The 72089-nt window shown below is 31.7% G+C and overlaps 5 protein-coding genes and 1 pseudogene across 5 annotated transcripts; all 6 read right to left on the minus strand.

The window, feature by feature from the left end:
- Window positions 1–373: 373 nt before the first annotated feature.
- On the minus strand, window positions 374–6783 carry LOC128172119 (multiple epidermal growth factor-like domains protein 10). The gene is made up of 9 exons (XM_052837884.1): window positions 6625–6783; window positions 6333–6539; window positions 5789–6052; window positions 5245–5325; window positions 2966–3355; window positions 2402–2620; window positions 1771–1908; window positions 1548–1644; window positions 374–1300 (listed from the first exon to the last, which is right to left on the minus strand). The coding sequence occupies exons 1-9, from the start codon at window positions 6686–6688 to the stop codon at window positions 1054–1056; spliced, it is 1707 nt and encodes a 568-aa protein (XP_052693844.1). The 5' UTR covers window positions 6689–6783; the 3' UTR covers window positions 374–1053.
- A 3380-nt stretch (window positions 6784–10163) lies between these two features.
- Window positions 10164–16709, minus strand: LOC128172116 (uncharacterized; annotated as a pseudogene).
- Window positions 16710–26545: 9836 nt separating this feature from the next.
- Window positions 26546–31192, minus strand: LOC128172137 (multiple epidermal growth factor-like domains protein 11). The gene is made up of 9 exons (XM_052837904.1): window positions 31063–31192; window positions 30279–30485; window positions 29774–30037; window positions 29604–29684; window positions 28746–29135; window positions 28043–28258; window positions 27533–27673; window positions 27107–27203; window positions 26546–26968 (listed from the first exon to the last, which is right to left on the minus strand). The coding sequence occupies exons 1-9, from the start codon at window positions 31118–31120 to the stop codon at window positions 26725–26727; spliced, it is 1698 nt and encodes a 565-aa protein (XP_052693864.1). The 5' UTR covers window positions 31121–31192; the 3' UTR covers window positions 26546–26724.
- A 1785-nt stretch (window positions 31193–32977) lies between these two features.
- LOC128172118 (receptor-type tyrosine-protein phosphatase T-like) lies at window positions 32978–41225 on the minus strand. The gene is made up of 16 exons (XM_052837883.1): window positions 40924–41225; window positions 40586–40673; window positions 40343–40407; window positions 40209–40245; window positions 39995–40092; window positions 39326–39454; window positions 38807–38955; window positions 37057–37192; window positions 36584–36730; window positions 36229–36316; window positions 35331–35404; window positions 35091–35225; window positions 34828–34950; window positions 34557–34702; window positions 33505–33640; window positions 32978–33216 (listed from the first exon to the last, which is right to left on the minus strand). Exons 1-16 carry the CDS (start codon window positions 41215–41217, stop codon window positions 33136–33138), a joined length of 1926 nt encoding a protein of 641 aa, XP_052693843.1. The 5' UTR covers window positions 41218–41225; the 3' UTR covers window positions 32978–33135.
- Window positions 41226–44981: 3756 nt separating this feature from the next.
- Window positions 44982–50448, minus strand: LOC128174215 (uncharacterized). Its single transcript, XM_052839826.1, has 4 exons — window positions 50391–50448; window positions 46985–47191; window positions 46544–46789; window positions 44982–45115 (listed from the first exon to the last, which is right to left on the minus strand). The coding sequence occupies exons 1-4, from the start codon at window positions 50446–50448 to the stop codon at window positions 44982–44984; spliced, it is 645 nt and encodes a 214-aa protein (XP_052695786.1).
- Window positions 50449–66666: 16218 nt separating this feature from the next.
- On the minus strand, window positions 66667–69915 carry LOC128172139 (uncharacterized). Its single transcript, XM_052837906.1, has 4 exons — window positions 69783–69915; window positions 67842–68048; window positions 67325–67576; window positions 66667–66803 (listed from the first exon to the last, which is right to left on the minus strand). Exons 1-4 carry the CDS (start codon window positions 69838–69840, stop codon window positions 66667–66669), a joined length of 654 nt encoding a protein of 217 aa, XP_052693866.1. The 5' UTR covers window positions 69841–69915.
- Window positions 69916–72089: the final 2174 nt, after the last annotated feature.

Genomic DNA, 72089 nt, shown 5'->3' on the forward strand with positions numbered 1-72089 from the left:
ACATTTTTGTTATAAACATATGTTTAACCGGAAGTGTAAAAAGTCAACTCGAAATTCTTTATCCACTTTCACTCGAATTAAAAAGTTTCAACTGTTAATGTACATGATTGAATTTTCTTCAGCATTTTAAATGCAAAAATTTAGTCGCCTTTTTCTGATTAAAAAAAAGAAGATTAATTCACAGTTCTTTAATAGTTATGTAGATATTAAAGTAATGAAAAGTGATCTCAATACACAGTACAATTGTAAAGAAAAAAACAGTAATTATTTTTACGCTAGAACATAAATCAATTATCCCAATATTTTTTTTGTAATCTTCGTTTATTTCTTTAGATAAAGAAAATGAACTATAATACAAACAATACACTGGGTTTTTTTTTAAATCTACATGTAAGAACCAAAGATTGAACGATGAAATTTTTATTATTATCAATATTAGTCCAGTAGAATAAAATGCTCGTGTTTTATGAAACATAAGATTTTAAAGTTTTATGGATAATAAAATAAATGGTGAACAGTATTTCAAGGAAACAAATATTTTATGTTTCGGTCTCGGATTTCAGAATGTTGGCAATTCTTATAGTGTTAATTGGAGGAAAATTATATTTCCGATAATCCATTTTAAAGATGTGTATTATGTAGTCAAATTATTCTGAAAGGACCAAAAAAACATATCCTTGAATTTGATTAAACAGTAAAGATGAAGAGGGAAATACAATTCATGAATTGTATTTTCTTAATTTGAGTAAGGTATATATGAATGTTTTATAGTGCAGTGACGAGTTTAGGTGAAACTTTAGTCTGATTATTTGTGTCAATAATTTCTTCCTCTCCAAATTGTAAGGAAAAGGAATGTCATTGTTTATTGATATAACATATTGTTAATTGTGACCGGGAAAAGTGAAATGGATAAATATAATTGAAACGAAACAATAGTGACAAATTAACCAATTAGAAAACACACACAAAAATGACTTAAACCACCAAAAAATTTAGCTTAAACCTAAAATACAGTTTTAATGTAAAAAAAAAAAAATGTTGTCCAATACAGAATTAACACTCTTTCTCACAGGTTTGTCCATCAGTATTTTTTTCAGAGGTTTTCTGAATATGTGCGTAATGCGGTTCCGGGCACCCATCAACTTCTTCCTCACAAATGCATGACTCTTCCTTCGGGTCTTCATTTATAAGTTCTATAGGGTTCAGGTAATATGTTTCATTACATGAGACTCTGCTTATCATCTGGAGACTTGTTGAATCTTCCTCTGCTGTATTTTCACAAACTTTACATCTGATTTTCCTACAATAGCAGAAAGTTAACATTATGAATTATTTAAAAGAAAAATATAATTGTATGTCATAATATCTAGAATATAAAAATATTTCATCAAAAAATTAAAATCCTATTAAATACTTAAGCTGGGTACGAGGACAAAATCATTGACTAACGTTTCACTACCCTTCAATGAAAATCATTCAACTTCAACATTTTATCAGACCTTCTGTACAACGGGACCATCTTATATTATTTCTAGAATGATTCTTACCGTAAAATGAAAAACATATTCAAAAGGAGGCTCAGACCCAAAATCCCGATTACCACATATTGAAAGGTTTCCATGTTTGATTTTGGTAAGTGCTGTACTGTAAATAATGATACAAATTATAGGTAAAAACAAAAAAATCACTTAAAAAAAGAAGGAAAAAAAAGAAAACGCCGTTATATTAATAGATAAATAGATAATTTGTTAGATGATTTAAATCCAGTACCCTGGAGACTCAGTTCTTCTATAACGCTGCATTTGCAACCACCTTTGCATGTTCCGTTGTTTCTATAGCATGTTCCATACAGACAATTTGAGCTGCATTTTTTATTACAATTCACACCATAATGATGAGGACTGCAATCTTGTGTTTAATACAAAAATACAGAAATATAGAAAAAATTAAAAATGAAGAACTTTCAGTTCAATGAAACTTCCTAATTGTCACTTCAGAAATCTTTAAAAACAAGCAACAGTTCTACTTTAAAAAGACATTATAAAAAGTCAATAGTGGTATTAACAATATTATTTACAGTTAGCTTGTGCTTTTTCATAATCTTTAACAAACATTTCTAAACAGAATACGTAATTTTTAAAATCAGATTTGAATTTCATTTTTTGAATATAAACTTTTTTAACTTTTACTGCTATTAAGGGAAATATTAGAAATTGAGGTTCACGTAAAAGATGGCAAACACTTTCAACAATACTGTTTTTCATAATTAAAACTATTTTATCCTTACGACGAGAATACATGTAAGAGAACGTGACAAGAAATTTCAATTGATGCACAAAGTGCCTTTATTTTATTTCCATTGACGATACACATTAGACTCATTTTAATTTAATCCATATACCTTCACATCTGTCACTCTGCCATCCAAGTTTACACACGCACTGTCCACTGTATTGATCACAGCCAGATACACATCCAGTGCCACACGTTTTGTCACAATATTCTCCAAACTTTCCTTCTACACAACTATAACAGACTCCGGTATCTTTGGTACAACCAATGGTACAGTTAAAGCTGCATCTCTTGGAGCAGTTTAAACCATAATGTGTGGAATCACATCCTTGATATCAAATTAAAAGAAAGTCAATTTTCAAAACAAAAAATAACAAAAAATATATCAGAAAGAGTTTTTTAAGTTTTTAAAAAGAAATAGTTTACAAATAAAAAAAACCCTCAAAGCTTAACTTTTTCTAGTGTATGCATTAAATGACATAAATTGATTAAAAACTTCATTTTTTCACGAATAGTGTCTGCATTGTTGATTGATTACTTGTGTGAGATAAATTGATACACTTTTTAAGAAAATTGTTTTTATGTGTTTGACATTTGTTGGGTATATGTTTTTTTGTTTTGTTTCTTTGGGTTTTTTTTTATTTTTAAAAACTGTAAAGAAATCAATACATACTATCGCATCGAGTTCCCATCCAATTTTGATGACATCCCTCAGAGCATGATGCACTTTGTGAGTCACATGACCCGTGTACACACCCTGAACTACACGCATTGTCGCATGTGTCACCATACCTTCCCATGATGCAGCCTTTACAACACCCACCATTAGATTGATTGCATATATTTTTGTTACAAAATGATGAGCATGTATGGTTACAATGAATTCCCCAATGACCTGGCTCACAAGTTTCACACAATCCATTATCTCGGAAACATTTCTGGTCTTGACATTTATCAGGGCATAATGATGCACATGTAGAACCCCAGTATCCGGTCTCGCATCCAAACGTGCAATGTCCACGGGTGCCGTCACAGGTTTGATTAATGCACATGGAAAAACAATCTGTAATCATGAATAAAGAAATACTCATTAGCCAACTGTGTGGTTTATTTCGTAGAAATAACTTCTTGACTTTTAAGTGTGGCGTTGGAAGTATCACGTATTGAAAAGATTATTTTTCTTGATATATCTATTTAATAGCAGTTTGTGTCTAGCCAATTTAGACAACGCTTTTGCAAAACCCAATACAGATAACAGCAATTATTAAGCGTCTTACAAGATATTCTACTAAAGGATGAGATTATCCTTCCATCACAAAAAGAGTGATTAGATAGTAGCCAATATGTGAAAAAAAAAACATATTTCTTGTCTCTTTTATTTTTTTCATTTTACATTTTGTACGGTCATTTCATGCATATGTTTTACAATTTAATGCTATGCTATGGCATGCAATTTTAATAATATACTATGAGATTTCATTGCAATGTTATGAAAGGATTATATATGATATGGGCCTAAAATGTCCCCTAAAACATAGTCATTTTAGTCTAATTCTTCGTTTTCGTTGTACAGATATATACATGTATGTGATGTTTTAACATAATGTTCATTTTTGATTCAACTGCCCACAATTTAGAAATATGACACCGTCAACCTTTTCCCACCATTTTTGCATTTTTAGCATAAAACAGCTTGTTTGTTTGCAGTTTTTCTTTCAGAAAACATAGAGCGCATGCTTGATCAAACAAAATATTTTAATCAGAGATGTATCTAGCCAAGGCTAATAAGTGACAAAATATTTCCTTGTTTGAGCATGCGATCTATATTTCCCATTCATAAAAAGGTAAGAAAAATGTCAATTTTTGGCTGAATTTGATTGAATTATAGAAATAGAGTCATTTCTGACATCATATACTGCCAGAGAGTGCAAATAAATAAAAAAATAGGTGAAAAATATATTTAACATCAACTCTTCTAAAATATAACATAACAATTTGTTGTACCAGAAACACTTAAAAATGGTTAATTATGGGGGCCAAATTTAACTCTTATCATATATAGTTCTTTGTATGCTATGCTATAAAAAATTGAAATAAAGAGTTTAATGATATGGTATGAAATGCTATGCTATGGTATGCTATGCGATTTGAGAAAACACGCCCTCCATACAGTGTACACAGACAAGTCCCGAATATTTCGAAGTAAAATGAGTTTACTACTAGTCTGCAATGTACGCATATACATTTTTCAAATGTATATGCTTTCAAATAAAAACATATAAAACCAAGTTTAAATCATGTTGTTTTCTATGCTATTGTATGATATTAAGAATGAGAATCTATGAGAGTTTATGCTGGTGTAAAAGATTCCAATGCTATGCTATGAGAATCCATTTCTATGCTATGAGATTCCATTGCTATGCTATGAGATTCCAATCCTATGCTATGAAATTCCATTAATATGCTATGAGATTCCAATGCTATACTGTGTTTTGGGGTATGTTGTCAAAGATATGCTTATACTGACACTTGTTTACATTCTGTTTATTGAATGGCTTATTAACTAAAATAACCTTACAATAGATCAAAAGCACGTGATTGCACAATTATTGCATGTAATATATAATTTATATATAATGCTATGCTCTATTACAGAAATTGCCGAGTTCAAAAAGATGCCGCGGACATTGCTGTCTGAAATACAAAAGCCTTGCCCTTCGCCTCGGCTTTTTATGCTCATTTCTTCACCTCCGTGATTTTTCTGCAACATTCACAGAAAGTCGTACTTCATTTTTGAATAATACAATATTGCCCCATTCAAATATCCAGTAGTCTTCCTTAAGCATTAATAACAAAATGTTTAATATTTTAGGAGATTCCGTGTGGAAGTAAAGAAAACCGAATCAATCGTAAATCATTAAATTGTTGGTTCCCAGTCTCATTCAAACTTACCACAAATTCCGTTGTTTACGTCACAAGTCTTACATTCTGAGCACGGTTTACAATCATCGCCATATTCCCCAGTTTCGCATCCTAATTCAGAAAATACAGCTTTAAACTTATAGATATTTTTTTCTTAAATACCGATCAGTTTACTTTTTGACTACATCCCTAGAGCATAGTGTTCAACACTATTTGATACCATTGGTTGATTCATTGAGTGTTTTTTTTTAATTTGTAGTTTACTACCATTCTACCATTGGCTATCTACCAGAATCAGAATTCATGGACAATTTTGAAGGGTTTATTTGAAATGGAAAGTCATATAAATAAATTTGTATAATAAATTTTTATACATGTAAGATTGAAGTTGAATTTTAAAAAAAATAAAATACAATGATAGTACGTAAACTTTGCAAACATTATCTTATCAAGTACAAGAAATGCCTACCATAAACTTCTATTTCACATACTTCTAACATAGCCCCCGCTACTTTTATATGTGGTTTCAGATCATTGTTAGGTCATTGATTATCAATTTTAAAATTTTTATTACCATACACCTCTATTTCACAGATTTCTAGGATAGCCCCCGAAGTAGGATCATCTTCAGGAGCGTCATAAGTGGTCTCCACAATGACGTATCGAGCTGTGTGTTTACAAGGGATGTCTATTATATGTGGAAGTACATCAGGATGTGTTGTGTTGTCAGTGTAACAGCGGGTTCTATGTGCTGTTGTTTTCTGCGATGCAGGAAGATCTGATACATCCAAATAAAACTGTCTGAACCTATAGGGCTGCCACTCGTTATTTCCTAGTCCTGAAATTATATAGTATGAAAGTAAAACAAAACATATAAAATTTTGATGGAATAATGTATTGAACTGGAAAATCAGTTATTTTACAATGCAATCATCTTATGAAATTGTTAATCAGCTGGACAAAGAGTGTAATTTTTTTTTAAAAATCGGTAAAAATCCCTAAAATCCCTAAAAAACATGTTACTGCTATTATTATTAAAGTAGTTTGGAATTTCGTAATTAGTAAAAAAAAAAGGTATTAATTATATTGTAAAAATATTGGAGAGGGTGTGTTCTTACCGTCCTTCCTGTAATACAGTGTGACGTTACCTATGCTGTAAGATTTTCCAAGATCAACCTGGAACCAAGCGACTGTTTGATTTACATCAGTATGTGCACAATAACGATATTTTGTCTGTAAATCACCGTCTATTGCCAAAGTTTCCTGCTGATTTCCATAGGTTGAACTCTGTAATACGGTCGTTGAATTTCTTCTACAGAGATTCTCTGTAAGTTAACGTAACTGAATATCATGTTGATTTAACCATTTTATCACAAGAACCTTTGATACTGACTTCTAATTTTTACATACCAAAACAATGACAATACTCCAAGAGAAATAATGTTGATATTCCTACTGATACCTGTATCTTCATTTTGATATATATTTTTTTTAATATTTCGACATAAAAGTGTACCTTAAATGTCACCTGTCCAGGAAATTGAGTTTCTTTTAGTATAAAGCCTTATGAACACACATAATGGTAAGCGGGAAATATTTAAGTAATCAGCATAATTGATGCAATTACATGGATATACTTGTATTTTGAACCGGAAACTGAATAACATAAACCTTAACGCAAAACAGGACAATTTTAATTTCTGTTTACTATTGTTTGATACAATAGTTTATATTAAAATATTTCTGAATTGCGATTTACTATATTATGTTTTAACCCACAATGAAACCGAAACTAAAACTAACTTGTCAACGAAAAACTTCACATACAATTGTTCTGCGTACATCCTTTGCTGGATTGATTGACACTGTTTTTGATTAGTTGTTTTATTCATTGATAAAAACAAGGATACAATAATTATCCTTCTCGAAATGAAAAAAAACGAACAAACTAATATGTTAAACTTGTTCGTACGCTTACATTGTGTAAATACAATATATTATACGAAATAAGCATCAATATGATGTATTGCAAGTAGTATTTACGATTAATATATAACAATATTGTTACATTTAATTTGATATTTCTGTTCTCTTTGGGTTGCGTTCATTATATTGTATTTAAAAGATAAGAAATACAGAACTTTCATCAATATTTGTGAAACATCAATTTTCATGGAGTATTTTTTAAAGATTTTCCTCGAAAAAAAAAATGTAAATTAAAGTGTAGTATCTGATAAGATATCGTATAAATAATTGCATTGATCACAATTTTACGCATCCTTAGAAGTGTGAATTTGAAAGCCTAAGAATGAAGAAAAAAAATGACAAAAGTCAAGACCAAAGCATTGTATTTTTTTCTGGCAAAAACTTTTTATTTCAAAACATTGTTGACATTCGAAAATTACAGCGATACATTTCCGTGAATTGAAGTGTAGTTTCTGAATTATATCTTTCTGTTATCATGATATAGATTATTAATTATGAGTTGTTATATTGAAATAAAAGTGGCTCTTTACAAGTAATCGGCTTCCTGTTGTTAGTTTGTTAAACCTGTTTATTCCTTGTTGAACTATGCATTAATTAAAAAAAAACTCTTTTCAATAATTTCAATAAATTACTTTGATCTTTATTGAGAGAGAGAGAGAGAGAGAGAGAGAGAGAGAGAGAGAGAGACAGACAGACAGACAGACAGACAGACAGACAGACAGAGATACCACATTTAAAACATGATTTTAAGCTCTAATGATAATTTGTTTAATGAGAGGAATGTTAAACCTAAAAACAACATCATTTATTTTTTGTAAATGTACGTATCTTGACGTCGGAGACTGGCAATAGTCAGATTCAATAGTGAGAACTGAAGGATAGACTGGCTATTCTATTAACTTATAACAATCAATGTTGTATACATCTATAAGATAAAATATATCGTCATTTTTATTCAATACTTATTCAATATTTATTCAATATTCAATATTTATTCATGTCTGTGTTTTGGTTCATCATTTCAATATCAAACAAAGCAGAAACATTAGGAGGAAAGACGTGACAAAGAAGCAAGTTCTAGCGATTTCTCACATTGTATGAACGGATGTGTTGTATTGAGAAGCGTGTTTTTATCGAAGCTAGAACATAATTAGCGCTACATAGTGTATTTGGATCATAGATAAAACAAAGTTAACAATACTTTGTGAAGAGAGAAAAAACTCTTTTTGTAATGCATTTTGTAAAAGGGTAAACTAGAATTAATCTGTATCCTTCATTTTATTTTTTTAAATCTCTGATTTTCAGGGGGCAAATAATTTTTTTGGATGAGGACAGTTAAAAAAATGCATCACCTGATTCAGAGATGTAGACCTCATTTCTTGGACAAAATCAATGTCTCCAGTTGTCGATACGATGATTGATTAAAATAGCATTCACAATGATTCGAGTGTTTCTTCTCTATTATGAATTTCATTGCACTTTGGATTCCTGCATAAATCTTACGCTTAATGGTTTGCGTCTAAGCCCGAATGTATAGACCGCCAAAGTCTAAAGTCGCTAAAATATGATAGTATGACACGCCAAAGTCCGATGGTATGATACGTAAGAGTCCTATCGTTTTAATTAGACTAAAACAATTATCTCCTCATATATCATTTGTCACAATCAAATTGCGCAAACATAAGTGAAACCTGGTTTGATTGCATAGACTTTATCATCATTGACATGCCTCTCTTTTACACCCCATGGCGTGTAGAACGTATTTTTAATATGTGCCTTTTAAGCGTGTGTGCTTATAATTGAAAAGTTAATACAACATTCAGCATCACTCTGTTATCCTTTTTTTTAATTGTACCGTATCTTGTATATAAACATGTTAACAGATATTAGCAAAACTGTATCAATGTTTCAAATTATTTGTATTTGCATCAGCAAAACAATAATTTAAGAACACACAATTTAATAGATATTTAAGAATATTGTTTTAAACTAGTTGTTCTGACGAAAATAAAGCATGGAATTCATTTACAGCCTTTTTTGTGTTTGGTCGTATGTAAAACTGATCAGTAGAAAGTTATCCCTCTTGTGTCCAACAATATTTCAACCAATGAAATAAATGTTAATTTTCACATGATGTATGTTCTATTAAACACAAAGGAGAGGAATGGCACGACAGGGATACTGAGTTAATGAATATTTATTTACATTAATTACAGCATATTTTTCGCAACGCATATTTGAAAACATACTGATTTTATTTTGTTCTCGTAAAGACCTTTCCCTACTGTCACTGTAAATTTTAACTAGCATACATATCTCCACTAGGAGATTTTTTAAAATAACAGCTGTGTTGTCGGTAATTAGCTGTCCTTATTGCTACAAACAAATTCTGACAACATCCGTCTTTTGCATAATATTTATAATATATATGTCTGAGCATACGATTTTGGGGTCTTACAAATATAACTAAATAGTGACATTTACTAATTTTAGGTTTTATACCTAATACAGACAAATCTGCTTATCAGACCATTAAAAATGACTTTCTGTCTATTAGTTTGTCTGTTATCACACGATACATATCAATAATTTGAAAAAAAAATAAATATAGCACGCCTGATATTACAATAACTAAGGGCGCACTTTTTGTAATAATATATAGGGTCTATTATGATTCGCAATGGTATATGATTTTTATTTAGCTCGTTGTGTGTTTTCTATCTCCGAAAGTTGGTAACGGAATACAAACAGTAAACATCGGTAATTATCAGAACTTACAGCATAAACGTCTTTTATAAGGATAAGTAAATATCATAACAAAGAGCAATTAATAACAACACTAAAAATATCAGTAACTATTAGAAATTCTCAGCAATAACAGCACAATTTTAATAAATTTCAGAATTTTTTTGTAAAAATGGAAATTTTCAGTACTTTTCAGAGCCAATAGTGAAAGCGCATTACAACATCAACCAACTTTAAAAATTAAATATGTATATCACCATAAACTTTAAAAACAATAATGCAAGTCCGTACGTCACACATTCACGTGTTTCATTTCAGTCGCTGAAAAAGATGCACTCATTTTGGATACCTCGTATATTCTGTCAAAATCAAACGTAATTCATTTCTCAGACTGGCTGTACGTTGAAAACGACTGGTCTGAGCTTAAGTTTCTTTCTGAAAAAAAAAGAATTGAATGGAAACATTGAATCAACTAAGAGCATTCAGATGTTTAAAATGCGTAGCAAGGATCATATTTAGTCTATAAGTCTATAACAAAGAATACCTTGGAAATCTGGAGATCAAAAGTATGATTAAACTAGCGACTATGCTTTTAAGTTTTACTTTGAACAATAACATTGCAAGTTACCAACGGGAGAAAAATAAAACACAACGTAAATCGATGGAGCAAAATTACAGAGCGGTTAGTTCTTCAACATGTTAAGTTGTGACACGAATATGATGGTAATTGTCAATTCTATGCAGAGAAATTCTCTGAAAATCTTTTCAAAACTAAAAACGGGCGATAAATAATAATCTTAAAAAAGTCGAAATCTCCTAAAAACCACAATTTGATCAAAGGTTGTGTTTCTCTCTCTCTCTTACCCCCATATTGAATTTTTTGACAACGTAAAAACCGTCTTAGATCAACCATAAATGTTGAAGAAATATATCTTAAAATCTGATAGAAAATGTCTTTATCTTGATGACATAAAGAAATTGCAAGCAAAAACAAAAAAAGAAACCCACAAAAAATCAAACAAACGGAAAAGCTTTTATAACTATGATACAAGGTTTGATTTTGGTACAAAGCATGATGTCATTACAGGCTAAGAAAGAGACCGTAATTCTCAAGGATAATATTTGGTATATTTTGTACAGTCGGTGTATGGAGTAATCGTGGACTCCACATGGCTGCCGTTAACCAATGATTGGCTTACAACTTAGCCGGAAATAGTTTGACTAGTTACAGTCTTAATCTATAAAAAGTTTAACAAGTATTCCTTTTAAAGGAATGATCGGCAATAATGATATATTGATACCTAAAAGCAATAAACATGATCTGTTTGATGTAAAACAATTAAAAAAAGTACTGTATTTTTACAAAATATAGAATATTTTGAATCTGTACACAACAATTTCATCATTATAAACCGTCAACAAATTTAAATTTGAAATAAATTTGGGGAAAGCCGTTCATAAACTCCTTGTCTAGTGTTATTTTTAACGTAATTATTAAATGTTAATGTATCTTTTTCTTTTTCAGAATACTGAGTAGGGCTCAGAGCATTAACACGTATACAAAGAAAGAGTTGTATCAAAACAATTTAATGCGACTGAAAAACATTGAATGCCATCATAAATTGCTATTGAGGTCGCATTATAACGTAACCTTGTTTATAAATCAAGCCGTCTTCCTAGCTACTATTATGCAACATCAATAGATCGAGGTCTGTTCATGGAGCATCTTCTTACGATTGAGTTCAGTTAATCGAGGTCAACTGCATTACTGAATGAATCTTTCGATCGAAATTCTTACCCGTGAGACAAAATGCGCATTCTTGAATTAATAGGTCGAACTGTATTTTATGTATGTTTGCATCTCTTAAGGTAAATGAATTGAAATAAAACTGAGTAAAATGTTATATCCATGTAAAAACTAAACTAAACTAAGAAGAAACTACTTATGCAAGCGGAATGTGTGCGCACGTGGAAGCATTTGCTGGATGTCTCATATGAACACAACAGTGATCGGCCGAAGCCGATCACAAAAATCAACACCAGCAAACAAGTACCAAACCTTGACATAGAGTTTTCGTTACGGAAAAGCATTTGATCAAGAACTCTAGTTTTAGTTTTGACAAAAAAAGAGATCCCACTTACAGCACTTGGATGCGTGTACATGTATATTGTTATTACTTATTAGGCTTGTTACTGACTGATTATAGACATACATCGATTTGACTAATCTTACAGACAGTGAGGCAAACCATAGCAGTCTATAAAATTGATCGACCCGATATATTTTTTGTATTCAGTAAGTAACAAACCTAAGTGTTGTGTTTTCCCGAGGACTATAAAGTTAAACACATATTAACAAAAAGTGATGATCTTCGCAATTCCATGTAAAAGTAGCCTTACATCCAGTTTTACAGAATTAAAACTAATGACGGCCATAATGCCAACTATCAATTCTCACCGAAAGGCAAAGCGATACATTCTGAAGTTACATTTTATGTATAAACCAATGAGATTGTGACATTAACAGACCCTGAAACGTGCTACTACACCAGTTGCACGGTTGGTTCGTTACGCTTTTTGAACGGCACGGTTTGTTTTGTGAACGGTACGGTTCGCTTCGTAAAGGTACGCTTCGTTTTGTGAACGAAACGGTTCGCTTCTTGCACGGGACGCTTTGCTAAAAATAGCTGCACGCTTTGTGAACGGTTTGCGCGCTTTATTAATGAGGTTTGCGTGGCCTGAACGCTTTGATTTTTCTCGATGTAATTTTGTTTAGGTTTTGCCCGATCTACTTAAGGTGGTAATTATGACAGGCATATATCTTTAATTATATGATATATTATAAATGTGTCTCTTTAATTGCCTCAGACTTTCTCCGAAACACGCTACCGACCTCGGAAAATCAAGTATGTTGAATTTACATCGAGATCGTGAGTCGCCATTTTTACATGTAAACAAAGTGCACCACATGAATTTATGGGACTGGTGATGGTGTTTAAAAGACTATTCGAGGCAAGTGAAGAGACGATATCAGTATAAATTGCATGAGGACATTAATGGTACTAATTGTTTTCACAGAATTTGCGTATAAATAAGGTAAATTAGTCGAAAACTATCGCACGTTTTTCTGCGCAATAAATATACAATTTGTTTCAATTGGTGGCCCTGTAGCTCCCAGGTCGTCCATCCGAATTTTTTCAGACCTGCAGCTTCAGAACCGCAGCTGTAATAGTTTACAATGTTTTTGAAATTGGCCGAGAAAGTTTAGTCGAAAACAAAGAAATGATAAAGGTCTAAGAAAGGAAATTAAATTAAAACATTTTGTAACTGTTTTAATTGAAATAACAGATTTTAATCTGAGTATGTGTTATCTAGTCCCGAATTAAAAAGATCCAGCAAAATACTGAACTTAACTGGTCAGCAATAATCTCCGTCCGTATTCATCAAAAGGCATTAGGTCAATAAGCCGTATATGGAAGTTGCACGCTTATTGCACGGTGCAGTACGCTTTTTTGTTCATATTGAGGTGGGTCTGGCATAAATTAACCTGCACGCTTTTTGCACGGTATAGTTCGTTTTGTGAACTTTACGGTTCGCTTTGTGAAGGGTACGGTTCGTTTTGTGAACGGTACGGTAATCTTTGTGAACGGTACGTTTCGTTTTGTGAACTGTACGGTTCTTTTGTTGCACGGAACAATCCAGTTCGAATAAGAGGTGTAGTAGCACGCGTCAGGGTCTGTAGTTCGAGTGAAAGCAATACTAACTACAATCAGACATCCTTACCAATTAAATTCTTTTTTGGCAGTAGGTATCTGTAGACACAAACATCATGTTCTCCGTTAGATCCGACCCAGAGAAAATTTGTCTTAATATCATAACCCAGGCAGTATGGACTGATTTCATATCTTAACGATTTTCTTGTCCGTAAATTTGACAAAAAATGTCCATCTTTACTTAAAATTTGTATTGTTTTTGTTAAATCATCACATACCAGGATGTGTGACAACACATCAGTGCAGATTCCACGTGGCTGAAACTCAGAACCTGAAGGATGTCCTGTGTAGGAGAAACGATGTGTTCCTTCTCGCTCTGTCACTACCACAGCACCACAGTTGTCGTCAAAGCCATAGTCACATACTACTATATCCCCATTGTTGTTTTCTGTTATATATCGAGGGCGACAATAAAGTTCCTCTCCTGTGTTGTCTCGATGTATAATTTGTGTTTCTTTCCCCATTTGGTTATATCGAATAACATGACCTGTTTGTGTATTGTAATCCAGCATCCCGACCAGAAGATCCCCAGTATAAGGGGACCAGTATATACAAGTTGGAATAGCTAAACAATTTGATGACTCTATAAAAGTGATGGGTGTTTCCGTATCGTTTTACAATACCATAATATTGTCTTTTTCATCTATATAAATTAAATCATTATTACTGTTTATCGTATGGTCTCCTTGACGATCTTTTAAAAAACCCCAGCGTTTTATTGTATGACCTGCGTTGTTTGTCAAGATGAGATGGTTTTCGTCACTAATCCATGCACGATTTGAAGTCATGCAGGTTATGTGGTTGCAAAATGCAAGACCTCTCATAGTGAAAGATTGAATTAACTCAGGATCAGACATCAGTAACAGCCGACTACTAGCTAATTGAGATAGTTTTTCACTTTCTTTGAACTGAACGTCTTTAAGGGACTACTTCTTCAGAACAAAGAGTTTGTTGTCATCTAGGAACATATTGAATTGAATTAAAATATGTTGTGTGGGTTTTGTTTTCAAAAAAGTACTGTATGTCTTCATTTTACTGAATAGGTTCATAAAGATTTGTCAACTTACTTGATCGTTTTGATTTGATATGTGTTTGTTTTGTTTTTGATTGTTTGTTTGTTTGTTTGTTTGTTTTTGGAGAGTTGGGGGGTTGTTTTATTTTGTTTTGGTTTCTTGTTTTTTTTTTGTTTTTTTTTTAAACAAATATACGATACAAACTAATAAAATACAATAAATATGAAATATTTGATATTTAAAAGTAAAAAGTAAAAAAAGTAAAATGTACACATCTATTAATTATGATAGTTCTGTTTTTAAATATGTAGGTTTTTATTGTTAATGAAAAGGGAAAACGTATACTTACCGAAAAGGCCGATTTCTCGTATTATGTACCTGTAGATACACACTTTATAATCTAATGAGGAACCAACCAAGAGACGATGAGTGATTGCATCATAACACAGACTGACTGGTGAGAATATCCCTGATGGTCTTATCAATAGATAAGACAGGAACTGACCGTCCCTATCTAACATCTGAACTGTATTAGTGTTTTTATCACACACCAGTATGTGTGACAATGCGTCAGTGCAGATTCCTTCTGGCCAAAAAATTGTTTCTGATAGATGTCCTGTGTAAGAGAAACGATGTCTTCCTTTACGCTCTATCACCACTATAGCACCATTGTCAGACACCACGACATCTCCATTATTATTCTCAGTTATATAACATGGATCGCTAAAAAGATCCGGACCTCTGTAATCATATGGTATGACTTGAATAGGTTTTCCTATTTCGTTGTATCGGGTAACATTGGTCTCTGTGATGGTGGATGGATGGACTCCAGTATTCACGACTAGTAGATCTCCAGTTAGCGGTGAACAGTAAACACAAATTGGTTTAAGTCTAGAGTTTGTTGTCAGTATGAATTCGGTTTTTGTTTTTAAATCCGTTGACAGTCTGTTGATGTTAAAATTCATATTGATATAAAACAAGTTGCCTTCTTTGTTCACTGAGTGAAATCCATAACCACAAAATGATTCACTGTTTAAATCATCGATATGATACAACGTATTTCCTGTAGATGTATTTGACAAAAAGAGATCATAATGATCGCTGACCCAAACCAGATCTGATGCCACTAAGGAAATATGACAACAATGTACTTGAGACAAAGAAAAAGATCGGTGTAGCTTTGTAAAAGACATCAATTTCAGAAATTTCTCCTCATACCGCTTTTCTGTGTCTGTTTTCTTGATTTTGTTTATACAATTTATCACATCTTCTTTCCTGATTAACTCGGTGAAGAACATTTGATTAGTGTGTCGTTTAAAAAATAATATGTGACACTTTGTTTTCTTTATTGACAGGAGAACTTGTACTGGAACGGTTGCTGACCAATCATACATATGTTCATAATTTTCAAGGCGGGCAAGATGTTTGTTCATGAAAATGATCTGTCTTGAACAGCTGTATTTGTAATCAAATTTTTTCATCGCTCGATCAATTTCATTATTCAATTTAGAAGCCCTTGTTAACAAATCTAGATGGGCGAAAGGAGAGTTTGTTTGCCACTCCTTAATATGATCCTTCACCTGATTCAAGCGAATACATCTGTTGATAAGAGTCTCACTTCTAATAATGTGAATTATTTTTCTGATCTTATGTAGTGTTGCCTCATATGCTGTTCTAACATTTTGCAGTTTGTGTTTTCTATGTTCAGTGCAGTCAAAACAGACAGGGAGTTTACATAATTCGCAGTACCTTTCATAAGGTACATTATGGTGTATTACACATGTTTCTACTATCGGATAGCAATTAACTTTCCTGAGCTCGAGGTAGGAATCTGGTGGTCAAAAGTGTTAAGATCATACACATGGTTCTCTTTACAAGATAGACACAAATCATAGCTACACGATTCACAATAGTACTCTGTGTCCTCAGAACACTTATAACACTGATTTACTCTACATTGCGGATTGACTGTGCACATGTTTTGATGGTGTAGTTCTCCAAAGCCGTCCTTTTAAAGCTGTCAAAACATTTTAGTAGGAATAAATTATCTTATTTACAAAAATGAAACCATTTATGTTAGAAGTATATGTCAACACTATTACCATGGGTGTTCTTACGTATAACAGTAAATAGATTTAGATAATATAATGGGGTTTTTTTTATTTACATGTATTCACAAACAAACATACTTTGTAGTCACAAATTTTGATTAAGTTATCAATCATTTTTTTTTTTCTTAAAAAAAAAACCCACAGTGAAATCGATTTTATTTTCTTATGATTATTTAATGTAATTATGAGGTAGTTGATATTTTTATTTATATTTAAGGAATGAATTCAATATTGATTAGTTTCATACGATATAAAATGGTGTGGGGGAGTTTAAGCTATATTAACCGCCAAGCGGTTTATAAAAACGCGTAAACTGTTTCAATCCATTTTATATCGTATAAAACTAATAGATATGGAATCCATTGCTTATAATTTATTCTTTTTACTCTTCATTGTAGATAAAAAGGGTCATTTGACCTTTAAATTGACGTAAACTTGTTCAAAATTCAAACGTAACCTCAGTCGTATTGATACGTTTTTGACGTTAGTCTTACTATGACGTAGGCAACATTCTTTATACGATATAAAATAATTTTGTAGCCAATCGGAAAGTGCGTTACAACCAGAATTAAATTATTTTATGATAAAGTTATGTTCTAACTCTAATTGATTAGATTTTAATCAATAATAAATAGTGTATGGCCCTAGATTTATCAAATCAGGTTTATTTCTTTAACAAAATCAACAAATTATTACTTTTTAATTGATATGGAATATTAGAGAGGTCATTTGTGACAATAAAACTTCAGAACTCATTTGAGTTGAATATTGAACTCATTTAAGCAGTAAAAAATATGCTCCTAAAATTGCAATTAAAGGAATATCTTACCGAAGAAATTTTTAAGAATTAGAGATCAAATCTTTATCAAATTATATAATTTTTAATTATCCAGACATGAACAAAGAGCAAATCTTGTTACATTGTCGGCAACAGAAAAAAAAACCCAGTAGCAATAAGAAATAAAAGGAACAGGTTATTCTAAATACAATTACAAAACCTAACCCAGAACAAAATGTCTTACCTTTTAAGGTATTATCATGTGGATTTTCAATATCACTTGAACAGACAAGGAATTTAGGTGTAATATAGCCATTCACATGTGGATACGCCCTACACAAATAAAATGACAACGTATTGATAGGTAACAAGAGCGACAAAATCAATAATGTCAAACACGTTATGTAAATGCCAAAGATATCATTAGCAATTTTCAAGTCACTACTTATTTCTTTTCAAAGAGTAATTGTTGATTTAAGTTATGACCTCCCTATCCTCTATGGCAGAAATATGCGTGGTAAATTACGTTGCTCAGTGTTAACCAGTTACGCTGTTCAAAGTTTTATCAATCGAATGAAGCTTGCAAACTGATATAAATTGAAAAATAATACACTTCCAGCTTTTTTTTTTTTAATTTTTCAACATGTAAACTGCATTTTAAACACCACTGAGGTAGGTACATCCTGAATCATGTGTGAACATAATGCATATATGTACATATTAATATAAATGACAATACAGGGAAACGCTTAAAGACACGCTTGTGTTCAGTTTTTGTGTATAAGTAGTTGTGCATGGTATATGGAAATTGTACGTTATCGGTTTCTCATGTTTCTGTGAAAGTGTCTGAAAAAAAATGTTTTTAAAGATTTTATTAGCATTGAAATTCCTTGTAAAACATGCTTACAATGAACCGTATTTACGTACTTTGTTTTCTTACAATCATTTGATTAACCTGAAATGGTATGTTTATTGCATCCAAATATTGCCAATTTAAGTATTGATTACCTGCCATTAACAATTTTGGAGAAACCTTGGGACATTGGTTTCCATAAGATGAAAGTCAACTACAAAAACACAAAACATGTTCTATTGCGTCGCAGCTTTCGGCTCCTAATGATTTGTTTAACAATCTTCTATTTATAAAGTGTAAACAAATCCAAAATAAATAATGTCAAACACGTTATGTAAACATTTAGAATGTGTGTAAGTGTTCATACATCGCAATCAAATGTTTAGATACCTTTACCGTTGACAGGTCCCATGGGTTTTATATTTGATTAACCTATACATCAATATATTTTTTATAATTAAACTTAAGAGCATGTCTACGAGAAAACCATGCAAAAGGTGGTGGGAGCAAGGTTCTCTGATCAACTTCATATATTTTGTGTGTAACAATGTGCATCTATATGAAATAATTTGCCACAAACATTTTTTTGATGTGGCCAGTTTTAACTTGGTTCTGCAGCACTGTTACTAAAAATAACATTTTGACCCTTTTAAGAACAAAATTTTGCATAATTCACCAAATTATTGTTAAGAATTCTGAGTTTAATTTAAATATAAATTCAAACAGTCATTTAGAGTTAACGCTAACAAGATACACTTTTGTAAATCATTTCCTGAGAATTCCCAAATATTCTATCTGTTAAGTGCAGATCGGTCACGGATCTGGCATGTTCCCAACTTTTTGTAAAATTGTAAAAATACACATTTTTCAAATGCTTAAAAGTAAGAAACTGGCACTTTGAATTCAGTAAATGTGTTTCTAGTTATAAAAGGACATTTATCTCTACAATATATCAAAAATTTGTCTTTGGACTCACAATAATATTGCAAATATATTGTCTTAAAGTTGGACATTTTTCTACTTTTAAAACTCTCAAGAACCAGAAAGAAAGTGTTAGCTTTATATTGTCACATGTATATTATGGGGGAAAATCCGACATATTCGCGAGCCAAACAATATTTTACTGAACTGAAGTGTCGCTTCAGCACATTTCAGGGTTTTTTTTTAATTCAATGCCATTAAAACACAAGACATTATAAAGAATTGAACTCTTGTTGCTTGAGGGGTGGAAAGACCCGATATCAAGCCTGAAAAATCGTTAATAAAAATAATGACATCATAAATCAAACTTTGAAAATATAAGCATAATATTAGCGTTATATAGAGACTAATTTTATAAGAATTTAATTTTTTTTAACTGTTTGTAATCACAAGACAATAAGAGAGTGTAAAAAGTTTGACTTTTTTATAAGACTGCTTCATAGTTCTGGGACCAGGTCTTCTTATGATGGGTTATGATTAAATAACATCCAACATGACAAACCCACAAAACAAGTTATGATGTCTTTATTAATATTAAGGATAACTTTTTTTATAGTTTATGTTTATATTTATATGCGGTTTTCCCAGGTTGAGATGCCCGGGGGAAGGGGTTGCATGTACCTAACACAACCTTTTTTCCTTTACAACTATATCTTAATTTTAAGAAAAAGTACAAACATTAATTTAAGTCCAAGAGGAGATAAACTGCTAATAGAGAGGTAGGGAGTAGAGCTTTTTATTTATTTCAGATGTACTTACTGTGTTACATTCTCAAGAACTAAAAAAAAGCTGGCCCCTCCCCGTCATTTCAAGATTCCATAAATATTATAACTTAGAAAAAAGTATGATTCATACAAAAGATATGTAAAAAGAAGGATCGAAGAAATGAACTACATTATAAATTCTTCCATCGGGCGGATCAAAACTTGCAATGACACTGCGTACAGGTATAGTTATATTTGATAAAAGTGATTTAATTATGATTTTAAAATTTTAATGGGAATCACATTGAAAAGATGTGCAATTACTCAGTTTTACAATTATTCGTTGGCTTAAGAAATTGAAACAGTCAACATTAATGCTTATACATGTAGGAGTCTTACTTTAAACTCTGCAGGGTGGTTTATAAATGGCCAGTGAGATATACATGTACAGGAATGTGATGTCTACTGCAACAGACTCTGATAATGACGATGAAAAAATTGCACAAGGCATAGTAAATCCGAATGATTTCAACATAGAAAGAATAATCTTTCCGTGACCAGGCTATGCTCAGGTTAAACCGGGTCCGTAGGACATCTGTCATTTTAACGATTTATCATTCTATCTTTTCAACATACCCAATTACAATTCAAATCTTTGCAAGAAATTAGTTCTCATTGTGTGGACTTTTTCGAGTAAAATATGATAATCTGTGAAAAAGATTATCTTGGAAAATTTTCCCTTCATCTATTTTAATTGCACTTTTATCAACACAGGTTTGTATATTATGATTAAAAATCGTCCAAATGTGCTGCTTAAAAATCGTCCAAATGTGCTGCTTAACTATATCGGGACAGGAAATAGCAGTTTATAGACTAGATACAAGTATCAATCAAACTTCAATATATAATATAGTGAATAACACTAACAAGATGGGGAAATTTTTGTGCAATTAAAGCCCCAAGTTCGGGGGAATTTAATGCAGCCACTGTATGACACACACTGCTTGTTTTAAACTCAATTTAATTGGTTTGTTATCAGAATCTGTCACCTAGCATTAGATTCAGCTGTATATAGAGCAGCTGAGTTGCAGAGCCGTCACTGACTTTCATTGATAAACACCAATTGCTACCTTTTTATGTGAAATTTCTCAAATTAATACAATTAATTAACAGTAGCAATTATTTATCACAGCAAATAAACCATATTTACATAATATTCAGTCATCATTATCACTCTCAGAGTCCGAGTCTGAACTATTCCACATCTTCAATATCTTGAAGGTTTTGCAGACAAGGTTGTTTTAAAATTAGTATGGTCAAGGTATCCAAACCCACTTAGTGTTCCTTACGTTGGACACAAGTGGGAATAAATTTCAACACATTCTTGTTATTTCATTCAGTAATGCTGTAGCTTTTTAGGCAGAGCATCACTGCAGAGTCATAAATCTGACTGGATTGTAACCTTTTGTTGACAGCAGACCCTGATGAAAAAAGTTTCTCCCATGGGAGAAAAACTGGGGCTTTAACATCATTCAATATCATAAAAAAATTATTAACAACACTCACAGTATTTCTCAATAATTTGCCTAAACTTGAACTTGTATTGCTTTATTAACATTCTGACTAGTTTACCTTTTCTACAGAAGAGCGCAAAAGGGGAGACAATATTAACAGTAGTAATGAAATGCAAATGTAATGAATAAGAATTCTTTGAGAAACAATGAAAACAACTATTTTTTTTTTTAAATTAAAAGCAAAATAAGGTGTTTTTTCATGTTTAATTACATATATTTACTTCAGTGGATAAAAAATGCTTGTAAAATGAAATTTAAAAAACCAACAAATTTTCATTTTATTTGAAAATGGGATGTTTTTGTTAGTTTATTACTTTTTGCTCCTTGTGAGTCCAAAGACGGATTTTATATATTTGTAACAATACATCAGACAGTTTCTTATTAACTCAAAATTTCAAAAAAAAATGCGCCGCTTTCTGAGAAATTATTGCTGAAAAATTGACGAAAATGTATAATTATCCTTTCTTGGCATCCTGCCAACATTTACACCCTTTGGACTTCATGGTGAAAATAGAAATAGGAAAAAAATATGCAACGATTAAAGGTTTGAACTTTCTATTTTAGAATATACTCTTTTTTTTTCAAACATTGTTTTTACATTTTGTAATTATTTACTGAGTTTGACAGTTTTTCTATTAATTTTTCTGGATTTTAGGGGCTTATTAACCAGAATGCAATATAGGACGTTACTATTAATAGAAACATCCAGTGCAAAAACAAACACCATATATCTGACTCTAGATGGGTATCCTTTAAATCTATGATAAAATTATGTCCATTCTTGAGACTTGCTGCCACAGCTTTTTTTTTCCATATTTGTATGGTTTTCTCATAGACATGCTCTTAAGATTTATATAGTTACAGGTGCCAAAAGTTACATTTTTAAAATATCTCTTTTTTGGAAGCATTAGTAAAGGTATGTGCACTGTTATCTCATGTGCATATAATGATTGTAAATAATGAATTGACTTGTCTATTTGATTTAAGTATTATTCTGGCTAGAAACAAAAATGCGTAAACCTTGAAAATGTCCTTGCGAGAAATATCGCAGGTAGTGCCTATTTAAGAGTGATGTTCAGCTTTAAGAAGCAAACAAAACAGATATGCCGATCACATGTCTATTTCTAGATTCATGTCAAATTTATAAATGGTCCCAATAAATTGTTAATATACTTAGTTTGTTCCACAATAAACGACCATTTCATAAAACATAATATGTATTAAATGCATGAAAACCGACTTATAAAAATTTACTCTGGTAATTTAACGAACACGGTTATTGAACGTTCCCTTTTTAGCAAAACAAATTATGATTTACGATAATGATACAACAAATATCATTAAGATTATCTTAACAAGTTAACATTTTTATAATTATTATAAATTATTCGTCAATTTTGTTAAAAGGGTACAAAATCGATGATTTTTAGTTAAATTCCAACAGTCTTCATCATCAATTTTCAAGTCACTACTTACATCTTTTTAAAAAGTAATTGTTGATTTAATTTATGAACTCACTATCCTCGATAAAAGAAATATGCGTGTTAATTACATTGCTCAGTGTTAACCAGTTACGCTGTTCAAAGTTTTATCGATCGAATGAAGCTGGCAAACTGATATAAATTGAAAAATTAATACAGTTCCAGCTTTTTTTTTTTAATTTTTCAACATGTAAACTGCATTTTAAACACCACTGAGGTAGGGACATTCTGAGTCATGTGTGAACATAATGCATATATATGTTTACATATCAAATAAATGACAATTCAGAGAAACGCTTAAAGACACGCTTGTGTTCAGTTTTTGTGTATAAGTAGTTGTGCAGGGTATATGGAGAGTGTGTGTTATCGGTTTTTCATGTTTCTGTGAGTGTCTCTGCAAAATGTTTTTTGTAAAGATTTTATAGCATTAAAATTTCTTTGTAAAACCGATTTGAAAAAACAGTATTTTCGTACTTTGTTTTTTTAGAATCATTTGATTTACCTGAAATGGTATGTTTATTGCGTCTAAATATTGCCAATTTGAATATGGATTACTTGCCATTAACCATTTTTGGGGAAACCTTGGGACATTGGGTTCCATATTATGAAAGTCAACACACTAACAAAAACACAAAAAAATCTTCTATTGCATCGCAGCTTTCGGCTTGTAATGATTTGTTTAACCATCTTCTATTTATAAAGTGTAAACAGTTCCAAAGCGAAGTTGATCCAAAAAATATGTAAAGGAAATTACAAAGGAGTCTAAACATAAGGTCATTTTGTGTTAAAGAAACGGATATACGAGTAACAGAGAGCTACCCGTCGAACATTATCTCTTTCATAGGATTAACAAATTAACTTTTAGAATAAACTACTCTCAATTTATTAATGTAGACTTTCTGTGTAGATGATGTTGAACTAGATAAATATGTGCTTGAACAGACTTATATCTATTTTGACAATTTAAGATTCAATTCTTCTTAGTTTCTACGAAAAATACTTTTAATCAAAAGAACCTATATTCATGCTTACGTCTTTCATAAGTAATATGTCCATTTATAAGTCCCCTACCAGTTTCACTGGAGGGGACTCTAACTTTCCTATGCGTCCGTCATTCCGTCCGTCCGTCTCTCTGTCCCACTTCAGTTCTCCACATTTCTTTTTCTTTATGCGTTTGAGGAATAATATGACATTTGCTGAATAGCTTCAAAATGTCAAACTACAGATCAAGTTAACACCTTTGTAGCGTCTGGTAACTATGGTTGACATATTTTCGAGAAAGTTATTTTTTTTATTCCAATTTTTTTAATATCCGGGTTCTTTATCGGGTTCGGTGTGTATTGAATAAACGAGGAAAGTATGTAGTCAGAAATAATATCGTGCATTACTTGTACCATTCCTTTTATTGTTTGTAACATTCAAATAAATAGTATCAAGCATTCTGTTGTAAATTTATTTGACAGGATTTTTTGTATTATTACAATCGGGTTCGTTATCGCGTTGGTCTGTTGATTCGAAGTACAGAAGAGGGTAAGAAATGATATTTTGCATAACAGGGCATTGTTAACACAAATTTTTACCAGCAAATTATAAAAAGACTTGGCGAAATTACAGTACGTAAAGTAAAGAGTATTATTTTATCCATTTCTTAAATTTAATTTCTATATCAATTTTGTAGTTTGAATTTCCTTTGTTCTCTTAGCTCTGGATAAAGCATAACATCTCGTTTATTTTAGTTTTGAAATAGATGTATGCTTCGAAGCTTCGAAGCTTTCATAGAATAATACAAACCGGTAGGGGACGTGTATTGCTTATGCAATACTCTCAGAATGCTGATGGTTTTTAGTTTTTGTTCATTAATGCATGTAGCATTATGCAAAGTTGATACGACGTTATCAAAGTAGTTTTGATGACAATTAAAACTACGTACCATAACGCCAAGAACAACAACAAATGTGACGTACATCGTTGATTTTGAAACTTAGCAAACTAACAAAGTCCAAAGAGTCTAATAAGAGTTAATAAAACTGGTTTACATGTAAAACATGTTGCATTTAAAAACAGATTGTGATTTGAACGGAAGTGTAGCTGAAGTACTGTGCTCCCCTTGACACAAAAATATTTGCAATTTTTCCAATATTGTTCTAACCTTTATGAATTAAGAATGAAATGTGGTATTGAAACAATATAAATTCATGATTTTAGCAGCACAACTCAAAATACAGCATCCTTTAACTTATCAATATTGGGTCAATATAAACTGGCTTTAAAATATTGGTGACATTATGATATTTATAACAATGAGTATTTTAAATTAAGAACTTTTGTTTTTGTAATATTGGAAGGTAACTGAATAAAACAACTTTATTATGTTTATTTAGTTAATCAGTTATTTGATTTATCTTCACAGAAGTACAGTCAATTATTACTACCTCTGTGAACCGCCTTTTTTTCTTGGATTACGTTGTTTCCATTGTTTTGTGTATATATTTATCTCTACGTTATCAATGTAAATGCTAAATGTTGATCTTCATATTCTGATAAAAAATATACCAATTTAGAGTTACCCAAAACTTGGATTGATCCAAAAACACAGAAAAATGTTGGCGATGCAGCACAAAAATAATCGAAAACAGTCATTTTTCAATCAAAAATCTTTATTCCTTAAATAATATAAAAGAACGATTAAAATGTTTCATATAGGGCACTATTTTAAAAGATCAGTATCATGGGTTGAGGAATAACCTTCATAACTAAAAATGTTTTAAAAGGTATTAAATAGATGCTTTATCATAAGAGATAAAAAAAACTATTTTTAAAAAATTCATAACGATGTTTAAAAATTGTTAAGCGTTAAATAGAGACCAATCATTATTTCCAATAATCAAATCAATATGCAGAGGGAGATAGGGTTTAAATATTATATTTCGTTAACTTGAGTAAGCCATATGTAGAATATTGCATCTTTTATAACTTCAATGTATGTTCCGGTTTAACATTCAATTGCAATTGCAATTATCGTCTGAATTTTTTTCCGAAATGCTGTCTATCTAAAATGTAAAAAAAAGAAGAAGAAAGATTTCATTTCTTCATTGATATTAAAGATAATTATTGTAACTCTTCATGTAGTAAAAAATTAATAGGAAGAATGCAAACGAAAACAAACACCAAATATATATTAATGATTGAGTAGATGCATGTAAATACATACATATATATATATATATATATATATATATATATATATATATATATATATATATATATATATATATATATATATATAAACTGAGGTAATCAAATTTAGCTAAAACGTATCATACTGTTTTATCTACAAGAATCGATGCAGCGACGAGATTGCGAAAAAAAATGGTATTTATCATAATATATACATGTATATATGTATATTAAACGAGTTTCGACTCCAGCGATGCAATTGTCAAAAACAACATTTATACCTTAATTTGAATGTATACAATTATGTATACTATTACGTTTTCATACAAATTTGTCACTTTTTCTCATACGTTTTCTCATCGTTTCTTATATCAGAGGTTTTCTGGATGTGTGCGTAATGTGGTTGAGGGCATCCTTCAACATCTTCCTCACAAATGCATGACTCTTCCTTTGGATCTCCGTTTAAAAGATCTATAGGGTTAAGATAATAAGTTTCATTGCATGATACTCTGCTTATCATCTGGAGACTTGTTGAATCTTCTTGTGCTGTACTCTCACAAACTTTACATCTGACTCTCCTACAATAACAAAATGTTTACATGGTGAATTTTTTTATAGAAATATATGCTTGTTTATACTTGGTGTGATATATAAAATATGAAAATATAATGGTAAATAAGACATTCAATCATTACAGTACATTGAACGCTTCTTACCGTAGAATGAAAAACAGATTTAAAACGAGGCTCAGACCTAAAAGCCCTGTTACCACGAAAAGAATGGTTTCTATGTTAGCTTTCTTTAAGTGCTGAACTGTCAATGATACAACAAATTATTGGTTTAAACATTGTTTTTTGTAAATAGAAACACAGAAAGAAAAACACCATTTTGGCACATGAGATTGCATTGAGATATATTTTGAATTATGAAAATGTACTTTAGATTATAGTAAGAAACCACAGATAGATCGATAGATTGATAGATCGATAGATCGATATATAGATAGATAGATAGATAGATAGATAGATAGATAGATAGATAGATAGATGGATGGATAAAAGGATAGATAGATAGATGGATAGATAGATAGATAGATAGATAGATAGATAGATAGATAGATAGATAAATTAAATTTAATTTACCCTGCTGAATTAATTCTTCTACAACGCTACATTTGCAACCACCCTTGCATGTTCCGTTTGTTGTATAGCATGTTCCATACAGACAACTCGAGCTGCATTTTTGGTAACAGTCCACACCATAATGAAAAGGACTGCAATCTTATGAGAAAGAGTAAAGAAAGATAGAAAAAATAAAAATTGAAGGATTTTCAGTTCAATAAAACATAAAATATGTCATTATTTACACAATTGTTCACAGTAAGCCATTGTTTTTTTATAATCCGTAACGGAAATTTTAATCAAAATACGTTCATTTTGAAAAAACTTTTGTAAATATTATCTTAATAATAAAAAAAAACTATTAATTATTGAGGTTCATGTTTAAACAGTGGTCAAAACATTTCACTTCAATTTACTTCAACAATTAAAACAACCCATCCTTAAATTAAAAAGGTCGTGAGAAGACATTACAATTGTTACACACTGTGCATTCACTGTATGCCTAATGATGACAGACTTTAACAACTTACCTACATCTGTCACTCTGCCATCCAAGCTTACACACGCACCGACCACTGTATTGGTCACAACCAGATACACATCCAATACCACACTTTTTGTCACAATATTCTCCAAACTTTCCCTCTACACAACTATAGCAGACTCCGGTGTCTTTGGTACAACCAATGGTACAGTTTACGCTGCATCTCCTGGTGCAATTTAAACCATAATGTGTGGAATCACACCCTAGATATGAGGAAAACAAGATTTTAATTTGCAAAGCTTAGCATATTTTGTAACCTAAGTATCCAGAAGTCGATATACAAATGTACATCAAACAAGAAGATTGGTCCAGAAACTCATTTAAGTAATGAAAATGCCCTTCCCCGATTAATCATAAAATCTTTCCCATCTACGACAAAGGATTTAACCGATGGTGAATTTGAAACACAAAGTTGTAACCATGTTTTCAAACATTAAATAAAGGACATTGAAACATTTATGAAAGTGTCATTAACTCAAATGATATTTGCAAAGTTTAAAGTTTCAGTGACCTTTTTGAAATTTATATAAGAACGAAAACTTTTACCAGTTCTGCCGGGTAAGATCAGATATATGGAAATATGATGTAACAAGTTAATTGAATAAAACCAAACGGAATATTTCTTTCTAAGTGATAATTATCTTTGTGTGTTGTATTATGAAGGAGAAGTGCAAAATAATTATTACATACTATCACAACGTGTCCCCATCCAATTTTGGTAGCATCTGTTAGAACATGCTCCACTTTGTAAATCACACGATCCTTTTACACAGCCCGGACTACATACTTTGTCGCAAAAGTCACCATACTTTCCCATGTTACAGCCTTTATTACATCTACCATCAGATTTGCTGCATATATGTTCGTTACAAAATGTTGAGCATGTTTGGTTGCAGTAGTTTCCCCAATAACCCTGCTTACAAGTTTCACACAATCCATTTTCTCGGAAACACTTCCGATCTTGGCAATTAGCTGGGCATACTGATCCACATTTAGGATCCCAATTTCCAGTCGCACAACCAAACGTGCAATGTCCATTAGTGTCGTTACATGTTTGATTTATACACGTAGCTAAACAATCTGATAATATAGATAATATAAAATACTCGTAAACCAACTGTAATTTGCTAAAATCTCTTAAATTATTTGGTTATTATTGTAACATAGAGAGTTTTCTTATCAAATAATTGATTTAATTATTATCATATCTGATTTGTTTACAGTATGTTATTTGTAAGGGAAGGCATCCCTTTTTACAAAGCTCATCATATCTCACAGCAAATATGGGTATAGCAAAACATTTTAAATATCTGAGATTTTTAACTATATTGTTCCGGAACTCTGACGGCAATGGACTATTTTAAAGGTGATTGGGCGGCATTTAAATTGTCAATAACTCATTTTTTAAAATCTTCAAGTTACCGTTTTTTTTAGTCCAGTACCACATTATGAATATTTATAAAAATTCAAAATTTCAAGGTTAAACAAAAGCAGCAATTCCATTCGAGTTAATTTTATTTAATTGTTCCTTTTTATTTTCGAGCTTACCACACATTCCACTGTTTATTTCACATGTTTCACATCTTTGACAAGGTAAACAATCATCACCATATTGTCCAGTCTCGCATCCTACAAGTATTAACTTTGGAATCCTATTTCACATATAAATACAAGGTTAAGTAAAATTGGGAAAGGAGATCAACCCCAAAAAAACATACCAGAAACTTCTATTTCACATATTTCTAACATGGCCCCCGCTACAGGATCATCTTCAGGAGCATCATACGTTGTCTCCACAATGACGTATCGAGCTGTGTGTTTACAGGGGATGTCTATTATATGTGGAAGTACGTCAGGATGTGTTGTGTTGTCAGTGTAACAGCGGGTTCTATGTGCTGTTGTTTTCTGCGATGCTGGAAGGTCTGATACATCAAGATAAAATTGTCTGAATCTGTAAGGTTGCCAATCTTTATCTCCAAGTCCTGTAAGTATTAGATTTAAAATTAACGAATAAGCATTCAGAAACATCACTTTTGATTGAAATTAATACAAGGATTACAATTGACATATTTGTGAACAAAGAGAGAGAGAGAGAGAGAGAGAGAGAGAGAGAGAGAGAGAGAGAGCAATGCACATTTCATTTATTGAAGTAGTTTTGTCGTTGATCTCATCTGTCAAAAAATAAATCACGTATATATTTAATCACACTTTTATTCTCCTTACCGTCTTTTCTATAATACAGTGTCACGTTTTTTATGCTGTAAGGTTTACCAAGATCGACCTGAAACCAAGCGACTGTTTGATTTACGTCAGTATGAGAACAATAACGATCAGTTGTACGTATATCACCGTCAACTGCCAACGCTGCTTTGTGATTTACGAACGTTGAACTCTGTAATACTGTCGTCGAATTTTTTCTACAGAGGTTTTCTGTAAGTAAACTAAATTGTATTATCTGGGGTTTTTTTGTTAGCAAAATTTATCAAATAACGGTTACAAAACTAGATAAAAAATTAACACCATACTTATTTAGAGATATGCAATCTTTAATAATTAATCTTCTGAATAAATTTTAACGTTTAAGATGGCAAGTAAATATAAATAAACGTATGGAAGAGATAGCTGTTTAAAATTATTAGTTAGCCCGTTAAACGCTAAAAATGGTATATAGAAAAATGTATATATATAAATGATCTATTTCGCCACTTTTATATTTTTACACAGTCACAGTCAAATAACAGCTTGTGATTCTTAATGGAAAGAAATTTAGCTTGGGCATTAAAATAACCAAGTGGAAACTGTTTAAACAAAATTCACATTCTTTGGTTCTTTAAAATTCTGGTTCTGTTTAGGATTTTATATATTATATGTATAAATACTGTGAGAGATCATTATAAGAAAAAACGCACTTTTGTCTTATATTATCTTTTTCAGAAAACTTAAGCATTGAAGTGTTTATGAAGTTTTTTTTTCAATTTTAGGTAATTGCATACTAATGTTTACATACCATAACAATGATAAAACTCCAAGAAAGACAATGCTAATATCACTACTGATGTCTTCATTTTGATTGATATTTTTCAGATATCTCGAGGTAAAAAAGTGTACATTATATGTCACCTGTGCAGGAAATAAATAATATTGAAGCACAAAGCCTATTTGAGCATAGAGAAAGGAAAACAGGAAAATATTTAAAAAAACATTAATTTAAACGGATTTACACGGATATATTTCAAACCGGAAATGCAATCACTAAAAGCCTAACACAAAATAGGACAATTATTTTTTGTTCAGAATTGTTACATAAGAAAGTATATATGAACTTGTTTTTAATGTTTTCAATTTTAAATTGCGCTTTACTTTATTTAATTCAACGCAACGCACTTTTCTGAAACCGAAACTTAAGCTATTTTGTCGATTAAAACTGTCGACAATATATTTTTCTAACATAACTATTTTGCCGTATTTTTGAATCTGATGTTGTAATGAGATATTTTTTAAGCATAGATGTACATGTATACAAGGATAAATCAACCAAATAATAATCCTCATAATAAAAACTAAACCTGCAAAATGTTAAGCTTCTCGTACGTTGTCGAAACGCATCAAGGTCTACAATATAAACATCAATTTGATGTATAGAAAGTTTTAGTTCTGTTTGGCTTTAGAAATAGCTACCCTATTACGCTAATTGACGTGAAAGAGCATATTTGTTAGATGGGGAATATCGGAGCAAAAGACATTCAGAGAACTAAAGCATCATATTGCTGACACCGAAAGGTAAGCATACTATGACGAATTTGTGCCAATGATATTCCCATTGCAATAGGGGCGGTTCTTGTGCAAGAGCAAAATGATTAACTTCCTGTCAACTTCTATTGCTGTCGTTACTATCAGACAAAGAAAGAGTCATTGACCTGTGTATGAACATGTGACATATTTCATGTTTATCTTTATGGCATAGAATTTGATCACGCTGATCTAAAGCCGCCCGAGTGTTCTTATCCATCAAAGTCCCCACTGTTTATGTTGAATATCTCTACGATATAGAGGTTGAGCTCCTCATTATTTACAAGCCATTCGAATGTACTTATTTGTTCAAATAGAAAGCGCAGTTATTATGGAACTGTTTAAAGAATAAAAAAAAAACATATATAAGATGTATTTGTATACACATGTTTATTATATTTTACAGGATTAAGATGAATGTTGCATCGCTTGAACAAACGAAACTGCCCATTAATGATTGTTACAATATGACATAAACAGTTTAACAATTTTAATGTTTAAAATATCTGATGTAATTGGGCCGAAGAACATGAAAGATGAATCCTATCAGATTAAACAAGTTCTCGCTTTGAATTCTCCTAAAAAATTCTAAAGTTCTTGAAAAAAAATCTGACATTTTTTGACCATATTACTTAGAGACTTCGGGCCACTTTGGATGGAGCGTTTACTTAAATAACATGAAGATCAAAGGTCATTTTCGTGTGTTGGTGGTTTAATATTTCTTCTGGTTACATGTAAGATGGTAAAGAAAAACCTTTTTACTGACTTCTAAGAGAATATTTAAATGCATGTATAGCCCTTCAGTCCTAAGATGTTTCGAATTGTTAACGATGCTTGTTATCGCTGCGTGCTTAATCACAAGATAAAGTGACCTAAAACTTTTACGAATGTAAAAATATAATTAAAGCATTCTTTAATTTAATTATATCAAAATGATCTGAGACACCTTATTTCAATACTTGCTCCTAAAAGATTCTAAATTTCAATAAAAACGCGTAACGTTTGAACCATCCATCATAGATATCTCGGACTACTTTAGTTGAAGCATCCTTATTAGCAGATCGAAAAGACAACATAGTCAAAAGAAAATTCATCTTTATACATTTTATTTCTCTCAAAATACAAAGGGAAAGCATTATATTTATTACATTGAAACAAACATTGGTTAAAGTGATAATAATTATTTGCTTAGTGTTTGATAACAATTAGCGAACTAGTTTGTCCATGTTTTATACACCTATGTTTCTGATAAAACTCTGAATTCAGTAGACAAAAAGTTCATAATACAGATTCATTGGTTGTAGTAAACATGTCCCTCCGTTCCAGACCGCAGAAACTCCATCAAAACATCGTGGATTAATATGTACTCCTCCTGTATTAAATATATGAATGTTAAGTTAATGTCAAATGTCAAAAGGAAAGGGTCAACATGTATTTATCATAAGCATTCATCTATTTTATGTTACACTGTAGAATCAAGCAACAAAGGAGAATTGGTAAATCCCCATCTGTTAAAGTAATTTTTTTTTCAGATTTATTTAATGCATCAAAGCAATCGATTTAGTTTTAGTTTTTTCTTTTCAATTTAAAAACATTAATGATAACTATGATAAATAGATATTAAGGTGATGAACGACGGTGGGTGCGCGTGTCTACTTACCATAGTTGAGCACAGTTCAGGACGTCGTGTTTGTAGGAGTCTGACCACAGAGAACACGTCTATCTCCTCGTCCATTGTCATTTGTTGTATCAGGTTGTATACAGCACAGAAAACACCACACAGAGCGGCTCCATCCCTTACAGTAAGATTAAGCACAATGTTTCAATGATACTAGAATTGCAACATAGCAATATACATTTAATATTTTTAAGGTGATATAAAAATTATATATGATTTGTATAATGTTCCACAAAATTTATTATTATACTTCTATTGACTAAATAGAAAATGCATACAATACATTTTTGAATAAAGTTGCTTGACACACTCATAAAATAATTGATGGATACATAATTTATATGTTTTTAATAGTATTTCTAGCGTAAAAATCCTGCCTACTATCCTATTAATTGTACATGATTTGATTTTCATCTTTTTTTCTTTAGAAAAACTGAATTAGTATTATCTTGGCTGCAAATAATTGTAATGAGCTTTATAACTATACAATAATAAAAATAACGAAAAAGTCAAGGGAGTTTGGAAAAAGCTTTTATTTTTTTTTAATGAAGGAATTAAGAGGATGAAATTATTTAGAATGACATATATCGAAATAAAAACATAAAGTTTACAAAATGTCTTTCAATCATAAAGAAGGGTTATCATACAATTTCATCTAAAGAGCTTTAAGGTTAGTGTTCGGAAAATAACGCAGACCTTTTTTTTTCTTTTGTAACTGTAATCTTTTTTAACATTTATGAAAAAAAAAAATTGTAGCACAGTTTAACTTATTAAACAAACCATTCCTATATTTATTTTTATTAATATAAGCATACAACTGAGAACCGTCGGTGTTATAACTAAGTCCCAGTCAAGCGGTACATGTGCATATAATATTCCACTTCAAGAAATACAAACGTTAATTACATTCCGTTTGTAGTTTTTTTCTTAATTTTGCATGCATATCTTTATTCCAGAAATAAATACCTTCTTAAATTGATATTTATCCTAGTTATCAAATCATAAGATAAAAAAGATACAAGCAGTAGTAATACCTGCTGATTATAATAATCGGACCCTCTGTCTCTGTGTTCTGTACAAACGACACCAATCCCACGATTTGAGAAATTGCCCGAGGGTCACCAGGGTCGAGACTAAACATTGGCTCTATCAGGTCAGCCGACCAGGTTTGATCCCCATTCTGGTTCAAAACAACACAAAACATTATTTGAAAACAGTATCTTCAAAGAACACGTTTTCATAACTATCACTCTTGTTTAGATTTTAAGTGTAATTGCTAAAAAAAGGACCAAAATATGTACTCACAGCTTTTTTCGTTATTTTAACCTGGCAACATTTAATTTCTGTTATACGTTCTTGCTGTAGTTGAATTTTAAACGGATATATAGTTTCTAATCTAGATGTTATACATGGCATCCATTTGTTTTCCTGTAACACATGGACATAATTATAATATTTATATTTAGGTGTTAATCAGTGTTAATCAGATAATATGAATGCACATATATTCATATTTCAATTATGCAGATACAACGATAATAGTTATATTGGGAATGTAAGAATCGTACAGATTCAGCACTGGAGAGCGGTTCCATGGATACGACTACTTTTGAGTCATGATCAGTGATCAGTCGCAGGAAATCTACGGCGTTATCTGTTGTCTGGAAATGGGTGACTATAAACGCAGTTGGATTGGTGAAAGACTAAAGATAAAACGAAATAATTGATAGAACAGTTCGTGTTTGGATGTGATGAATTGTAGAAAGTCTTTAACTTCAATTGTATCATTTTGGCGTTTACACACTTACGGGCAGAGATATTGCGTTGATGTAAGTCCCGCGCTTTGGAACATACGACGTCAGGAACAAAACATATTTGTCAACTAAAATTTGATCACAATGAATTAGGAGAAATTGATAGATCTAAATGAAAAAGCATGCACATTTTCGATTGATTTTTAAATAAACAAAAATAAACAATAAAAGAAAAATTGCATGATTAAATTCGCATTCCATGTGGATACATTTCTATTATTTTTAATTGAAATTGACGAAAAAGTTTAGGATATTAGACTTAAACGTTTTTTACAAGTGTTCAATTATTTCTCATTTCACCATTAGGTTAAAGTATAAATAAACTAAACAGCCATATAAAACACCTCTTTATCTAGGGTTCCTTTAAATATGACTGAATGTGAACAATTTCCAAACGATGTTATTCTATTATTTTATCATACCTTATTTTATTACTTCGTCATTTTTTGAACATACTAAAATCTAGCATGGATGATGATGTTTAAATTAAAAAAAAGATAGTGTTGATGAAATTTTGACATCAACTCCGTCCATTTTTATTCTTTCTCAATCACTTTCCATTATCTAAGGAGGGGGATTTCGACTTTTATTTTTGGTTTGTATTGAGTTGAACTTGAAGAAATTTCCTTATAAAATTAGATCTTGGTCAAAGTATGTTTAACTAGGATCAGTGGCTCTGGAATAAAAAAAAAACATACTATTTTTTTTAAATGTTTTACCTAGGATGCAGCCGCTGACAACAACAGATTAATTTTATCAGGAAGGCTGACTTGAGTTATTGGCTCTGATGAGCTTCAAGAAGCTTTCAAAAATTATATATTGTTTGAAAATGCAATCAACATGAAAATAATTCTACAGACCAATCAAGAAATACAAAGTTGAGTTTACATACGAGGTTTGATTGTGGACGATATATCTTTGTGTTGTGCCGCCATTTTGTAATCTTTCTCCGTGTATTTTGGGCAAATTGACACAAGTCTCTATTTATGAAAAACTCAGAATTATATACATTTAAATGTTGACACATATTTAATGAGTGTTTTCTGCATTCTGTTTTTAGATATATTTTATGTGCAGGAAGTGCTTAAAACAAACATTGTAAAATGTTCCTTCATTTGAAGCTTAGTTAAAATGTCAATAGTTTAAAAAATTAAATATCATATTTTATTATTTGGTATAGGAATTTGACTGTTCATTCCTGAGAACTAATTCAATAAAGATATTTTGACACCAAAAATACCATTAACCTTGAAATCTTTCCTAAGTAATGAAACATTAGTTGGTTTGTCTTTGTGCGTAGTCTTTAGTTTTGAAAGGAACTCTGTTGTATCATAAACGGCAACTGGCGCCTTAATCGCTTCATGAAGAGTCAAGAAGATTGTCTTGTATTGTTCCTAAAACAAAGTTTATCTATACGTGATTCATATAATTCAATGGTTTTGTTTTCGTACATGTAGGTGCTTAAAGTACACTTGAATTATTATATTGGTGTCATTGAGAAAGCTATACATGTAGGTGCTTAAACTACACTTGAAATATTATATTGGTACCATTGTATTGTATATTGAGAAAGCTATACATGTTTGTTAACCGATCTAATGTCAACCAGAATTACATGTAATTATTGTGTTTATGTACAGGCACACAATGTTCATTTTCAACATATATAAATTGATACGCTTTACAAACGGATGACTAAGGTATTGTAAATTATATTTACGTATGTCTGGACCATATTCATTCTTTTTTCTCGCATTTTTTCTACATAATCGGCAATGTTTATCCTCTTCTTCTGTTTACATTCTTCGTACAGGGCGTCTATAGCTATATAGGTTCCTGTCCTTCCGATCCCAGCACTTTTAGGTCCACATAAAATAATGAGATTTCTTCTTAGAAATAATAATTCTGGAATCATTGGTTTCAAAATATTCTAATACTAAACGCTACTCCTATTAATTGCCCATTTAGTCAACAATTTTGAATTATATCATTTTTCCCTTCAGACATTGAATAAATAATTACCGACACTATTATTTTCTATAGTAGTTATCAGATGGTTTTCCTAGCTATTAATAACAAACTTGCTGCTGCATTTGCCTGATAAAAAAAACCAACATGTTATCCAAATTTTGATTTTTAAATCACATAAAGTACCTGTTATTTTAATAGATAAATTAGAACAGGCATACTGGTACTGTACCAGTTATCGGCTAAGACCAGTTATCGGCTAAACTGAGGGTTTGGGTTTTTAGCACGCCATTATCCGAGATTTTTTAATTCAGTCTTCTGTTTCGAATAAAGAATAGTAAGTTTGCTTGAAAGCTTTCTTGAATATGTTTTAAACATGAGCTTTAACGATCATTGTTTACCGCTGATTTACATCTTTGCACTTTCAGCTGTGGGGGAAGTGACGTAATAAGTTACTTATTATAATAAGTTTGTAATACGTTATTATATCCCTTCGTTGATTTGACATATAATATCAATACAAATAACATTTATAAACAAAAGGAATTTACTAAATTCTGCGAGATTCATGGCGCAGTTGAACGCCTGATTGCACAATTATGTATTGAATAGCATTTTTTGCATTACCGTATGATAATAAACGAATAATTCTAATGAGTTTTGTTTATGTATAATAACCCCTATGACCTATAAGCTGACCACACAAGGGGCATAATTCAATTTACAATTTGCAGAATATATAATCAACATCTACAGGGATTTTACTATGTTATCATCACGAAGCCATTTACTGGTACAGTAAATCGTAAAACAAACGGCAAATTCGGAGCGTGAAAAAGCACAAAAACAATATGTTTTGGGTTTTAAATGATGACATAATCTAACCGATGGATAAATAAGGAGTTCACCATTTAAAGTATGTCAAGTTTTATTCAAATATATCAATAAAAAGGGAATACTCACGCAACGAAAATAAACTATCGGTAACAAATGACTCCCAAACATATGACAACACGACATTTTTGATATTAGAAACATGCTTCTTCTTGTATATTGTAAACGAATGTTTTTGGTTAAGATTGCAAATTAATTCGTTATCCATGTCCATTAAAAGGTGTACAGACATTTACATCGGGTTGTTTTCCATACACCCTGAGGCCGTACCCGGGGTATATTCCCGTACACCCTTGATTGGACATGGTTACCGAATATTTTGGCTATGTTAACCAAAATGTCCGAGTATCATGTCAAATCAAGGGCATAAAACACTAAAATAGAATAAAATAATTCAAAGAGACAACGCATTGTTTTTTTTACCTCTAGCTCCGGTCGGGTGTACGGAAATTTACACTCGGCATGTTCGCCAGTTAAATCTCGTGTTACAAGGTACTTCGGGAATGATAATTTTAGTATATCACTGTGTATCTTAAAACGACGGAGCCAACATCTTCTCAACATTTTTATTGGTCTTTTACCTGTATTCATCATTAATTGAAACATACCTGCAGTGTACTAACACATGGATTTTCTTTGTTGCATTTTTGGTTCTTGTAACGTGGTTGTTGAATAATAAAAGACAAAGCGGTTCAGGTATGCCGTGATCCGGCCAGGAAGTGTAATGATACTGGTTGACCGTTCTACATTTGTTGTCCTAAAATTAACAAAACAATCTATTTTTTGTCCAACTTGAAACTCACATGTATATTAAAAAAAAACCACGCATTAGCTTACAGAAACTTTTCGGTATCGTTGTATGTACAATTCAACTTCAGATGCCAACGTTTATGTTATTCTGAAGTGGGCTGTCTTGCATGAATGAATATTTTGAAGCAACAATTAACGTCTTCGGACATAGTTTTATTGAATTTCATAAAAACCGTGTTACTAGGTTTTGCATTTTTTTTCAAACAAAAAAAATCTTTTTTAACATAGTCTTAATTGACAGTTCAAAAACTTAAACATTGCGAAAGATAACCATTTTAAATCTATTTCGTAGTCTTAGAAAATTTTAAAGATTTTACCTTTTTGTGTATCATTTTCAGCTTACGGATAACATAGTACGCGTAGTGTCTTTCATCAGTTGTAATTAATGTAAAACTGTCACAATCCATAGAGGTTTCTAGGGCTGGCCAGTACTGGAAACATTTTGCCTACAGATAAGTAAGACAACAAGTAATAATTACACAAAAGTTCCAAGCGAATTCGTGAACATTTATTCCTTTAAAAGGAATGGCCGGCATGTAATAACAATGATCAGCTCTATTTTTCGTAATGCAAATGTAGTAAGGTACATGCAATAATTATGATCAATAAGATATAATGCACCGTTTTGTTCATTTCCAAAATACCAATGCATGGATAAGCTTTACTTTTATTAAGCGAGTTATACCCCCGATTAATATTCTTACGCATATGTGAAGAAAAACGCGATTTTAATCATTATGCATGTAACAGTATAATGATCTGCTTTCAAGGAAAACGCATAAGAGTAAAATTTATTTGGTAATATTCGTGCAATTAAAGTTTTAAATGAGATTTTATTGCATAGGAAATAAAATAGTGCAAGACCCGACGCGTGACCAAAAAGTAAAATTTGCCGAATGCCTCATATGGACTCAGCTGTGACCAATCACATAGAAAAACCAATAGACAAAAAAGAACAAAACAAAGATATAGCTAGCATTATTCACCGTGTTTCCTTCCATGACGTTTGTTAACATTATGATTTGTTCAATGTGTTCCTGCCAAACCATGCACCAAAAATCGGCCACCGTGTTTTGTTTAGGTCCTAGAAAAAGAGTTAGAAAACAATGAAATGCTACGTTTACAGTTCCGAGTCTTTTTTTTTTTGGGGGGGGGGGGGGGGCATATAATTCACAAATGTACAATGTATGATCATATTACCTTGTGTTGCGATGTAAACGTTGTCTTCTTTAAGACCCTTAGAAAACAATAAAACTTATTGTTATGAATCCAATTGTGCTTTTGATGGTTTTATTTATTTTAGTTAAATTTATAATTACAGTAAATATACTTACATCAATATAATTTGCGTTGACATAATCTGATTGCTTTTTCTTTAGTTGAACTCTCGAATGGTCATCTGCAATAATCATTTTTTTAACATTAAGAATAGTACTATGAATGGTAAGGAAAATACAACAATAATAACAGTGTTGTTAACATTTTAAAAGTACGGTTGATCCTCTTTTCAAATCACAGATAGAACCCATAAGACGTGTTATTTTGGATTGCTTCAATGAAGACATGAAAGTACTTACACGGAGAAGTCGTTTTGAATCTGTTCTTTGTGAGATTTTCGGGAAGTTTTCCAATTACACAGGGATACCTTTCTCCATAAGCCAATGTCTACAAACAATAGCACTGCATGCTTACTATATTCTATGAATACATAAAATGACGGGAAGTTGAATATTTTTGAAATGCCCAGACAGATATTTCTTTGCAATATTTCTAACAGCAGACACAACATATCGTAAACTGTGATTTAAAAGTGAAGATGTTACATTTTTATTTATATTTGTATTTCTAGGATTGGTGTACAAAGAAATTGCAATGTAAAAAAAAAATTGATTAACATATATATTCTTATTCTTACCGCATACTCTTTCTTAAAACCATCGTCGTCATTTTTGGATTTTTCTTCGATTATTTTTTCAAAGTTTGATACAGCAATATCCGATAGAGTTTCATCGTTTACATAAAAATCTCCATAAGGATTCTCCTCGTGTATTTTTTCATCGATGTCTATATCATCATTTTTTAATTCAATAATCTGGACCGTCGTCTTTTCTAATTTCCTCACGCGTTTGCTGGATGCTTTCCTCGAACTTGAAAAACTATTTTGATTTTCCCTTTCCACATTCTGGTACATATTGGTGAGATTTGGCATGGTATTTTCAATGGCTACAATATTTGTTTGAAAACAGAAAAAATTAAAAATATATAATATATCTCACTTTGCATATTTTTAATACATAATTCATCAAACATAATAAAGTCAAGGACGAGATGATATAAACTTGCACTGGAAATGTAAGCTGCTCCTTGGGTGTTCCTCAACATATCCAGTGTCCCGACCACGTGGCAGGGAACTACAAATCATATTTTTATAATCAATCTTCAAACATGATGTTAAATTAACAAAATTTCGAAAAAGCCATCTTAAAGTTTTCTCCACAAACTTAATATTGATAAATGTGATTATGAAGTTCAATCTCACCTTTTGTTTATGCATTTGATAATAAGAACAGCAACTGCAATTAGGACGATGACAGCTGATATACTTCCGCCGATAATAAAAATCTTCAAACGTTCCTTCACCTACAAAAATTCGATACACAAAGTAATGCAAAGAAAAACGTAATTAAACATCATCAGAAGGGTGAAGAAGTATAGCATGGTACCTCTGAATGTGAATACATCATATAAGGAAAAAAGGTTTACATTGAATTGATTTTCGATACCTTCTTTTCTTGAAAATACATAACAGTACATACATTTTAAAGTGATGACAAATAATATAAAGAAATCACAACGTACTTTTTATAAATAGATACCTTTCATATATCTATAGTAATTTAAAAGTGAAAAAGATATCATGTACATTTAAAAAATACATATAGTAATGAAGAGAAACCAAATACTAAATGTGATTTGTTTCAATTTATTGTGATAGGCACCTCGTTGATGACAGTACGTACCCCGGTTGTACGATTGCAGATCTGGTTTTCACAGATTACGTTACAGCTATGTTCGCAGTCTTCTCCACAATTTTTTCCATTACATGCTACAAAATAAGGCGGTATTGTAATTCATTGCTTTAAAATCTGAGATTTTTTTAAAATTTAAAAGAATATATATATGTGACTGTATTTTATTATCTTTTGTAATAATTTTTTTTTTCAAATTTTCAAAAATCAAATTCATTTAAAAACGCGCAATTTCGTTGTTTTAAAGAAAACGAAAAATTATTTATACTAATAACAAAATCTGATTCTAAAATGTATCACTTTAATTTTCATTTTATTTCAAAGGTTTCATTTGTATCTATTTCCTTTGGTTTTAAGAAAAAAACACTCAAATTATAATTATGTAAACAATTATTGAAGATCTAACTTTGATGAATTTCTTCCAAGAAAATATACTAAACAAAAAGATTGTTTATTATGCATACACTATTAAGTTTAGGTAACAAATGTTCATATACTGCCTGTATTTAGGATCGAATAACTAGTCAACAACTTTTTATTTTATCATTGGCTTTATAAAGCAGAATCAGCCGTAATAGTTAAGCGTGTGCTGGATATCTGTTTCGTACTTACCTATTATCTTTCCTCTGCAATTGACATCGTTTGTAACGCTTTTTAAAAACTCAAATCAGAATAATGAATTGAAAACTGACACCCTCCCCCCCTAACTTCAAATCCTGGATCCGCCGGGCTATGGAATGTGACGTCGACTTTTAAGGTAAAGATCTAGTAAATGATTCCCGAGTATCGTTTTGGTGCTGGAACCATTATGACGTCATAATTGATTTGATGAATCTTTTCCCGTATTTTACGGCTTTAAAGTAATTATGTATAGAAAATAATATTTTGACATTCGATATTTAATCACGGGAAAAGGAATCCCGGTAGCTATATTCAATTTGACATCATTTTAAAGAGGAGGTCAAGAGCTTGTTTAATGCCGTTTTTGGAGAGACTGTAGGCATTCTAGATATATTTCATTATATAGTCAATAATGGACAAAACTCCGAGATATGTTGCTTTTATCTTTCATACTTCATATAAAATAGTTGTTTAAAACAGGATTTTTTATTGCACCTACCAAAAATTTAACCCCCGGTACACTCTATGAAACAAAGAGATTCTTATGAAGCATCATTACAAGAATTTATTTCTTCAATTTCATAAACCTGTAAGCACCTTTCATTTACTAGATCTTGACCTTAAAATAATTTGACGACATACAGTCGGAGATCGGAGTTGAACGTCGCATACCGAACTGTACGTCATAATAGCCAATGCTTAGTGGAAAGGGGTGTGTATAAATTTTCATCAACGCTGATGTTTAAGGCGTGTTAATAATTGGACTGATAATTTGGATCAAGCAAATCTGATGCAATCAAACACGCATACGCTAGCGTTTTATAATTTCATTTTTATACCATGACAGACATCTTCCCAATTCAAGAGATTCTGATCCGCTCTGCTATATATAAACCGATTTTTGAGAAGCGTTGCGAATCAGAAACCCTTGAATTGGGAAGATGCTCGGCAGTTTGGTAGTAAATACTTATACTTTATTTGTAAACAATGAACAGATTGTGTTCTACGTCTTTACGAATAAATGATGAATGCACAAAACGGGAACGTTGAATGGGATAACCCCTCTCTCCCCAATTGCTTTTTAGTTTTGCTCCCAAATTGCTTTAAATTCTTATTTGGGACAGTAATAAAAAATTATAGAGAAATTTGACCTAGAACAAATTGTATATATCATCCATTTCAGTGTGGATTTTTTAAAACTCTGCCAGCTCCTCGAAATATTCAGCCATGGTTTCGATTTTTTATTTTAATTTTAAAGAATAGTTTTTAAAAAAAGAATTAAGAAAACTTTCGGTCAAAAATGAACAAAAACAAAAAGAAAAAAAAACAACTCTTGATATTAATTATATACATGTACGGTGTTTATTCACATGCTTGCGCGTAAGATCTTTTAACTATGCACACATTTAGTTTCATTGGGGTATTAATATTTCAAAGTTTATTAGGGTATCACTGGGGTTCATTGGGATATCATTTGGTATCATAGGGGTATCATTAGGTGTATTTGGGTATCATTGGGGTAACATTGGGGTTCATTGGGGTATCATTGGGGTTCATTGGGGTATCATTGGGGTTCATTGGGGTTCATTGGGGGTAAAAAGGTGCACTGGTTTGTTTGTTTCTTTTGTTTGTTTGGTTTTTGTTGTTGATTTTTTTATATTTTTTTTTATATTTTTTTATTGGTTGTTTTTTGTTTGTTTGGTTTTTTTGGTATATATGTGTATCATTCTTCTAGCTGCAGGTCTGTAAAATTTCAGATGGACGACCTGGGAGCTACAGTGCTTCCCATAGTAAAAAACTGCAATTTATGGAGCACAAAAAATGCGGTAGTTTTGGACTGATTGACCTTAATCTCACACAAATTCTGGGAAAACATTTAGTATCATTTAAATTTTCAGGCAATTAACTACTGATATCGTCACTTTACTTGCCTCAAACTATCTCTTAAACATGCTATCCGCACTCGGAAAATGAAGTATGTTAATTCACGTCGACATCGAGAGTCGCCATTTTTACATGTAAGCAAACTGCACCACTTCACTTTACGGGGCTGGTGATGGTGTTTAAAAGAATACCAAAGGCAAGTGAAGTGACGATATCTGTAGTAAAATGTCCGAGAATTTTTTTGGAATCATACATTTGTACAGAATGTGTTCGGAAATGAGAATAATCAGTCTAAAACTAGCACAATTTTTGGTGCGCCATAAATTGCAGTTTGTTTTACTATGGGAGGCACTGTAGCTTCCACGTCGTCCATCCAATTTTTTTCAGACCTGGAGCTACAGACCTGCAGCTATCATTTTTCAAGAATAAAAAAAAATATTTACGACTGGATGCTTTCTTTATACAATTTTTGGAGATGATATTCGAGCTTACCACAATTCCCATTGTTTATATCACACGTTTTGCATCCTTCACATGGCGTACAGTTATCGCCATATTTGCCAGTTTCGCATCCTAAAATTGTTTAAGAAGAATAAAAATTACCTCAACTTACAAGAAACCTTAAAATTATTTCCATATTTTGCGAAGTGTATGTTCTTTTATGTTTTCCCCTTAACTATTCTGTTCTTCAATTATACCCCCACCCTGCCTCTTCACACACGAATTTTGAGGTATATGAGAATTCACAGCTGAGCATGCTCTATTTCATACAACTGTTTTACTGATGGTTATAAGCTGTGTGATTCCTAAGAGCAAGGATTGATAATGAATATTTTTGGCGAGAACATCTTCGCACCGGCAAGCGAAGCAAGCACAAAGGATAGGTGCGTGAGAAAAAAAAATGTGCTTGAATTTTACCTACAAATTTATTTGGAAGTTTTGCCTTCCGTAGTGCTACTCAAAAATGGATGATATTTTCACTCACAATTTATAATTCCGTTGGGTTTAAATAAAGCTTCGATATACATGTAACGATTGAACATTGACACACCTTAAGGGCCCTCTGCACACCTGTAAAAAGTTCTGCCCAAAAGCCCATTCTTCAAAATTACTTAAAGATATGGATTTTGAGTAGTGTATTTAGACCCCCCCCCCCCCGCCCCCCCCCCCCCCCCCCCGCAAAAAAAGAATTCACTGTTTGGGGGAAAAAATCTTTTTTTCCAATTTTACCGCTATTCATGAAAATAAAAATCCCTTCAGTATTCAAACTCGGGACCTGCGAATTGGTAGAACAAAGCAACACCCACTGCAACACAGAGATATATAACTAACTGGTAAGCTTTTCACAATGCGCTAAATATGCCATCTTGTAACGTACTGTCATAAAAAGTAGAAGCCACGGGATGTCGAGGACCCTTAAGGGAGCTTATACGTCTCCATTACTCTGTGTTACATGTGTATGTCGAAAAACAAAAGAAAAGCCAAGAACAATTTATGCACGACGTCACAGTAAACTCGGCTGACATTTCTCGAGATAAATTTTGAGGTGGATCAAACATCTGTACTGCGTGTTATGTGTAATACATTTTTATCTCAGTGTTTATTGTGATCCCTCGGCGGAATAGTTTTTGTTTTGATATCTTATGACATTGATTTAAGGATAATAAATAAGTAAGTTCCCAAACTTGTACATGTGAAATCTTTCCAACCTAGCGTGAAGTATATACATATTAACTATCTAACATAAAAAACATTTAACCGAAATCATATAGGCTCCACAACTGTTTGAAATCATCGCTATTTTGTGGTATATATAATGCTTTAAAATGTCTGAAGTAGTACCGAAAATTTCAAAACAAATAATCTTAAAATTATAAAAATGTACAATGTTTGTCATTTTGTTTATCAATTTCTTATCTATTTATTTTTCCCAAGATTATTTTGATAAATAAATGATATCCAGAATTTAAAAAAAAAGGGTTATTGTACAAAGAACCATACCATACACTTCTATTTCACAAATTTCCAACATAGCACCTGTGCGGTTATCACCAGGTGCGTCATATGTGGTCTCCACAATGACATATCTTGCTGTGTGCTTACATGGCATTTCGATTTTACTCTTTGGTGATTCCTGTTCAGTTGTATTATCAGTGTAACAGCGGGTTCTCTCCATTGTTGACATGTTTGCTGTTGATTCCGATACATCAAGATAGAACTGCCTAAGTCTAATTGGCTTCCATGAATCTTAAACATAATAAAGAACAAAATCGAAATATCTTAGAACAGAATTTAAAAAAATAAGAAATTGTGAAACACTATCATAAATTAAGAGGTTAATTAATTGCCAATTGTGAAGAATTGACGTTATTCTGACAGATTATGGATTATATTGTCTGGAATATTTTATTCTAATTGTTATTTTATGCAAAAGAAACTCACGTTCGTGTCGATAATACATCGTGACGTTATATATGCTATAAGGTTGTCCAAGATCTACTTGGAGCCAAGCAATTTTTTGGTTTTCATCAGTATGAGAACAATGGCTATAACCCGTGTCAGTATCACCATCATTTGCCAGAGCCGCAGATTGATTCCTGAAGCGTGAACTGAGCGACAAGACTGTTGAATTTCTTTTAGAGAGGTTCTCTGTAATAATAATTTACACATAATGAAAATATAATTAAATATATTGCTCACCTTATTGATATTTGAACATATCTTTGTACTAATTTGGTATTCAAAACACAAGGTATCGGGAATGTTTAGGATTCAATCAATGAATATTTTGTTCATCTTTTCGTTAAAAAATATTTTTAAACGATGTAGAACTTAAACAAAACGGATAACCTGTTTTACATCAGACAGTTTTAATTTACTTGAGATTAACATAGACATTTTGTTGAACAAAATGCAGAAAAATATAGGTATTACATATTAATTGTGAAATTGATAATGCATTTATCAGTAACAACATGTTTCAAAGAGTTTACTCAAATTCAAACTATTGGCCAAATATTTCAGTTCTTTTAAATATGCTCATGGATTCTTGAAAGGATGTATCTGTTTTAAAAACAATTGAGTTTTGTGGGTGAAATAGTTGAAACATGTTCTAGCATAATTTAGCTTGTAGTATTATAAATCTCAGAATTGAATTTTAAAACGGAATAAAAAAAAGAAGTAAATAAAGCAGTTTGATTATGTCTCTGCAATATATGAACGAGGAAAGGACCTTTCCATGTTAACCATCTCACCTTAAATGAATAACGTGTTGCAATATGTTCTCTGTGATTTTTCACTATTGCAAAGAATTGCAATCATTCTATATTGTACATATCAGTATAATAATTAATTACAAGACATTGGTGAACTTGTTACTAGATGAACTTTATAGTCCTGAAGTTTAAGCTGTGATATGGAGTTGTCGGTGTTAATTTATTATCAGTTGATGTTTTTAGATTGTATTTAATTGTGTAGGGCTGGGTTGTGGGAAAGCTTCCTATCAGATATACCTGAAACCTTTTATGCATGAAATGTTTAGCCAAAGACCATTATTTTATAAAAAATGAAAATCATGATATTTCAGCTTTATAAATTAAATCTTTAAACAGGGTTCTTCGTTTCAAGTAAATAAGTCTATGAATGACCACGGTCATCCAATCTTTTTAACTTTAACTTTTAACTCCTATGAAATGGCATTGCTTTCTTTTTGAGATATTGTATTGAATTAATTTTGAACTTTTAAAAGTGTCTTCAAATTCTCTTTTTTAAGCGAAGTTAACATTATCGCTCAGTGACAGTAGGCATACTGTAAAGATTATTAACCCTTGCAATCGAAAAAGTGAGCAGTAATACAAATCAGCGGAGTTGTACAATTTGGGAAATCCATATCCGGTTCTTGGAGGACATTAGGACAAATCTCATTGGGAATGTATTTAGCTATTTAATGAAAAACAACAGGAGACTAATACTAATGCAATGGTTAATTGAAGAACAACATATCACATTCAACAGCTGTACACTACGTGCGCAGTAGTAGTAATACTGTTGGGCCAGTGTTGGTCATATGGTACGTACATTGGCCCACTGTTGGGCCAATATCAGAAGATGACAAATGTGAAATTGGGCCGTTGTTAGTCCAACATGAGGGGCAGATTAGCAAAATTACATTGGGCCAACATTATTTGCCAACATTGGGCCAATGCAACTAGTTTTATTGGGCCAACGTTGTCCCAACAAAGTCATGCTATCTGGGAGAAATTACATACTAGAACCATGTTGCTGGTATATGCGCACTGTTTACATCTCCAGATGTAAAATAAAACTTAATTTTTTTATATGATGTATACCATTTGATATATAATGTTTACCAGTGCAGAGAGAAAATCAAGGTTCCCAATTTTGCTGTAAAAGTGGCAAAATATTTACACAATTTAATAAGGTCATATGAAAGGACACAGCCATGCCATATATAAACAAAGATAAACTAAACTTAAATATATTCTTTTCACTAACAAAAATGAAACTAACACGCATATAAGGTATACCAAATACAGTTCTTTATAAAATAAAATTCAGATGGATGACAGCTGAAAAGTACTAAAAAATAAGGCTTTGTTTTCATACAGAAGATCAGAATGCATGCAAAGAAATCATGGACCCTCTCTACACTGTTGATTTCAAAGTATTTACGTAGTTACAGTGATCACTCGTTTTAAGATATTAAGAATGTTCATGTGATCAAAATAATAGAATATCATTATTCGTACTCAGTTCAAAAAGTATGACTATAAGATTCAATCAAGATAAGGCGATTGAAAATATTATTTGTTTTCACACCCCATGCATACGTAATAACGACAAAATTAATTATCAGTGCTTTAAGATATGTTTTTTGTATTAAAGTACCCACTGTTTTAAATATAGTGGATGTAGTGAGAATATAAAGTTATATGCAATATTTTTCTAAATGCTTAAGGCATCTCACTCCTCACGTTTTGATTTCATTGCGCAGATGGTCATTATATTTTAATTGATTATGATTTTATTTATTTAACCTTAGCAGAATGATTATTAATTCATAATTACAAAACATTCATAACGGAAATCCATTTGAATTCGATAAAGAAACAAGTTTTCGTGGAAACTATTATTTCGTGTTGAACGCTTTTTAGACGAAAATGACAGAATCAAGGAATTTTATGATTTTCAATACACTTTTTTTTAAAAATTATTATTTAAGCATTATTCAAATTTTCACATTCTATAAGATTGTAGCATATTTTAAAGGTTCTGTTTTACATGTCCAAAATTAAATCTTGATATATTGATAAACGTTTAGCAAAACATTATGCAAATATATAGAAAATGTGTGATTTTTTAAAGCTAACTTTTCCTTTGAAGCCATATATCTAAAATTTTACCTCACTGACCCCCATTTTTTTAATTATGTCAAAATGATATTAAATACATATCTAGGCAACCTAGTTTAATATCATAACATTCTTGATATTCAAAAAGTTTTTTATCTAAAATCAAATTGCAACTGTTAAAGAAATTGTCTATTTTTAGTGCAAAACGAAATAAAAAGATAGATATCTTATGTAATGGGAAAAACAGGTTTAGAATAAAATTTGAATTACTAATATAAATATATATCCTACCTTAAAACACAGTGTAATAACGTCAAAGCCATGATTAAATGTATGAATATCAATGCAAACATGAAATTTGTAAAGTCTGTTTTTTTATGTGCATCTTTTTTAAGTATGTTTAAATGTAACGTTCATTTCAATTGCTAGAGTATCAATAAGATACATCTTTAAAAAATCTAGTAACGTTTACGTACCGTAGCAATGATATTTTTCCAAGGTACACATTGACATTAGCACAACTAACACCTTCATTATGACATACAGTATTATTGATATGGCAAGTCAAAAGTAAATACATTTCCAACGTCAAACATAGAACAGGAAAGAAATAGGCATGACTATACATAAGTGCACGGTTGTCTGCGATATGATATGCAAAATATTTAAATAAATTAAAGTAGATGACTGGCTTCTCAATACCGAATCCAATGCAAAGACAACACAAATGTTTAAACGACGGCAAATTAAAAAGCAACAGGAAGTTCTTATAAGTAAAACAACTGAAGCGTTTTGTTAGATAATCATTGGTTGGAAATCATTAAGCTACACCAGGAAGATATTATACATGTAAAGATCATCCAATGACTTATTATACATAAGTGCGATAAAAAAAAAAACGCTTAGCTTCAAACGAACTCTGATAAGGGGAAGATTTTATTTTCATAACACTTATGCACAAACAAACATATATATATATATATATATATATATATATATATATATATATATATATATATATATATATATATATATATATATATATATATATATATATATATATATATATATATATAAAACACTTTTTCTACTGTAATACCTTCTTAACTAGTCTTTATTTTTTTTTCCCGTCTGAATTAAAACATAAATATCATTATAAACACGAGTATTAAAAAATGCATATACATTTTTTTAAACAAGAAATGTTCAAAACAAAGGGGTTTATAAACCATTTGTATTGTGAAATAGTCTTAAATAGTCTTAAATCAAAGAAAAAAGTTCACATTGTCACTTTGAATCATCGCACCAATATAATCATCTTTCGTTTAAACATCTCCATACATATGTTCATTTAAACATGCATTTGTTTTTGTTTTTTTAAATTTAAATAAAGACCTTATTGTTATTGCATTGTTTTCTTTTCCTCTTCTATTATTTTTTTTCTGTCAAGTTTTCTCAAAAACGCTCACTACTGAATTCAAAATCCACTGATATTCCCAAAAATTGACTGACATTGTCTGACATCTACTGTATAACCACTGTACCCTACTGTAAATCCACTGTACACCCACTGTACAGAGCTACTGTACCACACTGTATCCCACTGTACCCCTCTGTACAGAGCCACTGTACTCCACTGTACTTCACTGGACAGCACAGTACCTACCCACTGACCAGCACTGTACCTCACTGTACACCACTGTACGGGGCACTGACCAGCACTGTACCCCACTGTACACCACTGTACGGGGCACTGACCAGCACTGTACCCCACTGTACATCACTGTACAGGGTACAGACAAATACTGTACACCACTGTAACCCACTGTACCTAGTTTTTTTTTTTTTATAAGTTATTATGTTTAAACAATGAATTGAATATTTACTTTATTTGAGACCAAAATCTGGATTTGTTTTGATTCTTTCCTACTGTTTACAAGAGAGAAAATGGGCTTCTATTTCTTTAAGTTCATATATAATTACATGCGCGGTCAGAATTCTTTCCAGGGAAAGGGCAGGGATACTTGTTTTCTGGGGGAGCTTAGACATATTTTGGATAGTTGTACTATGTAAGTTTAAAAAAATTAAATTATCCTCTGAACCCCCCCCCCCCATCCTCCGATCCACGCATGTATTTATCTAAAAACTCGGAATCCAATTATCATACAAAATATAGCAACTTATTCAATAAAAAGGGGAACATATTTTTATATATTTCAAAATCAATGTTTTAGTAACTAAATATCTATTTGTTTTTTTTCGATGAATTTCATTTAATCAATATTGTCAAATAAATATTAGTATATATGTTACATTAAAGTTTTAAAATTAAGAGAATTTAAAACTATGAATTACAATTTATAGATAGTTTTAAATTATCTGAATCATAAAACGTTAATGTAACATATATGTGGAGGAGGGACAACTTTTTAAACGATAAAAAAAATTCCACCATATTGCTCAACATACTGAGTTTTTTTTCAAAAGAGAGAAGATAACTGGTCTGGACTTTAAAATGTCTTTGAAGTTTTACTTCACAGGAAGATCAGCGAGTCAGTATCTGTGTATAGTATACATACTTTCAGTAGATCAAAAGGTGTGAATGTCCCAATATTCAACCTTGTAAATTGTCAGTCTGACACCTTGTTCAAGATATTATGTAATTCCCTTATAAGGGTATTTGTGGTCTTTAGATTATTAAATCCATTTGAAATATATTTTTTTAAAAACATACCATGTATGAATAAACGAAATACTCTTTATATTAATCATTTTAGATGCGTTTTTTTATTATTTAAATCAAGTCGGATATTAAACATGTTAAACATTTATAAATCCTCACCCCCCCCCCCCCCCCCCCCGCACCAGTCGCTGATATCAAAATAAGTATTGTGTTAAATTAAAAATGAAATATGGTGATAGCGAACAGTGTTCAAATAATATTTCACCCTATTACGGTACTTTTAATTATATACTTTTGAATTTGAACACTGTTCATTATCAACACATGTAATACATATACATGTATCTTTTCTTGCACAGCTAAGAATGTTGCCATGATATACAAGTAGTAACAGTTTTAATAAGAAAAAATATACCCCCTCCTTCCCTCCCTCCCTCCTCTCTCTCTCTCTCTCTCTCTCTCTCTCTCATGTTGTAACTATTCTCCTCCAAAGTCAGGAAGGCATACATAAGCCCCCCCCCCCCCCCCGCGCAATATTTTTGCTGCATCACAATTTAATTTTAGCATCTCTTTAATTATAAGCGACACCTTAATTAATAGGCAAACATGTTTATTTTCTCTTTCCGTAATAAGTGAATTGTGTAAAGGTCAGATAAATGAGAAAAATAGTTTTATTATTCAGTAATTGAAAATACGCAATTTATTTTTGAATCATGTTGAGTGTATATGACCTAATAAATTTCACGACGATGAATGAGCATGCAGCCCAAAACATGCATACACAATTTTCTTTTTTAAAACAAACTTATTAGCTATTAAAGCTGCATTTACTGATTATACACTCAATTGGAACTTGTTGCACGAAAACGTCACTCCATGGAAAACGAACTCCATTAGTTGTCATCGTATAATGGCTGCCTTTACATTCAAGTGAATATTTTTACTGATCGTATGGTTTTCTTATACAATTATATTTGTTAAAATTAACGTCTTAAACAATGTCAAGTGCTAAACACAATGAACTGAGTTAAATCTTTAAAGCAGAATTAGTTTACTGAATTTTTTTAGATTGTGCTGTACACACGTGCTCGGACGACATTTCCTTATAAAATCGCTTCGTATGGTCATTAAAACAAAAAGATATTCAAACTATGACGAATTCTGACTAATTATTTATATCTTGTGTAATATTTGCTTCCTGTGTATAGTGATTAGCAGCGTTCACGATCGCAGGTAGACTTCCAGCCCCGGAGGCTTTCACACCTCTAGAAATTAAGCCCCGCCCTCACCGGAGATTTACCCCCTAAACAATTCGGCCTTTAAAACGATATTTCTTTTTTTCTTCTGTTTTTTTCTTCATTTACTGAAACCAGTATATTGTATCATAGCAAACATTTCAAATCTACTATATAATCATAATATCTCTCTCTCTCTCTCTCTCTCTCTCTCTCTCTCTCTCTCTCTCTCTCTCTCTCTCTCTGCTAACGTACGAATATTTTAGTATTTAAATAAAGTACTACCGGTATCATGTAGTAATGTTGACAGCGGCTAAATCTACATATTGGCATTAAAAAAATTAAAGTATGTATTTATCTTTAGTTTCGGGATAATGTCCATGGATTCAAATGGTTTGAAGTTCGTTATTCAATGATTGTCTTAAAAATTATTAATGATTGAAAGTCAACGCTAAAAAGTAATATTTTATATCGACAGAATACTGTCTCCTTCTTTGTGTATGTCTACAGAAAACAAATCTTTTGTCTGTCTGGGAACAACGAAAAACCCGGAACTAACAGAGAGGCTCAGACTATACACACGGCCGGGTGACTGTGTCAAGGTGTGAAAACTGACCACCTGTGTATATGTGTTGGGGCCTAGGAATATGGATGTAAACGTCGGGGAAATACACTGTTAAAAACAAAAAAATCTGAATTTTCACTTTTGATTAAAACAAATCATTATGGTTGCCGGTTGCATTGGGATCATAATCATTTAAAACCTGTCTTAAAAGATTATTATAATTTACTTACATGTAGGACTAGTTTCATGTAATGTTTGCACAAAAGTGGGATTTATTATTTCTATTTAATAGTGATTACACATCGAGGTCAAAATTTAAAAAAAATGCATTAATTTTTATAACTGATTGCTTAACATGAATCGTTTCGACATAACACAGTACTGCAAGGGGTATCAAGTGGATTCGGGAAGAAAAACGGGGGGGGGGGGGGGTGGTGATATTATCGATATAACATTTTATTTTTCGACTTAAAGTTTGCAGATATTTTTCTAAAACCACGGAGTTGGTTGGCAACAATAAACGTAAAACATAAAGAAAAATAATCGATATGTAAAAGAAGCAGATTAATAGACAATCAATTTTTCTTATTATTCTAATCAATTTCTGATAAATGGATCTCTCTCTCTCTCTCTCTCTCTCTCTCTCTCTCTCATGAATTTTCTAGTGCTAAAACTTGAGGCCCGAGTCAGAAAGGTATAAGCACGTTAAAATCCCCTTACGGCATCACAACCGCCACTTCCAACATAGATTGTATTGTGAACTTTTCTACGCTTGCAAATGACATCAATACAATATTGTCAGAAAGTGATATACCTGTAATCTCTCTCTCTCTCTCTCTCTCTCTCTCTCTCTCTCTCTCTCTCTCTCTCTCTCTCTCATTATACAAAAAAGTGTGTAGCGAAGGGCATTTTATATATCTTATTTCTTAAACATTTAAAAGTAAATCATATATTACGAAAACTATACACTCAGCTACGCATATTACAAGATGTTACAACCTTCCTTGATTTAAATCCTTCCTTTTATTTCTTGCTGAAATTATAATGATACAGTTAATTACCGCTTAATATGTCACTGATGTTTAACATTTATAATGTATTCTGCAGTAGGTGTTCTTTTGTTAAATTAAAACCCGACATTTGCAATGTATATTTAAATATTTTAATCAAAAGAAATCAATTAACAAATGAGCTAGAAACTCGCACGCTATCTTCAAAATGTACCTGTGTAGTCAAGCGGGCAGTCTTGATATTTGGACATGTGTACAAAAAAAAAAACAAGCATGGATATATTTTGTGGATTCTGTGTTTAATTGACTGTTTTTAGTGGCTTAAACACAGCTTATGGGACACAGAGAATTAACAACCCGATCATTTAATCGAGGGCTTGTCATATATCATCAATAAGAAATGATTATGTAACCTTACTGGTGGGGGAGGGGGGGGGGTATTTTCGAATGACTGGCAGGATGAACATAATGACATGTACTATTTTAATAATCAGATTCAACATGAAAAATTCAATACTTTCACCTTATAGCTAGGGAAATTATCATAATTTTATGATCGTAACATTCAATAATAATAGACATTTATTGATAAAGAAAACATATTAAATACATTTAACGACCTGTTGCATTCTTCTGTCAAGTTATCTGTAATCATAATGATAATGCTATATACAGCATAATAAAAAAATATCGAAGAAAAAAAATATACTGAAGATTTAAAAATCTGATATTTTTCTCAAATTAATAGTACAGTGCCGTACAGTGGGGTACAGTGCTGGTCAGTGCCCGGTACAGTGGCGTACAGTGGGGTACAGTGCTGGTCAGTGCCCTGTACAGTGGCGTACAGTGGGGTACAGTGGAAGTCAGTAGGACTGTACAGTGGTGTACAGTGGGATACAGTGCTGTTCAGTAGCAATGTACAGTGGGGTACAGTGGGATACAGTGGAAGTCAGTGAAATGTACAGTGAGGTACAGTCAATGTACAGTGGATGTCAGACAATGTCAGTCAATATTTGGGAATATCAGTGGATTTTGAATTCAGTAGTGGCTTCAGCTGATTTTCATGAAACTTTCAAAACTTAATCTAAACAGAATTTGTAAGAAACTTGTCGATCATTTTTTTGATCGTCACTTCAGGTCCCAGGATACTAAAGATTTTATGTTTTTATTTGTGGCTTCTTTTCTGAAAAATTCTGAAAGATTAAACTTTCAAGCTTTCAAGGATGGCAGAGAGTCCCTAGCCGCAGTGTCCCTTGCATATCCGAACGTCTGCCGACACTTCCGGTTGTCACCGGACGGCAATGAAAAGCCTTAATTTTTCAATTTTTTTCCTTGAATTTTTTATGCTCTTATTCGACAGAGACGCTTTCAAAACTTTTTAATATGGAATTGTTTTAAAATCGATCGATGCATTTTCAATATATTGGGCTCCAAAGTCCTGAAGCGAGAGTCCGCGTTAGATTTGTGCACTTGTGTCCAGACGACGCGGGTTCAGTCCCTGAGTGACGAATATTTTTTCGTCCTTCATTGCGTTAAGATTTGTGATTTTATATTTGAAATGACAGATTTTACTTATCTCCAATTTAATTTTATCAAAAATCACAATAATAGCGATTTTTTGAATGTATAATTTACGTATAATTATATGTTTATTGAAATTTTAAAGAGGGTTAAATGAAATTTGATTATTGTGTATAGAAATGATAGAAAGGAACAGTTATCCCTATAGTCTACTTTATGGTGCATTCAAATGGAAGACCTTTCGTTGCTCGCAACGAGCGTCTAGGTTTTTTTCTTGGTTTTTTTATTACAATGTATTATATGCATATACCTCCTTTGTGACCGAAGACTAGTCTTGTCTATAAATCATCATTTATGTTGTAATTACATGCATGCATTATTCTTTATTAAGTATTTTGCATTTATCAGAATCAAAAAGCGAAAAAAAACAACAACACTTTATTCGTGTATTCAATGAGTGTTTTTTAAAACTTACAGATTAGTCTGCGTCGAATGGCGTGTGTGTTTTTTGTTTATGGAAGTTGTATTGAAGCTTTCTTATAAAATTGTTTTTATTTTGGATAACTCTTATTCACGCTAAATTTGATTCTCTGCCAGGTTACATGTAATGCTCGGAAAAACTGTTGGCCGTACGAGTTTAGGTGACAAAGGTCAAAATTGTTACATGTCGGTTTACCGAGATGTTATACTAAAAAATAAATCACATATTGAGCATTGCAGTTTTTGAGATCTTAACTGTTTATGCAGGAATGATAAACCTATATCAAATTTTGAATCTTTGGTGAGGTCCAATAATTTCCTGGGGCCAGAGTCTCAACGATTTCATAGAATCAACAATATGTCAAAATGCTTGCATGTTAGTAAAACCATATATATAACATTTGAGTTTTTGTGAATAGTTTAAATGTTTGCCTTTGTTAAATTAGACCCCCCCCCCCTTCCTTTTATGTCTCCCAACACTACCTCTGAAGATTATGATTTTTACAAATTTTAATCTACACTATCTTTACTGACTTAAGTAACAGCTTTTCTTGACAAATTGTGTTTTTAAAAGATGATTTTAAAGATTTCCCATAGGTATTGCAATGTAAAAATTTGAGCCCTCCCCCTCTCCCTCCCCCTTTTATGCCCCTCCCTATCCTAGAAATCATTATTTAAACAAACCTGAATCTTCCTTACATGAAAATGCTCCCAAACAAGTTACAGCTTTTCTGTACGATCGGTATCTGGAAAGAAGATTTTTTTAAGACTGTTTTTTATTTTCCGATATGAAAATTCGACCACCACCACCCCCCTACCCCACTGTGGCCTCACCCTGTCCCTGGGGATCATGATTTGAAACAACTTGAATTTACACTACCTGAGGATGCTACCACACATATTTGAGTTTTTCTTGCAAAATGTTTTCTTGACAATATTTTGAAACATTGGCAACAAATTTTCAATGATTTTTATTTTTGTATATTTTATATTTTTCTTTTCATGTGCAATTAGATTTGGTATATATAAATATATTACTTTTTAAATGCACTCTTGAAGAGCTAAGTTATTGTTTGAAAAAAGCGCACGAACAAGAACGAGATATGTATTTATCTTAACAAAATTACTGTATATTTGAAGTTTCTTTGCTCTCCATACCCGTTATGCAGATAAAACTACCAATTCTTCAAAGGAAAAAAAATGATTTGTAGCTCTGCACAAGCTTTCACTTATTTCATCGTTTCTTCTTTTATGTTTTTAAGTAAAGTGTAGACACCGAGTAGTAAAATAAATCTAAAATAAAATCTGAAGTCTCTACGTATATGTATATGTATTTATAAAAACTAAAAATAAAATAATAAAAATCTTTCTTTTTTTTAAATTCAGCTTTTTCGGCAAAATAAAAAAAACAAACTTTTAAGCGTATCAATTTTATCATGATTAAAAATAAGATGAACAATATTTTCTTTCTGCTGTTTACTTTCCATGTAGATTATATTTACGAGGATATTTCTCTAAATTATGTTAAATCAAAATAACTAAGGATACCCCTTCCATATAGTAACCTTTGAATTAACCTGTATCCACCGTTAATAATCTAAACATATGCCCCACAAACCTAACCTGTTTATATTTTTTACCACAGCTTTTTAATTTAAAACTTATGATGCTAACGAAAAAAAATTATTCATTAAAGTGCGTTTTCATAAATTAATCCTAACATCAAAAGGTCCAACTCAAGATTGGAAGGATGTAAAGAATAACAATTTTCGGTCATTATCCGTGTTCATGCTAACAAATTATTTCTCGCGGTGAAACGCCAAGCCTACACACAGATCAATCGGAAAAATTAATGCATCCGTAAATCCACTCAAAGATATTGTGTTTCCCCAAAAGTGACTGCACTTTTACGAGTATTTTTGACTCAGTAGTGGAAAACAATTGCAAACGTTAAGTAGTTCTAAAATCAAAATAATTATAATTACGGGAGAAAATATAAGAAAATATGACCTCTTACGAAAGGACACCGCAAAATATACTTTAATGGAGTTTGACGGTTTTGTTCATATAGTATCAACATTTTTCCTGTACAATTGACATACATTAATTAATATTATGTTTTAATAATTTAGAATAAAAAAAAAAAATCTCCAAAATTAATTTCAAATCTGGCAATGTAACATGCCTTAAATGAATAAAATTTAAAACAAAACAAAAACCACAAATACAAATTAAGAGATGTTGATGGTTACAGTTTTCGTCATGCCACTTGAAGTTGCTGATCCCTCTGATCTCTAAACATTCTTGTTCCGATATGTCAGGCTGCCCAGCCATCCAGTTCGTGAAGGCAAATGACCGATGGGTTCCAATTCAATTGAAACTCCCCTCCTTTTCTATATTGCTTCATCCAGTCCAGTCGTATGCTTCTGATTTGTCAGAACCTGTGATTAGAGATTGATATCATCAGCTTCAACTATTTGGTTAAAATCAAAATCTAGTAAATAATTCCAGATTGTCTTTTTGGTGCTAGATCCATGGAATGTCACGTTGATTTGATATACTTCATCCAGTACTTTATCACTATGGGGGATTTATGAAGTAAAAAATATACATGTTTCTTGAAATTCCTTTTGAAATCCTATGAAAGTAGTCCAGATACTCATGTTCCATTCAATATAATTTTTTAAAAGAAATTGGCACAAAGCATTCTAATACTGAGAAAACCTCGAACCTGTAGAAAAAGGGGGGGGGCTGGATTTTCAAAAATCGTCTTCTCAAGAACTGCTGAGACAAATTTAACATAATTTAGCATAACTAATCCTTATGGAAGGGAAAATATAGATTGCAAAAATCATTGGATAATTCTGATTCAGATCTGAGTTATTACGAAAATAATAATGTTTCAATCAGTTTATAGCTTCGGGTGCGGTATTCCATGCGGAGTTAAGTGAAGTCGTACCCAAGCCGACTCGTACCCAGACAGACTAATGATCTATTAGTCCGGTCGTAAACCATAATATTTAGATTGTAAATGTAAAAGATAATCTGTTAAAGTTTTTGATATTATTACAATAATTAAGAAAATATGAGATAAATGAATGTATATTTTTGATAATATATTGTCATCTCCCATAGGTTTGCCAAAGATGTCCCTATATCAACATTTGATAAAAAAAAATGTCTGTTTAAATGCAATTTTTTTTTAAAGAAAACGATCAATTAGCTAAGAAAGCGTTTTATTGTATATATTTACATCATTTTTGTTAAAAATAATTGATTGTAAGAAGTAAATAAAATCACTAAATTACTATTGATGTACAATAGTATGTTAGCTTAGAAACAGCCAAAGCTTTTCCCATGGGAATTTGAGTCTAACATCATCATGATTTTTGCGTGTAGTCTGTGATTTCTCTAAGGTCGCTTTATGTTTCAACGGGCGTGTATATTTCAGTCCTGTTACTTTCAGTCCCTATATATTTCGACCAATCGATAAACCGGGCGTGGAGATTTCAGACCGGCAGTTTGTATAGAGTTACAAATTAACAATTCGTTTCTATAGAAATGGAGGGAAACATACTCAGTAGATGTAAAAAGAGTAAAATATATGTACACCAGTTTAATATATCATTCTTAGTCTTATCGGTAAAGGTTCCGCATAAGAAGTTAACATATTATATAGAGTACCACAATAGACTCAATACCTTTAGAATTTACAGTATATCTAAATAGACGAATGCATGTTTGTTTTTTCACGACTTCATTACAAATGCGTATATTAGATGAATTGAAAATGCATTGAAATGTCTTTTGAATTCTTTGATCCCGTCAATATTCAAAGAATTTATTGAAAGAACAAAACGATATTTTAAACATATGACATGAAATCGAAAATGACTTCATTTTATTCTTTTTCCCAAAAAACAAAATTGAATTCTATATATATATATATATATATATATATATATATATATATATATATATATATATATATATATATATATATATATATATATATATATATATATATATTTAAAATATATATATATATATATATATATATAAAAGAAAGTGTATGTGTGTACGTTCAATCTCCTTCAAAACTGTTCAGTTAGGTTTCACCATCATGAGCGTTTCCTGTATGTTAGTGCCTGGGGTTACGGACGGATACCATGGATAGCTCCATTCTGAGGAGGCCCACGGCCCATGAAGGTGAGCTATATAGCACCTGTTGAACCACCAACCTCCTCCATAGATGGCGCCACAATTACCGTAACTATACTCATCGTTGTCTTGATCATACGTTGTGATGAGCATGCCGGGAAGGTTACGGTTATTTTTTCCTGTATATTCTGTACTCACCATACTGTCACCTGAATGAAAAATTCAAGATTATTTAAAAAATATTTTTTTTTATTTAAACACGATGGTATTTATAACGGAAATCAGCAACATTTTATACTGGTTGTATACCGTTAATTTACAGCAATACATAAAAATGCACATTCCATAATTGATCAGGAACGCAACATTTCATGAATATTGCTTTTTTAATGGATATGAGTGAGGAAGTTAAGTGGAATGGATGGTCGTGGCCATTTTTATACTATATTAATCTTCTTTAAAAAAACCTTTGATAAACGATATAGTTTAATATTCAATTTTCAAATCTATTCATTTTTTTCTGTAACAAATGATATTTTATAGCTTTACCATTAAAGAAAATAACATAAGAGGACTTGGTATATATGGCCATCTACATACTTTATTTATTTTATTAATAAAAAAACCTCTGTATTAACAGCAAATAATTTACACTTACATTTACTGATTGTTTTCCTAAACAGATGATAGTTTCAAGGTATTATAACATCTAAAATTTAGAGCAAAAATCGGTTTGTTGATTTGCTTACCACCTTGTCTCCTCAACTTGAAATATTGATACAGGACTTAAATTCTGAAATACCTTACCCAGTGTTCCTGTCGTTGGTTCTCTAAATGTAAGTTTGTATTTGTGAGTTTCATCAGATATAGAGAAACAATCATACACCTGAAATATCTTTCCCTCAGTCGGCGTCTTTATTGAAACGTATAATGAAACGTTATCCTCCCGCGTCAGTTGATGAATGATGTCATTTCCCAGAACACAAATCCTAAGTTTGATTATCCTTTTATTCATTAATATAAGATTAGGATAGACGGATAATTAAAAAACTGTTTGCATATAAAATGCAATTATCATTCATTAGTGTTGCTATGCATTTTCATTGTTTTCACATATTTTTCAAACTTAAACAAAACGGCTTGAATATATACTAAAATTTATTATCACCATATGACTTATATTCAATATTCTTGCCGTTAAAAGTATTTTTGTAAAGTTTGGTTAAGGATCCCAAATCCACTCTTATATTCTACCCAAGATCGATTGAAGTTTATCGATCAATTTACGCGTCTCTGAAGGACTTTAACAAATATACTGTATTAAATAATATATTAAACTTGCAATACCTTATATGGTAATAATTTCTACAATGTTCTCATTATTCCAAATAGTACCAGATGTAAAGTTTAACAAAATGTGTTTTTAAATGATAAATTGAAGAGGAGAAAAAGTTAGAGGAGTAATAGATATAGATCGCGTATTCATGCACTTTTGAGAGTCATCATGCGCGTCCTTCCTTTTTTAAGAGTTTAGTTGAACTGATTGCTTTGTAACAATCAGTCGCGGTATTTGTGCGTAATTTATGGTTGTATGTGCTATTTGAACTAATGCTATTGTCAATGGGTGCATAAAAATGGTGGCAAGTTTAAAACAATATTGAAATTGTTGCGTTAATTGGGAGCACATATCATGTTTGTTTTATTTAAGATTTTTTTCTTGACAAATTTAAGACAAGCGAAACCGTGTTCAAGTGTAAAGAGCTAAATAAAGCAAAGTGCAAATGCAAACATATTCTACATACAGTGACTAGTGAAATGTAATACTGACCGTCCAACCCCCACCCTGGGTTTGCATATCACATGATCTATAAATCACAGTGGAAACGAGTTCAACACCTGGCAGATGTTTTTTGGAAAAGGTGGAGCTCAAGCTACTTACAAAGTCTCCAATCGCGTAAGGAATGGCCCGAAAACATAAAGAACGTAGCTGTAGGCAATATCGTGCTTCTTAGAGAACCGCAACTGAGACGAGTTGGGTGGCCAATGGGAATCATATCAACAGTTTTCCCGAGCTCAGATGACAAACTACGCAAAGTCGAAGTACGCGTCTCGAAACAAAGCCTTACTCATCGAAAGCCAGTGACTTATATCCGACCAGTGACGGAACTAGTAATTCTGATTTCTAGTGATTGAAAGTGATACCATTTTGTGTTAGATATCAGACGGGGAGTGTATTGCCCTGCCTTTTGTTTATATCATTTAGAACCTGTAGCCTTCATATTTTAGTAACATTTACAAATGTATCAAACTTTGTGCAATTAAGCAAAATTAGTGTTTCTGTTGTTTTTATAACTAATGTGTTCTCACGCTTTAATTCGGTCTGCTGACCATAAGTCTATCAGTAGTGTCTATTGTTTACGTTAGAGTACAATTTTACTGCGCTTTGATTACTCAAGTTGGTTAAAGCCTGCATTTTGATATTTATCTTATTTATGGAACCTTGTCGTTTCCTGTGTGAATCTAGCCACTTTATCATTATTTTAGACATACAATTTCATTCCTGTAAAAGTCTCTGAACTGTCCAGACGTTATTCAATCTAGAGAAACTGTGGCCGATCACGATGTAAGTTTTATTGTTTTAAAACTATATGTTAAGAGAAATTAATTAAGAACCTTTTTAATGTTCATTTATGCGTGCTGAACTATGTTTTTAATTTGTTGACAAACTGACTTTTATTACTTTGTACGTATTCATTTATTTGTATTTTTATATTTGTTTGTTGTAGCTTTTTACCACTCTCACACAAACTTCATTTCACCACTCAAGTGACATTGTGCGCATACCAGGAACCGCGCTTTTCCTTGTTTACTTAGATGTCGTGGATAATAAAATGAAACTGGTGAACTAACTGTAATCTGTGTTGTTTAGTTCTTAAGCAAATACACACGGAAAGCAATACAATGACTTTGTCAAGTATTCCCTTTTCAGCCATCCAATCCCTGGTGGACTTCGACTTGTGCTTGCTATCATTGTCCTGTCAAATGTAAATATTTAAAATATAATCCCTGCAGTTTGATATTGTACATAACTGCTTAGAATCATTCTTACAATACAAATTGTTAAAAAGGACAAAAATGCTAGCTTGCATATTCCAATTCATAATTAATTAAAAATTGAATTTGATAATTAATTTCAATATAAATGTTGCATGTACATGTATATCCTGCATGTACTTGATACAAGCGATATCCATCTGGAAATCTTTCCTCAACAAATGGAATATAATTTTTGTCCAGAATATCTTGGTACACCACTGAGTCCATTACACCATTAAATATGCAAATGCTTGTTCTTCCCCGATACGAAATTCCAGCCCAAACATGCACCTGTTAATACATACAAAAATTCTACAAACTTATTACATTTCATTAAGAATATCAAAATATTTAAGGATTAGGATGTGTTTACTGGTATTAACATATTACCGTGTATGCATGCTTAGGTTTTGGTCTGCGTGCACAGATTTTCTGTATTTTTGATCCCGGCTGGTGAAAGAATAGTCGTCCAGAAAATGTCAATTCTACTGTACTTTCATCCACAAAAATGACGTTCCTAAAATCCTCTTTGTTGTTGAGGGCATCCAAGCACCAACTCTGTCTCACCTGAATATCAAACATTTCAGCGGTTAGCAGTTTTCAGATATTTGTAGTCTAAGCAGTGTAATAAGGTACCTATTACTACACTTTGATTTGTACTATACTTTTTAAGACATGACATATAAAATAAGTATTGGACTTCTGAACTGCAGATCACAATTCAATTTGCCTGGTGCTTTTGCTCTTATTAACTGAATAGTAAAGCGTTCACTATGTTTTGCATTGATCAGCTTATAGTTATTTTAGGTTTATGATTGACACTTCAGAACCTTTGGGTAAAAATAAAAAGAACCTGTAAAGTAACATATCATAACACAAAAATGATGCGAACCAGAAATCAAAATATTATGATTTAATCATATAATGATAGATATACTACATTACTGTATAAGATGTACAAACCAGTTTGTTTTTCTAGGTTATCAGCTGACACGTTTTCGACACCACAGTTTTCCATCCTAAATCCGATCGTCGTTTTCTTATTAGACTGGTCGACACATTCACTCCAAAAACTTCGAACAGTTTCCTTTTCAACATCCTTGTGGTTAGTTCATTTTTTTTTTGCCAGCCACGTGTCCATAAACTTTAAAGGAATTTTTTTCAACTTCACGGCACCGTTACAAATCTTCCTCGTTTTTCTGAGTTCCTTCCCCGATTGCCATCGCCGTTTGAAAGCGTACAAACCTTGTCTGCTTATCACAAAACCATGCATATGTTTCAGTTTTTCGCGAATCACTTCCACCAATAACTCCAAAAGCAAATAACGCACAATCATCATTTTAATTCCTTACGACATTCTCCGACCACTCGTATTCACCGCCATACTTGCAAGAGATTCCTAAAAATTATTTTTTCGACAAAACGAAAAGCTTACCAAAAACACCTCTAAACTTTACGATACAATGAAGCATAAGTCCAGGAACTTCCGAATACATTAATGATACACGAACGATTAACGAACGATACGTTTACTGACAAACGGAAAACATGATAGGATAAACGGAAAACTGATAGGTTAAACGATAAACCCGATAGGATTAACGCACGATAGGATAGAATTAACGCACGATAGGATAGTATACAAGCACGGTATGATAGTATTTACGCACGATAGGATAGGATAGAATTGTAAAAAAATAACGTCGCGGGTACTGTAAATGTATTTTATTATCTTCTGTAAATTTTTTTCTCAAGAAAATATACAAAACTAAGAAAATAGTTTTCCTTATTTTTACACCATTTAGTTTTAGTAACAATTTTTCATATTTTACGCAGTAATCTGGATCGACTAATTAGTCAATTAAGCTATATTTTTTTCATTGGCTTTATAAAGCAGAATCAGTCGTAATTGTATAAAGGCATGTTCTTTTCTTTTTTTCCTTTTTGAGAGGTTTCTGTTTTGGGTTTTTTGTTTATCATTCCTCAAGCATCAAACTAATTTTATTTACGACTGGATGTGTGCTTTATACTTATTCTTAAATAATATTTGAGCTTACCACAAGACCCATTGTTTATATCACACGTTTTGCATCCTTCACATGACGTACAGTTATCGCCATATTTGCCAGTTTCGCATCCTAAAATTTTTTTAAAACATTATGAAAATTACTTAACTGACTTACAAACCTTGACATTTGTTTCCATATCTTGAGAAGTGCATGTTCTGAAATGTTTTCACCTTTACTATTTTGTTATTCAATTAGACCCCCCCTCCCCTCACACACGAATTTTGAGGTTCATGAGAATGTATGGCTGAGCATGTTCCATACTATACAATTGCTTTACTAATGGCTATGAGCTATGTGATTCCTTATTGCAAGGACTGATTAGGAATTTTTTGTGGGAGCAGCTCGTCGGTGGGAGCAAGCGAAGCGAGCACAAAGAATGGTTGCGTGAGAATCAGAACGAACCTAAGCTTGATCTACAGATTTTTCATGAATTTTGTTTTTTGGCAGTATCCAAGCATGCCCTCTAGGTTCCGTAGTGCTACTCAGAAATGGATGACCTTGCACTCACAGTATATATCCATATTATTTAGACATTTAAATGATTTTCAGAAAAAAATGTCATTGTCCAAAAAAAAAAAACAAAACCATACCATACACTTCTATTTCACAAATTTCCAACATAGCGCCTGTGCTGGTATCTTCAGGTGCGTCATACGAAGTCTCCACAATCACGTATCTTGCTGTTTGTTTGCATGGCATTTCTATTATATTATTAGGTAAGTCCGATTCAGTTGTATTATCAGTATAACAGCGTTTTCTCTGTTTTGTTGACATGTTTGCAGATTTGTTCGATACATCAAGATAGAATTGCCTTAGCCTATAAGGCCGCCATCCTCCCGATCCTGCAATGGATTTAATAGAATATCTGAACAACCAAAATTCATCATCATTGAGATAGAAATAAAAAGAAATTGTGGATTTTAAAAACTGAGGTAAAACATTTTAAGTGCCAAAAAAAAAATCGGAAACTTCAAAACATCATCGATTATGAAGTTAATTGAATCTCTCCTTGGATATTCATGTATATCTACTGACCTAGTTTTGACAAGATAAATATTATAATTATTCAGAATACTTTTATTAATATTTTCGGTGATTAAAACTCACTATGACCTCTATAATACATCGTCACGTTGCTTATGCTGTAACGTTCTCCAAGATCTACCTGAAGCCAAGCAATGGTTTGGTTTTCCTCCGTATGAGAACATTTACTATAGATCGTGCCACGTTCACCATCGTTCGCCAGAGTCGCGTTTTGAGTTTGAAAGCGTGAACTGAGTGACAATACTGTTGAAGGTCTTCTACTGAGGTTCTCTGTAACAATGATTTACTTATTATGAAATATACTTAAATATATTGTTCACGTACATTGTACTTATAATTTGATTATATATTGGAATGTAATAAAATACATGTATAACTATGTGATATTGTTTTGTTAAAAATCGTGCATATTCGATGTAAACTGATGAACAGATTAAGTTTGTTTCACATAAGGAAGTTTAAACTAAACTATATGAGAATAACATGAACAATTTATCCAACATAATGTAGAAACATGCGGGTATTACAAATAAATCATACATTTTACGGAGCTAAACATTTGAAATATCTGATGTCTTGCATATATCTTTTACAAGTATGCCAAAATATCTCATTAGCATCATTTTTTAAAGTAGTAATCGCAAGTAGCTATTGGAGGATTCTGAATTACGGGGCATTTTTACATTTTTCGCCATCCTTGTGCATATATCAATTCCTTCCTACCTATGTTTGATGTAAAAAAGAAAATGTTGAATAAAAATAATATAAATCATAGCCCCGCTCCTAAAAAAACAATTAGCTAGTAATAATAAACAAATAGAATTAGCTTTGACATTTATTATCTATGGACGACGGTAATTTTGATGTTTAATGAATAAAAAAATCTTACTATTCGGCCGTTTAAGTTTGAACTTACAGTGCTGATAAATAACGATGTTATAACCGATAAACGAAGATGAAGTTGGCAAAAACTGATCAAATTGATCGACGTGAAAACAGTAACTTTTTTCAAGATTTTAAGTTTAAAAACGTGAAATATTCTTTTTAAATAAAATGTACACAAGGTTTGTTTGCTGGTGTTTTTAATGAATGATAATGTACATGTTTTATTATAAATTTAAAGTCTAAAACCTTGGTTCACTTGTTCCTTCGACAGGAACTAGTAACAAACTTTCGCGTTTTTTTAACTTCATAATACACTGTATTAATCAATCTATTAAACAAAGTCTCCCTTAATAAATAGTTCTTATATAAGGGCCAATTCCTCTGGTTTTATTCTTTTTCGGTTTTTATGCATATAGATAATTATTATTTCTTGCGTTAATATTTAAAATCGACAACTCTTTGACATGTCTTGAAACTGTGTATCTGACTGACATCTAACGATGATATAAAGAGATGAGCTATGAAAAAGACACCATTAATACAAATCGACTCACACATGTAAGTCAATTTACATCAGATGAAAGATGAAGTTAGCAAACACAAATACTCCACGTTCCCATATTACTTGATAATAATACACGCAATAAATGGCAAGGCACACGTCATGATTTAATAAAGAGCATATTTTGAAGAGAAAAAAAATCTTACAAATATGCCACTTTGTTCCTTGGTCTTTAACTGCTAAAATGTCTAAGGTTAAAAAGGCAAAACGTTCCAGAAAAACAGTTGAATCGGAATATTCGGTAATATTCACTTCAGCGCATTTTATATTAAATACATACTCAGTTTCCGTACTTCATATATGACGTCACAGATAAGGAAGGGTATAAGAGAAGATATACACAACGCAAGATTTTAATTTCATATCATTCAGATTAATAGACTAGCAAGATTATTTTGTATAGAATATGATGATTTTTTTTTAATGAGTATAAAATGGTTTGTTGTAAGAAAAAAAAAATCAAAAAATTACAAAAAAACCCAAAAAAACCCATGCGAAATGTCCTGAGAGTCTCTATCAGATAAATTTAAAACAAAATACTACTGACGTTTACGTACCGTAGCAATTAGATACCTCCAAAAAACATAACGATAAAATCACTGCGATCATCATCATTATGACAGGCAATAATACTAATTTGAGATGTCAAAAGAAATTAATTTCATGTGTCATACATAGAACAGAATGACTATACAAAAGTACATGGTCATCTACTATACGACTACATGTAGCAAGATGTGTATGTACTTCAAAGTAGGTGACTGGCTTTGCTACATCAAATCAAATGCAAGGACACCATAAGTGTCTCAATCGACGGCAACAAATAAGAATACGGAAGGAAGTTCATATAAGTAAACCAAATGATGTGTTTTTGTTAAGGTAATCTTAATTAATTGGTGGTTCAAAAACATTAAGCTACACCAGGAAGATATCATACATTCAATTTAATCCAATAGCATGCCGTACAAAAGTGAGGTTTAAAACATAACGCTTTACTTCAAACAAATTCGCCTACAAGGAAGGTTTTTTTGTTGTGAAAACACTTATGCAAAAATGTATGCAGTTTTTAAATTAGTACTGCGCTTACATGTCTCTAAGATTATTTACATATAAACCATTTAAAAATATAGGAGCATAGTGTGAATAGAAGTCGTTACACCAAAAATACACAGAATCAAAAGCAAAGGTTGTAATCAGTCATATGCTTTTGACTAAAACATTTTATGAAAAATCGCAAAGATAAGATTTTCATTTGTAATACATGAGTGTAGACCATCGAACCAATAAGACCAGTTTCTGTTTAAAAATCTACAAACATATTTGATTTAAACATGCATTGGTTTGGTTTTTGTTTTTCCGAATTTTCGATTTTGTTGTTATTAAATACAATGTATTGTATTAGGATTTTTTGTTTATTTTATTTTTTTTTTTTTGGGGGGGGGGGGGGGCTTTATCATAACCGCCATGATAACAGCTACAAGACTTGTTTATAATTCTTATAGATGCTTTTCGTATTATCGTTTTCGCATCAGCAGCCTTTGCTTAAAAAGTTGCAGCTAATCGACATTCTTAGCATTTTATATGAATGTATAATTAAAAAGATATAAATTGCTTCTAGAATCCCATTCTTATATTTCAATTAAAATATCAATAAATTGCTGCATCAGACCTATGTTAAAAAAGATTCGGTCACTAATGCAAAACAAGTAGTCTTTCTTAAATGATTGTAATACATATCTGGTAGTTACGCAAATGATCAAATAGCTGGTGTGTAGATAACAATATTTCATACGTTGCTAATAACACGAGATTTGATTGGTTCCAAAGCCGGGTGTAAATTTTGGTATGTGCTGAAGCCGGGTGTATTTAAAATCTGACGTCACAATGCTCTCTTTCCTAACTTCTTTGGTAAAAAAAATGTAACGTTTAATGAAGTAAATAAATTAATATAATTTGTCAAAATCCCTATTTCTTAATATTCTGACTATTGGCATGAATAAATGATTTTCAGCACGATTTCAATTAATCTTATATGTTGGTTCTTTGTATCAAGCTTGTATCACTGGTAAAACAATATAAATTAAAAATTATATAACATAGGAAATAAATTGGTTTTCAGGTCCAACCAAGGCTGAACGGGGAATAACCCCGGTTGTATTCCTGCGGCCTCAGGGTGTATAGAATACAACCCGGGTAAATTCATTCCCCACTCCCTTGATTGAAACTGGATAACTAATAATATATATTTTCATTATCAATTGCATTTAATACATATTTTCCCAATTGGTATTTTTTTTCATCATTTGTAATCTTTTAAAATTTGATGGAACTTAAGGAGTCTGAAAGGTTTATATTCTATATATTTAATAGAGATATTCACAGCACAGAGATTTTCACCTTTTTGAGCTCCACCTCCGCCCCGGCCGGAGTATGAACTCAGGACCTCTGGAACCCATTCGCCTAGCAGTGAGCGGCCACCGTGCTAACCACTGGGCCATCTAGGCAAGATTGGTTACGAGTCAGTTTGGATACGAGTTGAATGTAATTCTCCCATACTTCTTAGACGAGGTTCTTTTTTGAAAGCAGTCATGACATATCATAAACGGGTCGATCTGACAAAGATGAATTTGTTGTGCAACAGCGTGTAAAGGGAATCTTTGAAACATGCGAAATACATTGGTGCCGATTTTGTGAAGTAAATTGAAGTTAAATATTCGGTGGTTTTGGTTTCTTTTAATTTTCGTTTCGTTTTCATTATTTATTTGTTGTAACCTGGGAACTATTGCCTCTATTTTGTAATTGTTATGTATCAAATCAAACGGAGACTTTCGTAAATCAGACAGTTAACTGTATACCTGCGCAAA

This window comes from Crassostrea angulata, chromosome 2 (genome assembly GCF_025612915.1).
Source record: "Crassostrea angulata isolate pt1a10 chromosome 2, ASM2561291v2, whole genome shotgun sequence".
In the NCBI taxonomy this organism is placed as follows: domain Eukaryota; kingdom Metazoa; phylum Mollusca; class Bivalvia; order Ostreida; family Ostreidae; genus Magallana; species Magallana angulata.

What these genes read in the sequence shown, in the direction of transcription:
- LOC128172118 (XM_052837883.1), bottom strand. Translation starts at nt 41,217, where the DNA reads ATGCCAAATCTCACCAATATGTACCAGAATGTGGAAAGGGAAAATCAA. An exon ending in TACTTAGGAAAGATTTCAAG is followed by an intron (nt 36,317 to 36,583) that starts GTTAATGGTATT and finishes TTTCATAAATAG; the next exon opens with AGACTTGTGTCAATTTGCCC. An exon ending in CGCTCTCCAGTGCTGAATCT is followed by an intron (nt 34,951 to 35,090) that starts GTACGATTCTTA and finishes CATGTGTTACAG; the next exon opens with GAAAACAAATGGATGCCATG.
- LOC128174215 (XM_052839826.1), bottom strand. Translation starts at nt 50,448, where the DNA reads ATGAAGGTGTTAGTTGTGCTAATGTCAATGTGTACCTTGGAAAAATAT. An exon ending in GATGTATTATCGACACGAAC is followed by an intron (nt 46,790 to 46,984) that starts GTGAGTTTCTTT and finishes ATTATGTTTAAG; the next exon opens with ATTCATGGAAGCCAATTAGA. An exon ending in TTGTGAAATAGAAGTGTATG is followed by an intron (nt 45,116 to 46,543) that starts GTATGGTTCTTT and finishes AAACAATTTTAG; the next exon opens with GATGCGAAACTGGCAAATAT.
- LOC128172119 (XM_052837884.1), bottom strand. Translation starts at nt 6,688, where the DNA reads ATGAAGATACAGGTATCAGTAGGAATATCAACATTATTTCTCTTGGAG. An exon ending in CTGTGAAATAGAGGTGTATG is followed by an intron (nt 5,326 to 5,788) that starts GTAATAAAAATT and finishes TTTCTGAATTAG; the next exon opens with GATGCGAAACTGGGGAATAT. An exon ending in GATGGGAACTCGATGCGATA is followed by an intron (nt 2,621 to 2,965) that starts GTATGTATTGAT and finishes TTTGATATCAAG; the next exon opens with GATGTGATTCCACACATTAT.
- LOC128172139 (XM_052837906.1), bottom strand. Translation starts at nt 69,840, where the DNA reads ATGATGATGATCGCAGTGATTTTATCGTTATGTTTTTTGGAGGTATCT. An exon ending in GGAGGTATCTAATTGCTACG is followed by an intron (nt 68,049 to 69,782) that starts GTACGTAAACGT and finishes TCATTGTTACAG; the next exon opens with AGAACCTCAGTAGAAGACCT. An exon ending in GATGTATTATAGAGGTCATA is followed by an intron (nt 67,577 to 67,841) that starts GTGAGTTTTAAT and finishes AATCCATTGCAG; the next exon opens with GATCGGGAGGATGGCGGCCT.
- LOC128172137 (XM_052837904.1), bottom strand. Translation starts at nt 31,120, where the DNA reads ATGAAGACATCAGTAGTGATATTAGCATTGTCTTTCTTGGAGTTTTAT. An exon ending in GGAGTTTTATCATTGTTATG is followed by an intron (nt 30,486 to 31,062) that starts GTATGTAAACAT and finishes GTTTACTTACAG; the next exon opens with AAAACCTCTGTAGAAAAAAT. An exon ending in AATAAACAGTGGAATGTGTG is followed by an intron (nt 29,136 to 29,603) that starts GTAAGCTCGAAA and finishes CTATATTATCAG; the next exon opens with ATTGTTTAGCTACGTGTATA.